This window comes from Chenopodium album, chromosome 7, assembly GCF_948465745.1.
Source record: "Chenopodium album chromosome 7, dcCheAlbu1.1, whole genome shotgun sequence".
NCBI classification, from domain to species: domain Eukaryota; kingdom Viridiplantae; phylum Streptophyta; class Magnoliopsida; order Caryophyllales; family Amaranthaceae; genus Chenopodium; species Chenopodium album.
The window spans coordinates 8,602,064-8,661,106 of record NC_137840.1 but is presented as its reverse complement, the minus strand read 5'-3'; the positions used below and the strand labels follow the sequence as shown (position 1 = coordinate 8,661,106).

The 59,043-nt window shown below is 34.4% G+C and overlaps 7 protein-coding genes across 15 annotated transcripts; all 7 read left to right on the top strand.

The window, feature by feature from the left end:
* Positions 1-11,024: 11,024 nt before the first annotated feature.
* On the top strand, positions 11,025-20,152 carry LOC145638888 (uncharacterized). Its single transcript, XM_081689943.1, has 5 exons — positions 11,025-11,354; positions 11,431-11,542; positions 12,177-12,250; positions 12,351-13,412; positions 19,730-20,152. The coding sequence occupies exons 1-5, from the start codon at positions 11,031-11,033 to the stop codon at positions 19,844-19,846; spliced, it is 1,689 nt and encodes a 562-aa protein (XP_081546069.1). The 5' UTR covers positions 11,025-11,030; the 3' UTR covers positions 19,847-20,152.
* A 2,109-nt stretch (positions 20,153-22,261) lies between these two features.
* On the top strand, positions 22,262-31,445 carry LOC145640881 (naringenin,2-oxoglutarate 3-dioxygenase-like). The gene is made up of 3 exons (XM_081692112.1): positions 22,262-22,678; positions 26,106-26,534; positions 30,922-31,445. Exons 1-3 carry the CDS (start codon positions 22,310-22,312, stop codon positions 31,240-31,242), a joined length of 1,119 nt encoding a protein of 372 aa, XP_081548238.1. The 5' UTR covers positions 22,262-22,309; the 3' UTR covers positions 31,243-31,445.
* Positions 31,446-34,465: 3,020 nt separating this feature from the next.
* Positions 34,466-36,482, top strand: LOC145640880 (naringenin,2-oxoglutarate 3-dioxygenase-like). Its single transcript, XM_081692111.1, has 3 exons — positions 34,466-34,913; positions 35,224-35,652; positions 35,895-36,482. Exons 1-3 carry the CDS (start codon positions 34,533-34,535, stop codon positions 36,180-36,182), a joined length of 1,098 nt encoding a protein of 365 aa, XP_081548237.1. The 5' UTR covers positions 34,466-34,532; the 3' UTR covers positions 36,183-36,482.
* Positions 36,483-39,135: 2,653 nt separating this feature from the next.
* On the top strand, positions 39,136-39,993 carry LOC145639967 (uncharacterized). Its single transcript, XM_081691282.1, has 2 exons — positions 39,136-39,286; positions 39,404-39,993. The coding sequence occupies exons 1-2, from the start codon at positions 39,136-39,138 to the stop codon at positions 39,991-39,993; spliced, it is 741 nt and encodes a 246-aa protein (XP_081547408.1).
* Positions 39,994-40,665: 672 nt separating this feature from the next.
* LOC145639965 (uncharacterized) lies at positions 40,666-42,627 on the top strand. The gene is made up of 2 exons (XM_081691281.1): positions 40,666-41,652; positions 41,731-42,627. The coding sequence occupies exons 1-2, from the start codon at positions 40,666-40,668 to the stop codon at positions 42,625-42,627; spliced, it is 1,884 nt and encodes a 627-aa protein (XP_081547407.1).
* A 2,147-nt stretch (positions 42,628-44,774) lies between these two features.
* LOC145639964 (uncharacterized) lies at positions 44,775-45,314 on the top strand. Its single transcript, XM_081691280.1, has one exon. It carries the CDS (start codon positions 44,775-44,777, stop codon positions 45,312-45,314), a length of 540 nt encoding a protein of 179 aa, XP_081547406.1.
* A 4,309-nt stretch (positions 45,315-49,623) lies between these two features.
* LOC145638887 (protein MICRORCHIDIA 7-like) lies at positions 49,624-54,829 on the top strand. 9 transcript variants are annotated; one of them, XR_014114724.1, is made up of 9 exons: positions 49,624-49,771; positions 50,064-50,207; positions 51,297-51,381; positions 51,462-51,537; positions 51,690-51,795; positions 52,161-52,289; positions 54,257-54,338; positions 54,429-54,533; positions 54,615-54,829. XR_014114724.1 is itself a non-coding variant. In XM_081689942.1 (8 exons), exons 3-8 carry the CDS (start codon positions 51,323-51,325, stop codon positions 54,441-54,443), a joined length of 471 nt encoding a protein of 156 aa, XP_081546068.1. In that variant the 5' UTR covers positions 49,624-49,771; positions 50,064-50,207; positions 51,297-51,322; the 3' UTR covers positions 54,444-54,829. The 9 variants fall into 9 exon arrangements, 2 of the variants coding, with proteins under 2 accessions (XP_081546068.1, XP_081546067.1); XR_014114726.1 differs by having other exon boundaries at positions 51,690-51,818; positions 54,289-54,338; XR_014114727.1 differs by having other exon boundaries at positions 51,690-51,818.
* Positions 54,830-59,043: the final 4,214 nt, after the last annotated feature.

The window sequence follows — 59,043 nt, the reverse complement described above, 5'->3', positions numbered from 1 at the left end:
ATCTAACGGTTCAAAGGCATAATTCTGTCAAAAAGTAGTGTAACACAACTATAGATTAACCAAACCATGATCATCACAATCTATTTTAGTTATGATTACATATGTTTCACAATCTATTTTAGTTATGATTAACACACATAATTCAGTTATTATTACATATGTTTCACTATCTAATTTAGTTATGATTAACACAATATTCAGTTATGATTAACCATGATCATCTCACATAAACAACACTTAAATCAAACACAAATAACAACATTAAAAAGATTGATAAATAAGCATAAACCATTCCAATTCATCATTTATAAACATCCACCATCAAAAACCAGCATTGTTATTTGTTTACAAAACCAGACATAATTAAAATGAAACTAAACAATGTCATGCACTAGTAGAAAAAAAGCATTAGGCACCCCCCATATGGCACCGGTTCAGGCTAAACCGGTGGCCAAAACCGGTCTAGAAATGGGCGGGATTTTACCAAAAGAGAAAAGGCACCGGTTTGGCCTGAACCGGTGCCAAAAGTTAAAAAGGCACCGGTTTGAACCGGTGCCATTTGAACCCGTGCCAAATTCAAAAAAAAAAAAAACGCGGCTTTCCTTATTCTTCTTCCTCTCTTTCTCTTTCCTTCCCTTCATTCGTTCTATCCCTTCTTTCGTTCTCTTTCATTCGTTCTGAAGTGCCTTCGTTCCCCTTTTCCCTCCACCACAGCCGCCACCTTCACCGGCCACAGAGGTGTCGAAAACCACTGCCCCTCTATGTCATTCCTCCTCTGCCCTTCTGTTTTCCCTTTCTTTCTCTTTGCTGCTTGTTCCACCACCGCGTACCGCCCATTGCTGCTTAGCTTGTTCCAACACCGCGCACCCATTGCTGCTTGTTCCACCACCGCGCACCGCCTCCACCACTCCACCGCAGCGCTGCCTCCACCATTGCGCACCACCGCTACTTCCTCCACTACTAGGGTCGTCCTCCTAGCTGCTGCCCTCCTTGTCTCCTTCCATTCAAGGTTTATTTTTAATTTTTTTTTACATTATTTTCTAATTATATAATTATATATATTAATTTGTTTTGCATTTTGAACCATTGTTAGTAAATTAAAATTTAGGTTTGAATATAATTTTTCTCAATTTTAGATTTGAATATAATTGTGAAATTGTGAAAATATTAGAGATTAGTAACCTTGTTAATCAATTAGTTGGATTTTATTATGTTTTAATGGTTAATTTAATGTGTTTTGGTGGATAATTTTGAAATAATTATAGAATATGTACTTAAATAGGTGAAATTTGGTATTTTACTTTTAATGGTTAATTTGAAGTTGTTTTGAAGGATTATTTTGAATAAGTTAGAGATTAGTTAACTTTGTTATTAAATTAGTTGAATTTTGGAATGTTTAAATGGTTAATATTAAGTTGTTTTGATGGGTATATTTAAATTAATTTGAGATTAGTAACCTTGCTTGTTACTAAAGTAGACGGATTTTGGAATGGGTGAATGGTTACTTTTAAGTTGTTTTGATGGGTAATTTTGAAAAAATTAGAGATTAGTAACATTGTTAGTTTAGCAATTGTTAGTTCAATGAATGATGTGTTTTAGCTTATAAATAAATTAGTGAATTGACATGTTATGAGAAAGAAATAGTACATACCTTATATTTAACGAGTTATATACACTTCTAGGTACTAAACTTTGCCAAATGTATCAATTAAGGTACTGAACTTTCATTTGTATCAAATAGAGTACTATAACCTCATATGTAGGTAAACTTTCAGTTTTTAACTTGTTTTAACCGGTTTATTCAATTTTTTTTTAGAAAAAAAAAATAAAAAATTCTATTGTCAGCAAAATACCTCGTTTAACGAAATCCCATCATTACCTTTGTTTTGCCAGAAAACATTTGCCATTACCATTCTCTTCTTCTTCCCACCCTCCATCCCAAGTTAAAAAAAATTGGATCTTTTTTAATTCCTCTTTCTTTTGGGTCAAAAAGAAATCAACCCTCTTTTGATATCTAACAAACACAATTCATCTTCTCTATACTCAGGTAATTACTAATTAATTTCTTCTTCTTTTTTTTCTGGGTATTTTTGAAGATGTCTACTTAATTTCTTATGCTTAATTTCATAAATTTGAGCTTCTCATTTTTCCAATTATTATTTATTTGATCTCAATTTGTGTTTCATGAATTTGTAGTAAGCGGTTTTAAACTTGAAGTGGTTACTGGTGGGGTTTCTGGGTAATGTTTGTTTTTTTTTTTTTTAATTTGAATTCTGATGTTTGAGCTGGAAATTTAAATTGTATATATGCTTATTACCCAGAAAGTTTGATTTGATTCAAAGCATCTTGAATTTAAAATAATTGGTGTGAGTTAATTGTGTGATTGGTGCTAAAAAGATGTAAACTTTACGGATTTGGGTGGTTTAATTTTTTGTATTAATTATGAAATTAAGATTGGTAGATCAAAGATGAGGGAAAGTTATTGGAACAGACCTTCAATGGTGGGTGAAGCATCTGATTTATTTATTTATTTTTTTTTTTATTTTTTTAAGTATAAACAGCTAGTTGCAACAAACATTTTTGGAATAAATTGAAAGTTCAGTACCTTCCATTAATTGTGTCAGAATTTTTATTTTTCCTTTTTTTTTGGGTTGTTAACCGGTTGTTGTAGGTGGGAAAGTTTAGTACTCTCCCTTGAGTACCTTGCCTGATACAAATGCAAGTTCAGTACCTTCCCTGGTACATTTGGCAAAGTTCAGTATCTAGAAGTGTATATAACTCTATATTTAACCTAATTTTTGTTTATTGTTTTTTTTAATAGATTTGTGAATTGAAGCACGAGTTTAATTAGCTTGAGGACTACATATTGAGCTCAAGTGGGTAGTTTCTATATTGGTATGACTTATAAACTTTACTTAGCTATATTTCTTTCTATTTATCCATTTAATAAAAGTTTATTCATGAAATTGCAACTTGTGTATTGTTTAATTGCAAATAAATACAACAATATATAGAATACTTGCATCATCATATGCCTAGATACCCGTTCAAGGCTTTCTCATTAGGAGAAAGTCTTGAATAGTTCCCGGTTGGGACTGTTCTTGAATGTGTACTCTCACTTAGGTGGTGAATGTATGTTTTCTTTTCGATTTTAAGGAATGACTACTCACTTGCCTATTTTCTTTTCGATTTTCGAAATGGCTACTCACTTGCCTATTTTCTTCATTTCTCAACTAATAAACTTATACATTCTCAAACCATATCATAATTACATATGTATAAGTGATTGTGAGTTGAAATTGCATAAAAGAAGCAAAGTTCTAAGTTTTTTGGCGCATTTCATCAAAATAAAGCCATTTTGAGCCGAAATGGCTACTCACTTGCCTATTTTCTTCATTTCTCAACTTATAAACTCCTTGCATCTCAAAAAAAACTCATAATGACATATTTATAAGTGTTTGTCATTTGTAATTACATAATAATCGCCAAGTTCTAAGATTTTGGGTCCAATTTATCAAAATAAAGCCATTTTGAGCCAAAATGGCTACTCACTTGCCTATTTTCTTCATTTCTCAACTAATAAACTTATACATTCTCAAAACATATCATAATTACATATGTTTAAGTGATTGTGAGTTGAAATTGCATAAAGGAAGCAAAGTTCTAAGTTTTTTTGCGCATTTCATCAAAATAAAGCCATTTTGAGCCGAAATGGCTACTCACTTGCCTATTTTCTTCATTTCTCAACTAATAAACTTATACATTCTCAAACCATATCATAATTACATATTTATTAGTGATTGTGTGTTGAAATTACATAAAAGAAGCAAAGTTCTAAAGTTTTTGGGCCCATTTCATCAAAATAAAGCCATTTTCTTCATTTCTCAACTTATAAACTTATTCTTTCTCAAACTATTTCATATTTCTCATGGAAGCAAAACTTCAAAGAGAAATAGGGTGGAGAAGCCTAAAAGAATTGATCAACCTAAGAAGAAGCGAAGTGAACAACGATCCAAGAGTGAACAAGCGTCGAAGTTGCACTCTTCGAAAGGTTCACCCATGCCACCTACTCCACTTGTTGAAGACATTGTTCTTCAATCGCTCTCTGCTGACATGACCTTTCTTCACAACCGTGCTTGTCATTTGGTCGATCCCATGGAAGTTGCACTTCCTAAGGCAATGTTCCTCTATGATGAGGATGCAGTTGCATGGATTAGCAAAGAAGATGTGAAGGAATTTCTACGTGGTGCAAAGCTTAACATTTCCCTCATTCAAACATTCATGAGGTACTTCAATGCCCACATAATATATACTTTTTTCAAGTTATTCAAATTGATGGTGATTATCCTACATCTGATTAATTATTCAATGTTCATGCACGCAGAGCACTACAGGAGCACTTAACTGACACTGATTCTCCTTGTAAAGTTGGGTGGTTATGCCCTGAGCAGTTATACACTACTAGAATCATAGGCAACCCTCATGATGTGTTGTACTATGTTGAACAGAGTATCAGGGAATCAGAGCGTGCGGGAGTCAAGTTCATATTCGCCCCATGTTATAGAGAGTAAGTCTAACCATGTCAAATTCAATCGATTTGGCCTCATTATACGTTGACTCCTAAATATTAATTTGCTTGTCTATTTTGAACTTATGTAGGGAGCATTGGAGCCTCATGGTGATTTGTAATTCCACTAACACAATTTATCACCTTGATTCAGCTCGATCATCGGAGAAGTGGCTCGTGAAGTCTATATTGCAAAAGTAAATATATATAGCAACCTAGTGATGATTATTGCTAATAATAACTAATTTAGTAATCATACGACTAATCAAATTTGAATGTACTTTTTTTTACTACAGTGTTATGAAGAAGCTACATTGTCGTGCTCCAAAGGGTCCAACATGGAAGTCACCGTTGGTAATTTACATGATATTGTGATTATCTTGAAAATCTATGTTAGTAAATATTTGCTCATTTCCTTTGCATGTTTCACTGATGTGATTTGTTTGTCATATGCTAGTGCGCACAACAAGAGAATGGACTTGATTGTGCTTTGTATGTGATGAGATTCATGCTTGACATTGTGACTCATTGTGCAGACACTCAACAGCTTGATAAGGTAAGTCCTAAAACTTATTGAAATGCTATATTGATGTGATTTCTAGCCTTAGACACCTAATATTACCCAACAATGGCATGTTATGAGAAACAAAAAGGTCATTTCATAAGAAAGGTAGAAAATGGGCTGAATAGAAGTCATATGGGCCATATTTGGGCCATTTTGTGTTAATATGCTCTTTTGATGTGATTTCTTTCCTTATACACCTATAACTAGATAATATTGACATGTTATGAGATAAATAAAGTTCATTTAATAATAAATGTAGGAAATGGGCAAAGTAAAGTCATATAGGCCATATTCGGGCCAATTTGAGTAAAAAGCGTCATAAACCTTAATAAAATGCTCTCCTATACAATTTTAGGGCTTACACACATACAACTACCCAACATTGACATGTTATGAGAAAGAAATAGTTCATTTGATAAGTAATGTAGGAAATGGGCTACATAGAAGTCATATAGGCCCATTTGGGTCATGTTGAGTAAAATGCGTTGTTAAACTTATTGAAATGCTATATTGATGTGATTTCTAGCCTTAGACACCTAATATTAACCAACAATGACATGTTATGAGAAACAAAAAGGCCATTTCACAAGAAAGGTAGAAAATGGGCTGAATAGAAGTCATATGGGCCATATTAGGGCCATTTTGTGTTAATATGCTCTTTTGATGTGATTTCTTTCCTAATACACCTATAACTAGATAATATTGACATGTTATGAGATAAATAAAGTTCATTTAATAATAAATGTAGGAAATGGGCAAAGTAAAGTCATATAGGCCATATTCAGGCCAATTTGAGTAAAAAGCGTCATAAACCTTAATAAAATGCTCTCCTATACAATTTTAGGGCTTACACACATACAATTACCCAACATTGACATGTTATGAGAAAGAAATAGTTCATTTGATAAGTAATGAAGGAAATGGGCTACATAGAAGTCGTATAGGTAATATTTGATAAAATACATATTGTTTTGCCTAATTAATTAATTTTAACATAATGTTTTTGTATTTCAAGTTTTGCAAGGTCCAAAAGGATGGTCCGTTGACAATCAAGGAGCTTAATGAAGTTCGTGACATGTTGGCGTCTTTTATCACCTTCAACATGTAAATGGCATTGTAATTGTAAATTATTTATGTTAACTTTTGAACTATATAACTTATTATTCATTATATATTTACTTACTATTATTTGTATATGTAAGAAACTTTTTTTTTTGTATTGCGTTTGGGAATATTTATATCTATATATATAATTGAATTCTTGTTTTTAATATTATTTTTGTATCTTATTTGAATAATTAATAATATTATTATTATTAGTTATTATAATAATAATATTATTAATTATTATATTTAATATAATTGCTGGAATTACAGGTTATTATTATTGCGGGAAACATGTTTTTTTTTTTTGAATATTTTTGCACGAAAATTGGAAAAAAAAATACAAAAAAAAAAAATTTGGTGAATAGGCACCGGTTAGGCACCAACCGGTGCCTAAAATAGCTACCACAAAAAAAAAATGGCGGGAGAGCAGTTAAAGGCACCGGTTAACCGGTGCCTAATTGGGTATATGGCACCGGTTAACCGGTGCCTATTTGACCCTATGGCACCGGTTTTGAACCGGTGCTAAAAATGGGTTTTTGGCACCCCCCACATAGGCAGCGGTTCAAACCGGTGCCTTAGACCGGGTTTGAACCGCTGCCAAAGCCCTTTTTTCACCTAGTGATGGTAGTGACAAAATCACAAAAGGCCCTACATTTTGTCACTCCAAAAGACTACCTTCCCATGACATTGAACAAGCAATTAAAAACACCATAATTAGCTTAACTAAGCAGCATTATGACTATACATCTTGATAGGCGTGTTGCGTACCTAACAAAAATAAACCTAACTATACCACTACTATGTAGACAGGCAAGCAAGGGTCGGATCTCAAGAGACTATGGTTCAACTAATTAAATCGACTCAAGCAATTACTAAGCAAGTAACCAATTCAAATAAGTAAGAATCAATATCTAAAGAACTAATTAAAATGACTAAACTAAACAATATGACAAATCAATGCTAAAAACATCCAAGATTAAGCATCCCCACGAATACAATTAATGCAGTAGTCGTTCTACCCCTAACACATAATTCAATTGATTAAAGAGGAAAAGTAATCCCTGAATAGTACCAATGGTCTCTCCTGAGTTATCAATGGCTTCTCTAATCACAATCAAGCATACTTCCGTGGAATCATGTAAATTAAAGACCTTAAGCACATTACTCTAACTTCCTAATCATCCATTCAACTACTCCCGTGATGAACTTCAAACCCTTAATTGATTTATTCAAATCCGTTAAAACCCAACTCCCGTTGCGATTAAAACAATGGATTAATAACAACACCAATTATCCCTAATCTAGTATTGGCATGAGCACAATCAATTAAGCATATCAATTGCAATTATCATTAGAGAATTTAAAGAATTAAATCATGCATCAATCATATTCGGGTTCCGCTAGATCTTGGAATAAGGAAACTACTCACTCATATTAATAAAAACAATAACAAGAATAAAAGAAAACATAATTAATAATAAAAAGAAATTAAAAAGAATAAGAAAATACCAAATCTTGAATTATGAGAGATAAATGAAGAAACTTGAGTGCATAATCTTGAATTACAATGAAAATAAAGTCTAGAGAGAAAACTAGGGTTCTAAGATGATAGATAATGAAATTATAATGCTAAAGAGTATCTATAAGAAGGCTAAAAGATAAGATAGGCTAAAAGATAAGATAGAATAAGGAAAGAAATCGGATTAAAATCGACTAAATTCGTCCAGGCTTGGGCATGTCACACAGGACATATGCCCATAGATTCAATTTTTCTTCATTCTCCAGCGAGACATGGGCATGTTAAATTCTGACATGGGCGTGTTTTGCTGGGCCAACTTCACTCGGCGAGGCATGGGCATGTCACGCATTCAACACGGCCATGCTTCCCTTAGCACGTAGCTGCAAGCTCAAAACACTTGACTCGACATGGGCGTGCCTTAAATGAACATGGGCGTGCCTCATATGAAACTTCAACTTCCAACTTTCTGCCTTCTCAAAACACACTGACATGCCCATGTCTCTGAGTGACATGGGCGTGTCTGGATGGAAATTACCCTTAAGTGAATTCAACTTCAAACTTTGGCTTTCTAGGTGAATTGCAAGCTATGATTACGATCCGCAACTCCGTAAAACTTCCAAAAATCTTCGTTAAATCCTGAAATACATCAAAAACAACGAATCTACCCATAAAGCATCGTATGATCACAACTAAACTAAATCAAGCCAAAATAAGCTATGAACAACTAATATAGACTCGAAAACTACCTAAATAGACTCTAAAAACATGTATTATTATACACGACTTATCACATCCATTCCTAATCAGCTGCTCTAAAAAGAGACCCCCCCTTCCTACCCTACCCATATCCTAGGTCCGCTAATCCTCCTTGAACAGCAGAGGGAATCCATCGAAGTACACCGTCATGTCTTTGGTCATCCAGACATGGAAGTCCTTTCCCCCATTGAAGACGATGTCCTTCAGAATCCACTCCGCCACTTCAGCATGCGGGCCATAGAAAGGGAGACGGAGAGCCAAGTGATGGAGGCGCCACCAAATTCTCCACTTCTTGCACACCAGCTGGACGTTGACTTCGTTCTCCCAGTTAACTCTGCTAAAGATATGGGTTACGAGGAGGTCCTGTTGGCTGAAGATAGGGTGAGCGTGCCCAAGAGCGTCCATACCTAAGGCCACATCAAGGTACATATCAGTTTCTAGCTAGTTCAAGTGTTAACCCCTGTTTTACCCACACACCCATTACATCAAAACCCTAACCTAAATTGCTGATTCTCAACCCAGTATAAAAATTTATATGATCAACTATGTTTTTCATGGTCTTTACACATTAACAACACAAAATCATGAACAAATTTGAGAAAAAAAAACTCATAATTCAAATTTTTATGCACAACAAAATACCAAAACAGAGAAATAAATAACTATCACGATCAGAATTTAACACAAAACAACAAAGAAAAGGAATATACCTTCTTCTGAGTAAAGCTTGGCGTACTTGCAGGAGTTACACTCTGAATCACCAAGCCACATTAATGAACACACACGAATGAATATTACTCTCTGTTTAGGGTTTTTCTGAAAGAAGATGAAAATGATCTTTCTAGCTTCTTTTAGATTCTTTATATAGGAAAAAAATGAGTGGTGGAAAGGCATTTGCCTTTTGAGTTCGCGTGCCAAACGAAGCTAATGATGGCTTTTTGTTTTCCCGAGGAGTTTTGCTGACATATATTTTTTTTAAAACACTTAATTTCGAAGTAACCTGGAGCAATAGGTTGAAACCGAAAAAGTAACCTGCACTGATAGTCATAGTACTCTAACTAATACATTTGTAAGTTCAGTACCTTAAGTGATACAAATTGCAAAGTTTAGTACCTTGTAGTGTATCTAACTCGAACTTGATCTTTAATAAATTTTGCCTAACCTTTATTTTAAAAAAAAATACAGTAATAATAATAATAATAAAAAAAAAAGGAGTTAAGTATAAAACTGGGTACTATCTTTTTGCATTTTTCACCTTTTGGGTACTCTATGTTTTTTTTTCACCTTTTAGGTACTCAAGTTAAGAAACTGGTGACTTAACCCAACATAAACCCACCGGAAAAGAACACAGTACCTTAGCTAATTAAATGCAAAAAAAACTCAATCCCTTCATTGAATTATTCATATATGACAATTATGAGGGGACTAAGTTTTTTTTTTGCATTAAAACCTTTATAATATTGTTTTCATATAATAAAATTATTTCTCTTATGTTTAAAGATCAAAATTCATACAAATTAACATGGATAATCGCACACACACCAAATAACGGGTGGTTCAATTGGTATAAAACATTGCTTAGAAACAGTAACTCCATGTCTCTTGTAACACTCATCTTTACAAGGAGCATCAAATAGTTTATCATGATCGCAAACAGGTGTAATTCATGGGAAATATTCCACACATTCTTTTCCTTCCACCATCATGTTCATGCTTGCTTTCTCTATACAAAATAATAATTTAATTAGTTTAAATTAAGTATCAATCAACGTTATTAAAGTCGGAATTCTATTTTTAATCGAAAGGGGCTTTCAAAATCGAAAGCTAACATGCATAATCAAGACATCATAGTCAAATATGATTGAATGTGTTTGTATAAAACTTAATACGGGTAATGTTTCAAAAAAAAAAAAAATATATAGTTGCTATATACTAGTATTATTTACTAAATAAGTTAGTAAACTTATAATGTTTTTGTCTATTAAAAAAAAAAACTTATAATGTTTTCGTTATTTAAGAAAAGTATGTACAACCGGGAAATATCGTAATTCGAATCATAAGGTCATATATGAATAATTAAATCATACTCCGTAAGATTCAAAGATTTGAATTGTGATTTCAATAATACATTAATGCAAAATAATATAGAAAAAACTCATTATGAGGGGACTCAGTTTCTTTGTTTCCCATGGCCTTTTTTAAGTGGGTCCCACGTGTTAACCAAGGTACTCAGTTTTTAACTCACCTTTGGTTAACTTTTGGCTGGAAAATGCCTTTGAGTACCTAAAAGGTGAAAAAAAAAACATAGAGTACCCAAAAGGTGAAAAATCTAAAAACATAGTATCTACTTCTATACGACTATATTTAACTTAAAAAAAAAAAAAAAGGTTCCTTTTCAAACAAAAAAAAAAAAAAGTTCGTACAGCAATAGAGTATACGCAAGTTAGCCCTATAAATAGCAATCTAACCGTTGGATATTCACATCACTTCAAAATTCTGTAAATCCGCCTTTTTTTATGTTTCCTTTCATCTTCCTCTCTCTTTCTCTTCCTTTCTGGGTTTCTTTGTTCATCTTCAAATTCTCTCTCTTAAAAATTAATCCTAAAGTATCACTAGTACTAATTATGGTTTCAACAAGAAATCAGAAGAAGCAATCTCAACCTTCTTCAGATCACCAAAAATGGGAAATTATCTTCAATGCCCTTCAACAAATGCTTCGAAAACAATCTTCCCAAATCGATGTTCTCCTCGAACAACGCCAAAGTCTACAAGAGCGCATTCAACTTCAGTATCAGCGTTGGAATTCTGATGTTCGCTTCTTAGAAGATATTATTGCTCAGGTTTCTTTCACCCTTCAATTTCCCCCAATTTTGGTAATTAGGGTTTTTGAATTCATTAACTTTTGTGATTTTGCAGAAGGAGAGACAATTGTCGTTGTCTGAATCTGAGAAAAGGCTTGAAATCTCTAAGGCCGATTTTCTGCTGGCTTCTAAGAAAAGGGAAGCATTGGTTAATAATCGTAAATTAGGTATCTTTCTTTTCGATAATTCTCGCTAGGGTTTTTATTTACTCCGTATTTATTTATTTATTTTTGTAAAAAATGTTAACGGTATGATTGTTAGTTGTTACGGTATAATTTATATTTGTCATAGGGTATGATTTTCCCTTCATCTTACTTTTTAAAGAATTTGGAATTCAGAAATTGTGGAATTTTATTCTGGAATTTCAATTTCTTTGTTGGGGTTATTTTAATGTTTGGAAGCAGTCAAATTCCATCTCTGCAATAATGCAATTTGTAATACTTAATTTCTATTTATTTATTTATTTTTTATAAAAATGTTTAGAGGTTAAAAAAAAAAAATAATAAGCGTTGGGAAACACTCACTTTATATATTTAAATGAGAATTTTTACTTAATTTTGTTCCCTCGAATCCTGTACTCATCATTTGTTGAGCTACGTCATTGTAATTGAATGATTGTCCATCCTTATATATAGTTCTATGTCTATGTTGCTTCAAAGTAGTCAAATTTGATCGAATCATTTGCAAATGAAATTCAATTCATAATTTTTTTTTTTATGACTTGCATCTTCTTTTTTCACATTGTACTGGAAAATATGAAGTATTGTTTGTTGTTTAATGTTTAATGTTGATATAATGCAGAAAATGCCCGGAGTGAGTTGGATGATTTTAAAGCCTGGTTTGACATCTTGTCTCATAAATGCCCTGATAAAGAGGTAAGTTATATTGCAATCTGCTATCTGTGAATCTGTGATTGCTGCTGGTAAATTGACTGATATCACCTTGTATCTAACAATACCTTATCTTGCCTTGTAGGATATCACTCCCGATAGAATCTATGAGAGTCTGAAAACAAATGGTGGTGGACAATCTGGACATATCAGCTCTAATGGGGCATCAAAGCATCAATCTAAGCTTGAAAAGGAAGTGGCGACTCTAAAACAAGAATATGAGAAGCTTTCTGTGAAACACATGTCTGAAACATCTGCCCTCAAGGATGAAAACAAATTTGTTTGGAATCAATACAAGACGATGGAGGGTAAATACTCTGATCAACTGAAGACTAAGAATGATGAAGTTGCTCAAGCAAATGAGAAGATCACAAACCTCCTCAATAATATGGAACAACTGCAGTCGGCAAATGTAGAGAAGGATGAGACTGTTGCAACTCTAAGGGCCAAGGTCACTAAGTTAGAGGCTGAAGTGAACAAAAAAGATGGAGATATTTCCAGACTCTCAAAAGAATTAGAGTTGTCAACATCTAAAAACACTGATGGTGTACCTTTGCTAAATAAGTGCTCTACTGAGTTTTCATCTTCTGGATTGAAAGTTAGAAGAAGCAGCAGACAAAAAGAGATTGCTGATCTAAACGAAGAAGCTACTGCTGTTCAGCTACGGGCTACCATTTCAAGTTTGAGAGCCAAACTTATTGAGTTGGAAGCAGGGGGAAACCCAAAAAGTGAAGAAAATTTCAAACTGTCAAAGGAATCAAAGTTGCTAAGTTCGAAAACCCCTACTAAAATACCTGTGTTAAAACGCTGCATGAATGAACTATCCTCTTCCAGAGATAGGGGCAGGAAAGGTGGAACTGCTGCTGTGGAGGAAGAATCATCTTCTATGCAACTTGAAGCTACAATTGCAACACTAAAAGACAAAATCAGTGAGCTGGAGGCTGAGTCAAACCAAAAAAATGAAGAAATATCTGCACTATCTAAGGAATTAAAGTTAATGAAATCTAAAAGCGCTGCTGATACACCACCTGTTTTAAACCATAGTCGGCCATCATCTTCCAGGCTGAGAGGCAGAGCAAACAGCAAGAATTGTGAGAGTGCATCTTTGAAGGAACAAGCATCATCTTCACAGCTGGTCACCAAGCAAGTAAGTAGACCTAGACTGTCATTTATCCCCTCTGCCTCCCCTCCCCTCCAAAAATCTGTGCAAAAGTACTTTTCATCTTGCATAAGCTCATTAACTTTTCCATTTTACTTGCACATTTTTTTTTTACTTTGTGTTCAATCAGTTGTCTGTTGTTTGTGCTGTCTCACAAAATCTCATGAGTTTGTGCTTTTAATATTTAAACATTCCTTTGTAGCAATTGTTTAATAATTTGTGGGAAACGTCTCCTGTTTATGGCTTCTATCCTGAACGATTTTCGGACACCTACGATATTGTTTTTGGCTTGGAACAGTAGGTTAGATGGGAAATTTATTGTTGAAAATCAAAATACCTATCACGAATCTAGGTTAGACAGGAAGTTTATTGGTTATTTATTCTTCCAAAACTTGTTGGAGGGCCATACTTTGTTTATTCTGTTCTTCGTAGGTTCCAAGTAATGAACTAGGGGGTACTTGTTTTGTCATTACTCATTATGAAATTCACCATACCGACCATGAATCAACTCTGCACAGAGATAGGAACATATGTAAAAGGGACAGGAAACCAAAATTTCACAAATTTATGATGTGAGATCAATGATATGACAAGGAATGACAATAAAATTTAAATATATGAAAATTTCTGATAAAATATATGTAAGATTCACCTCCACAACATCAAAAGTGCTAACAAATTTACAAATGTGCAAAAATAAAGAAACAAGTAGTTAACTTTGCTTACCAAAAAAAAAAAATCAATTAGTTAATGAACTAGAAACAAATTAGTTGGATGTAGATAATAATTCAATTTACCAGATTGGTATAAAGAAGCTCTAACCACATTAATCTATCCGGGTGATTTGGGCATATATATTATGTCGAAATGGAGAAATTGTGAATTGATTACTTGATATAGTGATATCTATTTCGAATTTTTTTCTTTAGCTATACAATTATGTTTTCCATTTATCTTCAGATTTTATAAATAAGGAAAAAAAAAGGGGGTAGTGAAAATAAATAGCATTATAGGCTAGTAGCAATGCCATCGATTTAGGAAGGCTAAGAAGGAAGAAGCAACCATTACTAGCTAGTAGCAACTCCATTAATTTAGGAGGGCTAAGAAGGAAGAAGCAATAGTAATTCTAGCAATAAGTGGCTTGTTTAATTGCCTTGGCAGTGTTAATTTGTTTATGATGAAATTAGAGCATCGGAAGGAATAAAGGATAAAAGGAGAGAGAAATAGGTATTTTTCTTAATTAAGGGGATAGGTTAATTAACTAGGTGAAGGAGGAAAAAACAATGGTGATGCTAGAAATAACTTCCTTGCTTGTAGTGAAAATGAGATTTAGTTGTTTGAGGCTTTGATCTCACAAGGAAATTGAAGCATTGGCTTTTAAACGGTTAAAAGGAGAGAAAGAGAGAAAATGGTTTAGGTGAAAAAGGTGATGCTAGAAATAAGTGCCTTGCTTGTAGTGAAAATGAGATTTAGTTGTTTGAGGCTTTGTTCTCCCGAGTAAAAATGGTTGAAAGGAGTGAAAGAGAGAAAATGAGATCAATTAGGGAAAGGAAGAAGCAACAATGATACTAGTGATAAAGGCCCGGCTTGATTTCCTAAGCATCATTGATTTATGTAGTGAAAATGTGTTTTAGTTGTTTAAGAATTTGAGGGGAATTAGAGCATGAGCTAGTAGAACGATTAAGAGTGAGAGAGAAAATTAGACTTATGAGGAGGTAGCAATAGCGATACAGGCAACGAGTACCTTGATTTGTCTTTGGTGAAAATGAAGTTTAATTGGTTTAGGCTTTATAAGATCACAAGGGATTTAGAGAATATGGGTAGTAGAAAAGTAAAAAAGAAGAGAGAAACTGGAATGTGTCTAAATATAGGGGAAAAAAAGGGGATTGTTACTTTGTCTATGATGAAAATGTGTTCTAGTTGTTTGAGGCTCTAGGCTTTAGAGGGAATTAGAGAATTGGCTAGTAGAAAGGTAAAAAGAGGGGAAGGGAGCGTGAAAGGAAGTAGCAATAGCGATACTGGCAATCAGTACCTTGCTTGATTGTCTTGGCATTGTTGATATGTCTATGGGTGAAAATGAAGTTTTATTTGATTGAGGCTTTAAGCTCTCAAGGGATTGGAGAATTTGGGTGGTAGAAAAGTAAAAAAAAAAAGAGAGAAATTGGAATCTGTCTAAAGGGGAAAAAAGGGGAATACTATTAATAGCAATAATGGCCTTCTTGATTGCCTAGGCATTGTTACTTTGTCTAAAGTTTTAGGCTTTGAACTGTAAAGGAAATTAGAGAATTGGGTAGTATAACAGTGAAAAGGGGAAGGGAGTGTGATAGGAGTTTGGATCTGTCTTAAAATAGGAGAAATACGGAATTTTTAGTGATATTGTTCCCTGCTTGGTTGCCTTGTCGCTGTTGATTTGTCTATGGAAAAACTGAGTTATAGTTAATTGAGGCTTTGAGCTCACAAGGGACTTAGTGAATCAGGTAGTAGTAAAGTTAATAAGAGCAGAGAAATTGGGATGTGTTTGAATGTTAAACAAATTACAATTATCAGATTCATAGTAAGTAAAGAGACTAAATTACAATTATCAGATTCATAGTAAGTAAAGAGACTAAAGACGCGTGCCCAATTTAAATATACGCTCAAATAGCAATTTTTTTTTTTTTTTTTTCTTTTTTTCCCCCACACTTTAGTTGACTACAACAACACTGAATGATTAACGGTTGTCAACGCTCATCACAATCTTAAAACAGCTCACATGGCTTATTAATCAGAAGTTTTGTGTAGTGGTACAAAATGCACGTCCATAGGATGTCTTTAAACTTTCTAGCTGTCCTAAATTTTTGTATCCTGATCTCCCTCTAGTTCCTCATACCAACATATAAGTGGACTTTCAGGTATTTAAGGCATCTGTTGCCAAAAGGTTAAAACTGAAAATTAGAATTACTGAAGTTAAATTGTAATTTTAGGAATTATTTTTAGCCTTTGTTATCTTCAGGCTTATCAATGTTGTATAAGCCCAGATTGGTTTTTGTATGTATAGAACAAGAGAAAGTATCCACTATATATATATTCTGAATCCTGAAATGCTGCCCAAGAGTTGTATCTGTACTTTTATAGCCATGAATTACTCAAGTGGTATCGTAGAATTGAAAATTATTCTTGTCAGAGGGTAGTTCAAGGAGAATATTTAGCCTATAACCCCTTCTTTGTCTTGCTTTCTACTTACCATTTTCTGTTCCATTGGGCATCAAACTCATTAAAATATACGAAGTACTTGTATTTCATTGCTAGAAATGAACTGGTGTTGCCTAATTCACTATTTCTTCTGTTAACAATCTAGAATGTGCTAATAGGTACGTGCTACATGATACAGTGTATCTACTTACATCTCTGCACCCATTGCATGTATCAGAAGAGGTACATGCTACATGGTACAGTGTTACATTCTTGTACCCATTCCATGTATCGGAATGCAGGATTCAACCATCCTAGTCAGTCTGTAATTATGCTGCATCAAACCGGTGTACAAAGCCGGTTTTGAACCGGTGCCCATTTGCATTTTTCTACTAGTGTGCTGTCTTGTGGAATTTTGGCTGATACATTTTTCATAAAGTGTAATGGCTTTTCCATGCAGAAATTAATGTAGGTCTCATTTTTAATTTTGTAGTATTTTGTTAGTGGGCTGGACCACTGGAATTTAAATAGATGCAATTTAGGGTGACTAATTGCAAATTTGTAGACAACAATTGTGAACGACAACAATTGTGAACTAAAGCTCAATCTTTTTTAATCTGGGTTTTCCACATATTCCCTCCGTTTTCTTTTGAAGTACTCAATTACAGAAGACTCTTTTTGTAAGCAAAAGATGGATCAAGTAAAGAGGCTGAAAAGAAGTGTAACTATTGTATGATAAGGGGATAAGATGGTTAACTATATTGCAGAAGTAGGTACATCGTACATCAAATAAAAATATATTAAAATGGAACGTGGTACATCAATATAAAACAAAGGTAGTACTATACAAGAGCTTTTGGAATTTGGAGACATTCATGAACATCATTTAAGCTTTAACTATTCCCTTGGTATTTGAATACATCCGTTTAACCAGCTTTAATTATAGGAGGGTGATTTGAATGAAATAAAATGTTGTGAGATTTGTATGGGAATAAAAAATTATAAGAAAGAGAAACAATAGGTAAATACTAAATAGTATATTCAAAATTAAGGGATGTAAAAAAGGAGGGGGGTACAGAGATATTTGTAAAAGAAAAACAATTGTAGATTTACAAAAGAGGAAATGATGCACTTAAATAAATGGCCTATTACATGAATTGATGCACTTAAAAAGACGACCGATTGTTGGAAGTACACTTTTGGAGTATATCTTTGGCATTTGATTCATAACTATACGTAGCATATTTTTGAAAGAAGAATACTAAGTGCCATGGTTTAGCATTATTGCCTATGCCACTGAGTGGTTTAGGATTATTGCCTATGCTACAGAGTCAATCCTGGATCTGTAAGAAATTAGTCAGCCAAGGCCTATATGAGCATTGCATATATCTAACATGTTCAACATAGATTCTTGCAGTGAAGTCCAAACAAACTATGGTAAAGGGCACTTGAATTGGTATACACAGTTGACAGAGTTCAGAGAGAGGTGGCCAATCTTGGATGTTATACAGTTGGGCAGTGTCATCTAGGTTCTAGCATTTGTCATCTTACTGCAGTATGATCCCCCTTTGATTCCGAGCAATGTGTAGTATATCTGTGAAATCTTGTGGGTTAGGGTTCTATGTCAAATGAGGCCTTGATTGGATGCAACTTATTGTAAAACTTGATGGCATTAGCTTGGTTAAGTAGTTATTGGGGTCTGTTCTGAAATTTCAGATCATTTTTGTTATGTGCTTTGTGTGAAAGCCATTAGTGAAGCACATGAGCCCAAATTAGGAAATTACTTCACATAACGGGGACTGCAGCTGTCTTTATTCTGATAGAAAAACGTAGGTTTCCAGGAACTAGGTATTGTGACAATTTAAAAATCATCTGCATGAAGCCTGTTATACATCCATGAAATAAAAATAAAACCTAAGAAGATAGAATATGCCCATTAGCCCATCTATCAAATCTCACCATAAGACATGTCTCACTATGTTGATGCAAACCATAGTTCTACCACTGAAGTTTGAGTTTTACGTTGCTGTTTTGATATCTTATTGTTTTTTATATTGCTCCAGAATGGAAGACTTTCCGTAGTATCTGTATATGCAAAATATTTTTTAATTTATGTTGAATTAGTTTCAATATAATGCCTAGCAGTCTCGCATCCTAATAGGCTAATAGCTGTAGATGATTTTGATTGGATATGATTGGGGGGAAGGGAATGGGATAACTATTTTTCTTCCCTTTCTAATAATAAATCAATCCTTCAAATGCTAGAAAGATTTTACACTATGTATGTATGATTATAGTGAAGGAAAAGGGAGGAGAAGAGGGAGGGGTGAGGGGAGGGAGAGACTGACGTTTCATTTTCCTCCCAACTCTCTTTAACATTGGTTGGATTTGGTTTATTGAAATGTCTTATCAAAATAAGAGAAATTATTTCCTTCCCTTTTCCTCCAAAATTTCCTATCCAAACATAGTGTCAAAAAAAGATGCAAGCTCACTCTTTCCCTTAACTCCTGGTTTTTCCCTCCCAAACATACTGAAGTTCAAATATCATGATCTCAGTAAAGTTTGGGATCATCGGAGTCAGATATTCTAACTTAGTTTCACTTCAATGATCCTAGTAGGAATTTGGATTTAGGTGCTGGAGAAGTGGAGAGTTTGCTCATTATACGAAGAGTGTGATTCTGGATAATAGTGAATCATCAAATACAGATATATAAGAACTTTTTCTCTATATCTTGGACACTTGGTGAAAACTAAAACCATTTTGGTAAAATCAATTGTGGGTTTTCTATGGAATTATATCGTTTAGAGGGCAGTAGACCCGAGGGAGGTGGATAATGCTCATCCCTTACATGTATGTTTCCTTTTCCAGTATGTAGCAAGTAAACTAGTTTTGAATCAATTATGGTACTCTCTGAGGGGAGGATGAGCAGGAGGTTATACGTTCATGCCTTGCACTCATGTATGTTTTGGTTCTGCAGTTATAGCAGGCTGTCTGATGGTTCTCAATGGTAGTTATGTAGTATAGCTAAAAACAATTTTGTTTCCTGAACCAAACTAGTTTTGAAATTAAGTTCCATGATGTGTGCTCTCTCTATGCATAACCCTTTTATTTTTTATTTTTCCTCAATAACCAGAGTGGTTCACGGTCTAAGAGAAAGCGAGATATCATAAGTATTGAGGAAACACCAAAATTATTCACATCCCAGTTTAAGATCCCGAAATTGAGGAGCCAATCTCCTCGTGGAAGATGACATTCCTTGCTGCCTCATTTGCTTCTCCAGAAGGGAAAAATTGTACAGATTTCTATCAGGTTCATATTTTTGGTAGTGGATTAGCCGTAATTATGAGTTTTTTTCCACTACGAGTAATGTAATGTTTAACTTCCCATCTGCCCCAAGAAAAATATAGATTAGGGCTGTAGATTTGTACAGATCCCTTCTGATGTACCAATTTAGGCAACTAGAACAGCATATGTAAGCTGTAAGTTGATTCTTTTGTGTAGACAAGAATTACTCTGTAAATGCAATTATCATATTGAGGAATCAGGTTTTTTTTAACACTTGTGAATACATGGTGTACCGTTATTTTTCTTTCTTTTAACAGCCGGTTGGGTGGGCCAAAAAAAAAAAAAAAAAAAAAAAAAGGAAAAAAACTTTATAACATGGCGGGATGACTACCTGTGGCCTCTATGATGAACTTATATACTACCTCCGTTAGCTCTAACCACTTGAGCTATCATTCACTCTCTATATACTTCCTCCGTTTTTATTTTATTGCACCATTAGGATTTTTGCACTATTCACTTAATTTTCTTTGACCATCATTTGTGATTTATCCATTCGGAAAAATATAGTCATGTGAGATCTAGTTAGATTCGTCTCGAAATCTTCTTTTCAAATATCAATTTTTTATAATTTTTACAAAAGTATAATTGAAGATATTAATAGCTAAAAAAATGCATTGGCAAGCGTGAAATTCCTTATGGTGCAATAAAAAAAAAAAAAAAAAAAAAAAGGAGGAAGTAGTTGAGTTTGTGATACTTAATGCTTATTTTACACCTGTTGGTCGTTACTTTTGTTCTTTTTGGCCTTTTTGTTTTTATAATTGCATGATAAAAAATAATATTATACGCCAGTTTTTCTAGAATAATTGTATTACTTTGACTAGTCTACAATCTTTACATATCAATGTACATGTTTAACATCAACCACGAGACATTTTTTAGAAAAGTTATAAGATGTTGATATCAACAAAAATACAGAAGAACTTGTTGTATACGCCCGGACACCCATAAGTATTTTGTTTTTATTTTGATGAATGTTTTTTATTTCATCATCAAATAAAGAGCAAACACTAAAATTGGGTAGTTGAGTGTACGGTATACTCGGGTGTATATAACAAATTCTAAAAAGTAAAAATAGTAAAATACAATAACTAAACAAGAACCATATATTTGAAAAGGTTAAGCAGTTGACATTATGAAATATAAAGTAACTAAACAACATTTTACATAACAATTACATTACTATGTTTAGGATTTATCTAACATTATTTGGAAAAAGAAAACTCTTATCAATCAAATACTACCTCCGTTACATATTATTTGCAACGATTTGACATAAAGTAGAGAGGAAAAATGTCTAATCGTTGTAAATAATATGTAACGGAGGTAGTATATAAATTAGCGAACGGTGAACATTAAAGGCAAATTTTTAGATTTCATTCATCAATTTCAACTAATTTAAATAAAAGATTATCTTTTTTTTTTTTTTCTTACAATGGTAAGAAAAAAGTAAACATTAGGAAACCCTCCTCACGAGGGGAAAAAGATTATCTTTTTATTGGTTAGAATAGTTTTATTATAAAAGAATAGTTTAGGGCTTATTGTGTATGCTCATGGGCACATGTATAAAGAAAAACTTATATCGTATTACAATTTGAAATATGACATTCATTTCATACCCAAAAAAATAAATAAAACAGTACCTTGATGGGTAAGATTTTGAGGTCACAAGTTCAAGCTACCAACTACATTTACTTAGGAGTAGAAAGATTTCCTTATTCCCTCAAAAAAAAAAAAAAAAAAAGAAAGATTTCCTTATCTTCTTTCCCCCCTTTCTACTCTTAAGCGTTGACTTATGGAGATGAACTGATTTTACATATTAGAAGTTAATCACCATATTAAACAAAATTTGTTTATCAAGTATCAAAGAGCATAACAGTACATAGATCAACAAAAATCTCCGATCAAAATAACATTTTCATAATTATATAGAAAAATGTAGAGTTTGTATATGTTAAATAAAAAAAACGTTGATTAATGTACAATTTTGTTTTTAATAAAATAAAAATTGTTTACCAGGCGATAAACTTTTTATTTTGTACCCAAAACATTATGACAAGTCAACTGACAATTATGACAAGTTAACCGTCGAATTTGAAAAAATAAGGTCCGTCTAGAAGTATGGTGTAATTAGTCACTAGTAAGTCTTGGAATTAGTCAGCTTCTAAAAAGTAAAGTACGAAATATTTTCCACATAAATAATTAATACTCCGTAATACATCAAATTTTCAATCATCTTGGGCTAATAACAGGACTTCCTCATCTATTTAAGAGCTCAATTATATTGTTACTATTGTCCATACTCAATTACCTAAGTCACGTATCTTAGTGAAACTGTGAGAGTACGTAGTGTAAGATTGAGTGAGAGATCATGAGTTCAATTCCTACGCTAACATCACTAGTTAAGGATGGTAAATTTCAAAATGATTTCATCATGGATGAAGATGAACGTCCTAAGGTTGCATATAACCAATTTAGCAACATAATCCCGGTGATCTCTCTCGATGGAATCGAGGATGACACATCGGGAGGACAAAGGGAGGTTATACGCAACCAAATTGCTAAAGCTTGTGAGGAATGGGGGTTGTTTCAAGTGGTGAATCACGGTGTTGATCTTAAACTTGTGCATGATATGGCTAGCTTGTCTAGGGCATTCTTTACTTTGCCTGATGAAGAGAAACTTAGGTTTGATATGAGTGGAGGCAAAAAAGGTGGTTTTATTGTATCTAGTCATATACAGGTACCTCTTATCTTAAAAGAATGATATTTTTTTCTGTTAGGGATATTAAAATTTACTTGAACTTATTTGAACATAAGTTAGCTTTAAATTGAGCATGTTTTGATAAACATATTTGCACTTATTTCAAAAAAATATGTTTAGATCAGATAAGTTGAGAAAAAATAAGTTCTAATAAAAGTAGATAAGAGCCACTTAATTTCAATGTACAACTAAAACAAGTTTAATTTTTGTACGTTCATGTGAGTTAATTTAGTTAATTTAGATAAATTCAGATAAATTTATATTATATGAATAACTTTGTTAAGTTATATTAAAGTTCAAATAAGATTTTTTTGACACAAAGTCCAAATAAAGTAGGTTAGTCTCAGTGCGTTGACCCAAATATAAAGTTATTAAAAGATGTATTAAATACACAACTTAACACAATAATATTATTTTGGAGAAATTATAAGAAATAATCCTAATTTTGTTGTATTTTGTTTCAATAATATCAACTTTGGATTATTATGGAATAATCCAAACTTTAGGGGCTATTGATTTTCTTCAAATTAGTATATACATATTATAGATCAAAGTGTATATTCATTAAGTGATAGTACTAGTAATATTATTATTGTTGACTAAAATGTATTCCATTCATTGATTGAGATTTATTTTTATTGGATAGAATTTTTTATATTTTTATTTTTCTGAAGAAATTATTGGATAGAACTTATTTATATTAGTATGGAAATTTTAACGTAATAACATGGCTTTATAGGACTAAGAATATGACTAGATTAGAGTGGATGTTCTCAAGATAGTCACATTTAAAATGACTATGACTGCCAAAGGATGACTACACCTAGACCTGGCAATCCTGACCCCACCTGATTGACCCGACCCAAATGATCCGATCCGTAACCCGAAGGTTGATCCGAAATCATTGACCCGAAAATGACCCAAATCCGAACTAACCCGACCCCAAATAGAGTTGACCCGAACATGACCCGATGACCCGAAGTGACCTGACCCGAAACCCGAACTTGACCTGACCCGAAATGACAAGAAACCCGAAGTGACCCGACCCGATTTTAACCCAAATTAATTGACCCGAAGTGACCTGACCCGATTTTAACCCAAATTAATTGACCCGAATCAACCCGACCCGAATTGACCCGAATCCTAAGTGAATAGGGTGAAATAGTGAATTACTTAGTGTAGGGCTTCTTTATTTCCTACGTAATAGGTACTCATGATTATTTTTTTTTAACGATTTTACTTTATTTTTCCAACTATTTTTTTAAGTGAATTTATTTTGGTGACCCGACACAAACTTGACCCGAATAGACCCGACCCGAATTGACTCGATCTGAATTTGACCCGACCCGAAATTGACCCGAAAATTGATCTTAAAAATTGACCCAACCCGAACAGACTCGACCCGAATTGACATGACCCGTACTTAACCAAAAGTGCTGACCCGATTTTGACCCGAAACCCGAATCCACCCGACTCGACCCGAACCCGACCCTAACATATGTTGACCTGACCTGAATTGACCCGACCCGAACCCGACCTGAATGACCTGTTTGCCAGGTCTAACTACACCTAATTTCTATTTGCCGATTTGACTTATTTTTTTGTTCGTCAAACTTATTGAAAATGATCTTTTAAAAAATATTCATTATTTGGAAATCAGTTATGAAAATATAAAAATTTAATTTTCATTAAAAAAGAATAAGTTTGACCAAAAAAAAAAAAAAATCAAAATCAAAAATTGGTCAATGAAAATTAAGTATACAGGTAGTCATTTTAAATATGACTACTATAGTGTTCTCAAAAAAAAAAAAAAAAAAAATTGACTACTATAGAATTTTCAAGAGGGGTTAGATTATTTTGACTTATTTCACCCAGATATATAATAGTTTCTTATAAATGGGAGGTCAAGTATGTTACAAACAACACCCAAAATAAATATCATGCGATTTTCATGTTTGAATAAGTACTTTCAAGTTAGAGTGAGAAGATGGAGGGATGGTCTCTCCCCTCCAACACCCACATGTGATGGGATTCGATTTCTTACAGTCCCCCATTACTGTGATAGAGTTGGGAGTCCTCCTCGTAGTTTATCATTAACAAAAAGGTACTTTGACTAGAAAAATTACTTAATTCAAATACTCAAATATGAAGAAGGTTGTATATTATGCAGTATTTATTTTATATTTATCCCTACCTTTTATATAATATACGAAGTATGATATAACCTTCTAAATAATGTTTAGGCAGTTATATCCATTAAAATGTTTATATACTTATTTGCCCATATTAATGTTAATTGTCTTGTTTTTAAACTCTTATGAATAGCAGAATAGTGTATATACATTTATACCCCTATAAACATTTGTTTACATATTTATCATCATCAATGTTGTCAACACCTAAATTTGTGACATATGGTCAAATCGAAATATCTACTTGAACATAGCTAGTTATAGCGCGCATCACACGCTAAGGCGCCCCAGTAAAACTAAATGTACAAGGGAGTATTTCATTTGATAGTAATTGTTGTTATGTATTAATACATGACTTAGGCCCTGTTCTCTTCACCTTAAAAAAATAATATTAAGTAAAAATAATTTCAGTTCGGTAAAAATAAGTTCAGTTCAGTAAAATTCAGTTTTCTTAAAGAAGAATTATAATAGAAAATCAGTAAAAATAATTTCAGTTTAGTAAAAATAATTTAAGTTCAGTAAAAATAATTTCAGTTCAGTAAAAATAAGTTCAGTTCAGTAAAAATAATTTTAGTTCAGCAAAATTAAGGTATTTAATCTATCATGTATAGGAATTTTAATTTATCATTTTACCTGAAATGAACATATCACATGCAATCGTGCCCTTATTGCATTAATTACTTTAATATGTATGTATCATATTTTATATATTTTTTTAACAAATTTGTTTTCAATTAATCTATTTTAATAAATAATAACGAATAGTTCTTTTATTTGGATGTATAAAGTAATCTGTAAAATTTTAGCAAATATTATTGAAGATTTCGTAAATCTTATATAAAGAATATACTTCATACGACGCATTATATAGTATTTCGTATTTAATTACCTTTTTAAAATTAGCATATTACATACCCATTTCTTAAAATAAGTTTTAATAATGTCCATTAAATTCTAGTAATTACAGAAAAATAAAAATCAAGTTAATAAAATAAACCTTTGATGAATTTGAATATATATATATATATATATATATATATATATATATATATATATATATATATATATACTTGGTGTTTTACCTGCTTCACCCTTTAGACTAATTCTGATTTGGGGATTAGTTTTAGGTGGTTAAATTCAGTCCCCTTCTCAATTATTGTTGGGGGATCACTTTATTCAATATATTAACTTTTATGATTTTATACTTTTACTAGAATGAAATAGTAGCAAATTGGCGGGAAATGGTAGCTTTCGTTCCATACCCAATAAAAGAGAGGGACTACTCAAGGTGGCCCGATAAGCCCAAAGAATGGCGGGCCGTAACGGAACTCTATACAGAGAAGATGATGGGCCTTGCAATCCAACTTTTAGAGGTTTTGTCCGAGGCAATGGGTCTTGAAAGGCAGGCCATGACAAAGGCCTGTAAAGGGATGGCCCAGAGGATGGCAGTGAACTTCTACCCAAAATGCCCTGAGCCCAGTCTTGCAATTGGGCTTAAAAGACATACTGATCCAGGTACAATTACTTTGTTGCTGCAAGACCATGTTGGTGGGCTTCAAGCTACTAATGATGGTGGTCAGAATTGGATCACAGTCCAGCCCATTGAGGGTGCTTTTGTTGTCAACCTTGGTGACCATGCACATGTAAGTTTGATGATTCTTAAACTATTTTTGCTTAATCAAATGCAAATAAGGTGTGTTCTAAATATTTTAAATCTAAAGTCATCAATTAATCAATCAATACTAATACACACACCGGAAGTGACATGTGTCACATCTTGATGCTTTTTTTTTTTTCCATCCAAAACCCCACTTCCCTTTTTAACCATTTTTTCTATTTTATTATATTTTTATTTTTATTTTTATTTTTTTTTTGTTGTTGTAAATATTTGATACAATTATAATAATCATTCCAAATCTTTTATAATTGTATTATCTTTATGACGAAAATATTTAATTATCTTTATGTAGGGTAAAATATTGTGTAGTGTAGAACGGACTCATGTGAGTCCGGATATACAAACAAAAAAAAATTGTCAAAAATTAGATAATAATAGTCAAATATTAGATTATATATATAAGATATTAGGTTATAATAAGTGTCAGAAATTAGATAATAATGGTCAGATATTAGATTATTCTTATTAGGTACGGAGTATTAGATTATAATTATCATATATTAAGTCTTAGGGTCTGTTCATATTTACTGAATTGAACTGAATTGATTGAAGTTGAACTGAACTGAACTGATTAGAGCTGAATTGAACTGAATGAATATGAACTGAACTGAACCGAACAGAAATTAAGTAAATGTGAACAAGCTCTTAGTTATCAGAAATTAGATTATAATAGTCGGAGTAATAAATATCAGAAATTATATTAAATTTATCAGAAATTAGGTTATATATATTAGATAATAAACAATATTGAAAGAGTTGATATTGAGAATGACCAATCGCTGCCATTGTAAGTTGATTCGGACTATATCTTAAGAGCCTGAGAGCAGTGAATAACTCAGCTCGTCAGTTATGTTTCTTAGAATAGGTCATCACAGACCCTGCAAACATTGATCACAACTAGGTATACAGGCCGTCAAGGTTATGCACATGTAGGGAAGTAGTCGTCGCCGTCGCTTTCATATATTTTAGCTCCACCGGCCGGAGAAATATTGAGGTGGCGGTTTAGGGGGAAGAGGGAGGGTAGGTCGGAAATGGCGGCATCATCACCGGCATGGAGCCATGGAGGAGGGGGTGGCTGATTCTGGGTTGTGCGTGGCCGCAGGGGAACACGGTTTTTGATAAGGGAGGTGCGTTATAAATTGGACTCACGTGAAACAGACTCACACATAGGGGTGACAATTCGGGTCAACGGGTCGGGTTCGGGCCAGATTTTGGGTCGATTTTCAGGTTGTGCTTAGAAACTATAAAAAGTAGTTTAAAACATAAATTTATAACGATATATGAAATTTTGGTCAAATCTGGTCGAGTTCAGGTTGTTCGGGTTCGGGTCGTGTCGGGTTCGAGTTGGGTCGGGGATTTTCAGCCCTACTCACACAAAACCTTCTCATTACTCCCTCCATTTTTAAATACTTGCTCCACTTATTTTTTTTTTTTAATTTTTTTTTCGGCCGTTTTTAAATACTTGCTGCATTTCCTTATTTCGGCCGTTTTTAATTCATTTCTTTCACTTAGTGACCCAACATAAATCATATTTTATTAAATTCATATTCTCTCTCCTTCAATTCTCTCCACTACTTTTGTTTTTTACAATTTTTTTATTCTTCCATCTATCTCACTACCTCCACATTTTATTACTTTATCCAATTTTTCCTAAAACTCTGCGTATGGAAAAATGGAGCAAGTCTGTAGGTATTAGAATAATTTCAATGTATAGTTTTCAACTATCAAATTCTTATATATAATCTCTAATAAATAGATACATTATTTGTTAACTTTTAAGATAATATGAAAAGGGTCTAGACAACCCAAACATGAAGGAGGAGAGTTTTGGTCCACATATAATGTCAAAAGAGGTTCATGACTTCGTTCATACTAAAACTAATTGGTGATAGTAGGAGTAATTTCTTTACCTTATAAAGTCAAAAAATATTTCCTCTTTCTTCAATTTAGGACACACAAGTGGGGTGCAGAGACAGCCAGGAGGTTTGCCTAGAAGCAGCCACCCTTGAAAGAGTGCGTAATAGCTCACTGATCAAGCGTTTCAACATTATTAAGGTTAATTTTTAAATTACCACCCAAAAATGTAACCATTTTCGAATTAACCACCCGTTTAATTTTTTATTTTAAATTACCGCCCCTTAAATTAAAAAGATGCTCAGATTACCACCCATTTCAAAAATCCAGTGGATTTTCTGTCTGTAGGCCCCACCTAGCACTTCATTTGACCCTTTTGACTGATTTTCCCCCCGATTTTTCTCTTTAAAAACGCTCTCTAAACTTCAATGCACATTTCCTTCACCAAATTCTACCAAATTTCAAAGAGAAGAATGTTAATTGAAGTTAGGAGAGCTTTTTTGAGATTCATTGAGACTAGTAACAATTTCAAGATTCATTGAATAAATGAAATGAATACGCCATAATTGCACAATATCTTCACAAACTCCCTGTTAGTATTTCGTATTAGACAAAGCAAAAGAATTTAAAGTCAAAACACACACGCACGGAATAAACAATAAATTACTTGAAAGACGACCATTGGAAAAAAAAAAATAATAAAAAAAAAAAAAATACAGACTACAACTTTTTGTGACACAAAATACAAACTATAACTTTGATACATCCAAGTTTGAATTTTTTTTTTAGGCAAATAGAAGCAAGTTTTAATCAATTTCTTTCTTGAAATAATTTTCTATTCACTCTTTATAAATCACACAACATATTAGACTTACTTAGAGTTGTCAAAAGCTGACCCGACTCGAAATACCAACCCTAACCCGACCTATTAACCAAACCGTCTGAACCCGAAAAAAATGGTGATCCGAACCCGACCTGAAACCAACACTAGACCCGAGTTGACCCAAGTATTTGAGACCCGAACACGAACATTAACCGACCTAGAGACGACTCGACCCGAATGTAACACTAAATTATTGACCTGAATCGAACTCGACCTGAACCGAACTCGACCTGAACCGAAATTGACCAAAACCCGTTTTAACCCGTCAAAACCCGAATTCAAACCAACCTGTTCCTAACCTGACCCGAATTCAACCCAACCTGTTCCTAACCCGACCCGAATTTAACCCAACCTGTTCCTAACCCGACCCGAATTTAACTCGACCTGCTACAAATCCGACTCGAATTTCAACCCACCCTGTTACAAACCCGACCTGAATCAATCCGACTTGTTACTGACCTGACCCAAATTCAACCCGACTTGTTATTGAATCAATATGTATAGGTCGTTATCGGAATTGGAACGTAAATTGAATCCTAACTCTATTCCTTCAATATTTCACTTTAACTTTTAAGAGGTTAGTTTCACAACATGTTTTTAAGGACGAATTTCAGGGACGAAACATGTTTTCCACAAATTATTGACTTAAACTGAATCCGACACGAACACGAGAATGACCCGACTTGGAAATGACCCGACTTGATTATAACCCGCAAATTATTGACTTGAACTAAATCCGACTTGAACCCGAGAATGACCCGACCTGATTATAACCCGTAAATAATTGACTTGAACCGAACTTGACTCGAACCCGATAACGACCCTAACTCGTTTAAACCCGAATTTAAACCGACCTATTTTTCACCCGACCCGAATGTAACCCGACCTAAACCTGACCCAAACCCGATAAGATGTATGACCCGACGTGACTCGACTCAAGCATGACCCAATCCGAACCTGACCCGTATATGTTATGACATTAACCCGCATTGACCCGACCCGAGATGACCCGACTCACACTAACCCAACTCAAACCCGACCTGTTTACCCGAATTGACAGCTCTAGATATACTTTGTACATACTACCTCTTTTTTTGTTTATATGCAAAATTTGGCCTTAATAGCATGACTTTAAACAAGGTACAGTATATCGAGTATGAACTTTGATTAATACGTATAACAACACAAACTTATTTATTGAATGCGCAAAATATCATAAATAAAATCCAGCATCTAAAATTTTGCTAGATACAAAGAATTTTTAATACTTCGTATATATTTTCTTTTTGACAATTTTGACCACAAATTTATCGCGTAATTAAAAATATAATTTAGTCTTAAATTTGTCGTGACATCATCATAAAGTGGCTCCCATTTGTCTTAAGATAAGACTTCATAGGTTTTTGCCTTAATATCAACATAGAGATTGATGTTGGATTTTGTGTAGTAATGTTTTGAGAAGAATTAAATTTCATTGACTTTGATGAAATCTTAACAGATAAAAATTACTCGTATTAAATATTTAGTGAAAAGTCTTGAAATAAAACGGGGCCAATTGCTAGTACGATTTTACCGTTTAAATATTTTTTTTGGTGCTTCTTTTTTTGTTTTGAAGTATCTTAGCAACGGAAGATTCAAGAAGGCAGATCATCAAGCAGTTGTGAATTATGACCATAATCGATTGTCGATCGCGACATTCATCAATCCAGATCAAGAAGCAATTGTGTATCCTTTGAAGATCGAGGAAGGAGATGAACCAATTTTAGAAGAGGCCATTACATTTGCTGAGATGTACAAGAGACATTTTGTTAAACACCTCGAGCGAGGCAAGGCCAAGAAATTAGCTAAGGAAAAAATACTTCCGAAAGAGGAATTAGAGAAGATGCTTCAAAATCCAGGGAAAAATGTTAAATCCATGCAAGAGTTACTTGCATAGTTTCTTTCAAGAGAATTAAGTTACTTGCAAGAGTTACTTGCATGTATAGTTACGTAGTACAAAATACAAATTAATAAATTAAGTTTTGCTAAATTATAGTGAGTTTTTTCATACAATAAAGATGATGTTTTGTACTCCTACCTATTTGTAACATGATTACATGATATAGTATGATGTTATTTATAAAATAAGTTTCATTTCAAGTTTCAAATTTGTAATATCTTATAAAATAGAATATACTATAAATTAACAAATATAAATTATTCTCTTTGTTCTCAAATAGTTGACACGCTCCCTTGAATACGTATTTTAAATGTCACCAATTACACTCCGTACTTTATCAATTTTTGAACAAAATGCTCTCTCTAATACTTCGTATGACTTTTGAAATATAAGCTTGCTTTGTGTGCTCTGTACATTGTATGCATGGTAAATTGGTAATGTATATTCTTATCAAATTCTGTAAATGTGAGTTTAATTTATGTTTAATGTGAAACGGTAACTAATAATAATTTCGAAATTACGTGTTTTTATTTTATTTTATTTTATTTTATTTATTTTTATTTATTTTTTTTTTTGGTGGAGAAAATACAGGTTTGTAATTAATTATTCATATTCTCTTATGTTTTGTTTTGTGGTATTGGTAGTTGAAAGTCTATATTTGATGGTAGGGACTAGGGATGATACGGAAAGTACGTGGTTGTTAGAGAGGATTGTTGACTAAAAATAAAAAAACAAAAATGGCGCTTTTTTTTTTGGTGTTTAGAGAGCCACAAGGATGGGGTGAGAATTTCCCAGGATCTCCTGGAACCGAGAGAGAAACTTTAACATAGAACCATTACCATATATAGAAAAAGTTAAGGTGTAGCTAGAAAGATAACGATTAGTCTTGTCAAAAAAAAAAAAAAACGATTAGACCATTACAATTTTACAAATAATAGTTCCTATGTTTTTTTTGGACCGTTAATTATTCATATACAAATTTGATAGAATAGTAGAGACTGCAAAAGTCAAAGTGTTCCAATTATACTACTTTGAGTACCTTATGTCCTTTTAGACCATTTAATGGAAGAATGCCACTATTATTATTGTTACTTTGTATTATGTATGGGTGGTCAACGATATTGGTACGACAATAATACACCTCAAGATACTCATCCAACTGGGAGCAATCTCTAAACAATAAATTAATTGAAATGGATGGCGTTCAATTTTGAATGTTGATGACAGACCTTGAAACGTAAATGAAGAATAAATGATCAATACTCCCTTGTGAATTATTACTGCCTACAAATCCAGCCAGCATTATTTGACAAAAACTTATTATATTTGAGGAGAAGAATATGAATTTTTTTTATTTTTTATTTTTTTAGGCTCGTTTGTTTTGAAGAAAAACTTTTTTTTATGAAAATTTATTTTCAATGAAAAACAAATATGTGTACAATAATAAGAAATCTTATAGTAGAGGAAAAAATGGAAGTAATAGGGAGAGGAATGATAGTAGAGAGAAAATAGTACAATAAGTTAAAATTCATACCTTTTTTTTTGTTTTTTTTTTTTGAACGGGAAGAATAAATCATTAAATAATAGCCATACGACATCTACAATAATAAAAATATGCAAACCACATATTCAGAGAAAATATCATAACTTTTACAATCAAAATCATGACTAATTTGCATATTTGGCATAGCTCATACTCCACCGTTTCAAGCTTGACGCGAGCAATAATTTTCGATGTCTTTGCATCTTTTCAAGTTGAGACCTCCGCAATATGCGCTAATGTTTTGATCGACTGGTTGATGACAAATCCCAGACCCATAGGAATCCAAATCACCTTCCCAATTATTATAAGAACCCTAAAAATAAAATTTCCATCCATGGTTGAGAATAATAATCCCAAAAAATTGAAAAAAATCCAGAAAATTGGGACGGAGTCTCACAGATGGAGAGAACAAAACAAAACAAACAAACCAAAACAAAAAAATAAATTGAATTAAAAATATACTATTCTTTGTATTATATATTTTAAATCTTGACATTATTCACAATTTAAAGGACAAAATTATTTCTAATATATAATCAAGTACTCTAGTGAGATCTTATTTGGCTCAATGACTACTATATTATAAGAGTATAATTATTATTAAAAATATGAATGAATAATCTAATTTATAAGTTATTGACAAAAGAAAACAACTAATACATTTCTATTTTGTTTTAATTTTATTATATTACATACTACAAATAATATTTTGGAACTCAAATAATACAATATGACAAAACTCAATGTAAAAAATAAGTGCATCTCCCAAATCACACACTAGATAACTAATTAAAAGAGCACATTTATTTATTTATTTTTTTCTTTTTTTACACAAACTAGTGCGTCAGTCCGGATTGATCAAATGTTTCGTTAGTCCAACAGATTTTTGATACCTTTTTATTGGCTGGATGATATCCTCTATCGGCTATATGATATCATTTATAATTGTGTGTTGTGTCTATGATATCCTTTATTGGCAGGATGATATCGTCTATTAGCTATATGCCTATATGACATCATGACTAGATGATATTCTCTGTTGGGTATATGATAGCATTTATAATTGTGTCTATGATATTCTTAATTGGCTGGATGATATCCTCTATTGAATATATGCTATCATTTATAATTGTATCTCTTATTTCATCTATAGGCCGGACGATGTCCTCTATTAGATATGTGATGATATCCTCTAACAAATTGTAGTATCCTCTACCAAATATAAATTATACATATAATACTACGTATCCTATAACAAAACTGCACGTATTCTCTATTAAATAACACATATCCTCCAACAAGTTGTACATATCTTCTATTAAATAATACATATCCTTATCAAATATCGCTAATCATATATATACTCAATGCATGAATTGTTTGGTGCGGTACTTTTTTTTTAATGATATACATTTGTTGATTTGTGTTATTGTATTTCAATAAGTACGGCTTAAATAAACATAACTGATAATCGCTGACTTTGACTTAATTAATAACGTTCAATTACTTAAGAGTACTCCGTTACTCCGAATTATTTTAAGGGCTGAATCGCTGCCTTAAATTGACTGAATATTTTGGTGGTACATAAAATCAATACCATACCTTGTCATAGCCGTTACTCCGTACTATATATATAGCTGATCATCCAAAATTGGTAATCATCAATTCATCATTACTTATTAAAACAAAGAAAAAGAGAGTTATAAAATTTAATAAACAAGAAAAAGAGAGAAAATTAATAAAAATGGCCCCCACATCAGCATTTGTAACACCTTCAACATTAGCCAAAGAAACCACATTAAAAGATGGTTACATTATAGATGAGAGGGATAAGGCTAAGGTTGCTCATAATGAGTTTAGTGATGACATTCCGGTGATCTCGCTAGCCGGAATCGACGAGGTGCATCCCGGAGGTAGAAGAGAGGCAATCCTGAAGAAAGTAGTCGAGGCGTGCGAGGAATGGGGTATCTTTCAATTGGTGGATCATGGTGTTGATGTTGAGCTCATCAATGAAATGACAAAGTATACTAAGGAGTTTTTTGCTCTTCCTGATGAAGAGAAGCTCAAGTATGAGATGTCTCCTGGAAAGCATAAGGGTGGTTTCCTTATCTCTAGTCATCTCAAGGTAAATTTACTTGTATTTTCATGCACATAATATATAGCCATTGTCAAAGTTACACTACATAATTAACCATGTACAATATACACTGTTAGACTTGACATATATAATAATTCGTATTATTATATTCAAGTCTACTTATTCAAGTGGCCTAGAAAACTGTAAATAATACTTGTATATGATGGTTAGTTATTGTCAAGGTAAGTATTAACATATTTATTCAATGACACGTTTTGAAATTAACTGAGTAAAAATGTCTCATGAAATATCTTATAACTCGGTAAATTAAAATGTCTAGTGAAACGTGTTGTAACAGGGGGAGGCAGTGGCAAATTGGCGTGAGCTAGTGCTCTTCTTCACATATCCGGTAGAAGGGCGAGACTATTCAAGATGGCCTAGCAAACCTGAGCAATGGAAGGCCATGGTTGAAGCCTACGGCGAAAATATGATGAACTTGTCCTGCAAGATGTTCGAGCTTTTGTCCGAAGGTTTGGGGTTAGAAAAGGATGCCTATGCAAAGTCAATGGGTGGTATTAGCCAGCATTTGGTGGTTAACCATTACCCTAAGTGCCCACAACCCGAGCTAGCTGTCGGTCTTAAGCGACACACCGATCCAAGCTCCATTACCTTGCTCCTCCAAGACCATGTTGGTGGGTTACAAGCTACAAAGGATGGTGGCAAAACTTGGGTCACCGTTCGACCTATCAAAAATGCTTTGGTCCTTAACCTTGGTGATCATGCCTATGTAAGTCAAATCTCTAACATTTACTTTTTGAGACGATTAAATTTTGATTTAGTACAGTATAGTACATGGCAAGGACATGCCAGTATATAGCATTGACAATTATAACCGTTACTAAAATGACGTAAAAGACAACGCTACCCTCTAAATTGACAATTTTTATAAGATTAACATGTATTAAATCTTTGTTTTGTTAAGAATACTAGCATATTTTATTAATGCTTAGAACATAATGTTATGAGCAGTTCATGAGCAATGGAAGATTCAAGAGTGCCGATCATCAAGCAATCGTGAACTCGGACGAGACACGAACATCGATAGCAGTATTCATGAATCCAGCACAAGATGCAAAGGTTTATCCGCTCAACGTAAAAGAGGGAGAGAAGGCAGTGTTGGAAGAGCCTATCACGTATGCTGAGATGAATAACAGGCACAAGAATAGGTATCTCGAAATCGTGCGACTAAAGAAATTGGCTAAGGAAGAAAATTGGTCACAAGAAGAGCTTGATCTCAAGCTTAGCCAGCTTAATTGAATCGATTTAGCCAGCATCAATACATTATTGTGCAACGTGAATAATTGTGACAATATGTCCAAGAAATTGACAATTATTAAGGGAAATTACCACCAAGTTTGAAAATAAAATAAAATTGGAGATCCATGTTCTTCTTTTTTTTTTTTTTTTTTTTTTTTTTTAAAAAAAAAAAAACATTGAATCATTTAATATTTCTTATAAAAAGTGCATATTGTTGTAATTTTTATAAATATGAGATATTGATTATATTTTGTGTAATGTGGTAGTACTTGTATCTTTGTTCATGCACTCTTGAACTTATCACACCTTAAGTATATATGGTCCACTCATTATTCATGGTTACAAATTATATTGGCATTCTATTGTACTTAAAACATTCATCCAATCGCCAATTACCTTATTAATTTTCAATAATAATCCTTTTATATACACGGGAGTACGGTCTTCAATGTTGTTCTTATTCCTATTCTTATCTTATTTTTCGCAAAAAAAAGGTATGTTGTACTGTAAAACTATTTACTCCATACCATAATGATCGAAGAATTTTGATCTATTCACGTCACCTACAAACTATTCCGTATTTATGACTAGCTTAAAGTCCAAATTGCTGGCTCGGATTACCTCAAACTCATTTGATTTGTGCTGTATGGTTGTCTCAAATTTTTGTTTATTCATTGACATTCAGTTAGTCAATAAATAAACAAAATACAAAACAGTACTCCGATTATACTACTCTGTACGTAGTCAATGAATTTGATTTGGTCGATAATTAATGGTAATTGTTGCAAATCAAATAAACGTAGAAAACCAAATTTGATTTTGTTTATACTATGTAGTCAATGAATTTGATTTGGTCAATAATTGTTTATATTATGTAGAATTGTTTATAATATATACAAGATAATTGACCTGATTTTTGCTAAATAATTTCTGCAAAATCAAATCCACATACAAAAAAGATTTTAGTCAGATTCCAATTGGGTTGGAAAGTAGACTTCAAGAACTTTCTAACGACATATTATTAGTCTTATTTCGATTTCTGCATCAAAAGTTATGATAAAAACAGAAACCGCATAAATTGCTGTCTGTTGGGCCCGTATTATCACACGACCCATTACATCTAGGGCATCAACCCAAGGACAATAAGTCAGCAAGAATATGCAAAACGGCTTGATTGGAATAAACAAGGAAAGCAGCATCATATATATCAATCAAGAAGATACTTGCCAAAGATACACTTACAGAACAGGGAAGAAGATAAATCAAGAAGATCTTTCCCATTTCAAATATATTCTGAAGATATTTGTAAACCCTAGAGATCCCTAGGTATAAATAAGCATAATTAGACATTTTTAGCATGAAGGTACACACGCATACACTTAAATATAATCAAATTATTCTACTTTTATCTACGGAGCTGCATCCCTACTGAAGAAGGAGGCTTGTCCTTACTCAGTATTGTGTCTCTGAACTCACCTTCTTTATATCATTGAATATTTATTGCTTACTTGTTGCTTATTTATGCTTTATTAATCGTTCTTAGTTAATTTATATGCTTTTGGTAGTATGATTGTTATTACCCCTCAAACTTAGCAGATTCTCGTATGTCCTTATTGAGATTTGCCTAAACAATTTGGCGCCCACCGTGGGGCTGATAATCAATTAACCTACCAATTCGCCAAAAACCAAGACAAACACCATGACTGGGCAACCAGTACCTTTTACCATTGCCGAAATTAATGAAGGAATGAACGCATTCCGCCAAACTTTAGACCAGCAGAAAAGCCAGATTGAAACACTGTTGGCCCAAAAGGTTCAAACCGAAGCCAAACTCACCAGTCTCACCAAACAAAATGAAGCCCTCCGTAGCCAAATACAATCAGTTGCTTCTAAAACCGTTAACACCAGAAAGAACACTGAAAGTATAGCCATGAAGCTTGATATGTCAGGAACTTTTCACACCCCTAACGGGGAAAAAGGATCTAACAACAGGGATGATACCCTGGATCTAGACTCTTTGGATGCAGGAACCCCCAAGAAGGACAGTCAGGAAAGAGTCGAAGAGGGAAAAGTAGAAAAGATAGTCAAAGAATACCTCAAGACAATCGAGGCCAAAATAGCCAAAATCCCTAGAATGCCGAAACCCATGGAAGAGGAGGCAGCAGATGGCTATATAGAATCCCCATTCTTAGAAGAGATCGCCATGGTAGAAGTCCCAAAGAGGTTCAGCACGCCCAATATGACCATGTACGATGGAACAACAGACCCCGATGAGCACGTATCCCTTTACAAACAGAAGATGATGACAAGCTCAATCCCTAGAGACATCAGAGAGGCTATCATGTACAAAGGCTTTGGAGCCACATTTTCAGGTCCAGCTCTAACCTGGTTCATTAATTTAGATAATGGGACTATTCGATCTTTTGCAAGAATGGTGAACCTATTCAAGGTCCAATTTGCCAGTAGCAGGAAAATCGAAAAACAATCTTCAGATCTGTACCGCGTTGTGCAGAGACATGGTGAATCCTTGAGAGATTATCTTAACAGGTTCAACAGGGAGAAGATTGGAATACATAAGTGTGATGCTCCCACAACAATCGAAGCGTTCAGAAGAGGATTGCTAGACCATAGTGAGCTCTACAAGGAATTGACTAAATATCCCTGTACAACCTTTGAAGATGTGCAAGCCAAAGCTATGGCTCAAGTCAGATTTGAGGAAGATGCATATGCAAGAAAGACTCCCGATCCAGATCGCCAGTCAAGAAGGAACAACAATTTTCCCAGAAGGGACCATCGATTCAAGCCGTATTAGCGTTCTCGCTTTGACGAGGGAACAGTCAATGCTGTCGAAGAAGAATTTTCTGACTGGAGGGAGGATCCTGAACTCCCACCTAAGTTACATGAGTATTGCTTTAACGTTAACCCTGCAGGAGTAATTAGGACCCTAAATAAGATGGGGGATACTGTGCAGTGGCCTAGGAAGAGTGACAGGCCTGGAGAGAAGAAAGATCCATCCAGATGGTGTGATTTCCATTCAGATATCGGTCACACTACTGATGAATGTGTCGCGCTCAGAAAGGAAGTCGCATACTTGCTGAAGAAAGGCTACCTCAAAGAGCTCCTGTCAAATAGATCTAAAGCTTCAGGGAAGGAGAGAGAGTCTAAGCAAGGAGGTCCTCCTCCTCCGCCTCCAATTGTCAAAACCATCTGTTTCATATCAGGAGGGTCAGAAGTATGCGGTTTAACATATTCAGCAGCAAAGCGACATGCAAAGGAAAGTAACAAGGATCAACCAGACAAGAGGGAGAAATCCAAGATAGACATCCCCATCATGTTTGAAGAAAGCGATACAATAGAAGGCCATCATGACGGTCTAGTGATTTCACTCCCAGTGGGAAACTGCATGATCAAACGAATCCTAGTTGACAATGGAAGCTCTGCAAATATCATCATGCTCGACACCCTGAAACACATGAACATAGATGAGAAGAACATCGTCAACAAGTCAACAATGTTTGTGGGATTCAGTGGGGAAACCAAAAAGACAAGTGGAGAGATTACATTGGCAACATACGCAAAAGGGATCAACCTACAGGACAAGTTCCTAGTGATTGATACTCCGTCTTCGTACAATATGATTTTAGGCAGACCTTGGATACATGAGATGAAAGCCATCCCTTCTACGTACCATCAAGTCATTAAGTTCCCTACTAGGTGGGGTATTCAAGAAATCAGAGGAGATCCTAGGGAAGCTAAAGAGTGTTACAAGATAGCACTGAAAGCAACGTCTGCAGAAAAGAGTTCAGCATAGCAATCAGATGGGTCAGCTGGGCCAAGAAAAGTTGAGCATAGCAGAAGAACAAGAAGCTACAGAAGTCCAGTTGAACCCCATCCAGATCAAAAAGTCAGAATAGGATCAGAGTTGAAGGCAGAACTCAGACAACAAGTTTACGACTTTCTAGACGAAGAGAAAGATGTATTCGCTTGGACCCATGAAGACATGAAAGGCATCTCTCCAGACGTAATTACTCACAAGTTGAACGTGGATCCAATGCATACACCAGTAAAACAGAAGAGAAGGAAATTTGCGCTATAAAGGAACAAGATCATTAATGAGGAAATCCAGAACCTATTGAAGACTGGAAAAATCAGAGAGGTGAAGTACCCAGAAGGGCTTGCTAATGTAGTAGTAGTCAGAACGAAGAACGGGAAATGGCGCATCTGTATAGACTTCACAGATATCAACAAGGCGTGCCCAAAAGATCCGTTCCCTTTACCTCATATTGATGCCATGGTAGACGCCACAACAGGGCACAAGCTGCTATCCTTCATGGACGCCTACAATGGTTACAACCAGATCCTCATGCACAGGGACGACCAGGAGAAAACCGCTTTCATTACCAGTCAAGGAATATACTGCTATAAGGTAATGCCTTTTGGATTGAAGAACGCAGGAGCAACATACCAGAGGTTGGTGAACAAGATGTTTGAAGAACAGATTGGCAACACAATGGAAGTCTACATAGATGACATGGTAGTCAAGTCCAAAAAGGCAGAAGATCACGTCAAAGACCTTAGAGAAGCATTTGCCATCTTAAAGCAGTACGGCATGAAGTTAAACCCCACAAAATGCACATTTGGAGTACAGTCAGGAAAGTTCCTAGGATACATGGTCACACAAAGAGGAATAGAAGCCAGCCCAGACCAAGTCAAAGCCATCCTAGACCTAGAGCGACCAAAATCCAAGAAGGATGTACAAAGCTTAACAGGGAAAATTGCAGCATTGAACTGGTTCATCTTAAAATCTTTAGACAAGAACAGAGCCTTTTACGAAGTAATGAAGAAGAATAAGGAATTCAAGTGGGAACAAGAGCACGACGAAGCATTCCAGAAGCTGAAAGAATATTTAGCCAACCCGTTGATTCTCTCCAAACCCAAAGAAGGGGAGCCACTCCAGTTGTACCTCGCAGTGTCCGAAGGGACAGTCAGCGCAGTTCTCACAAGAGAGGAGGACAAAGAGCAATTCCCAATCTACTACGTAAGCAAAACCCTACTCAGTGCAGAAACGAGGTACGCATCATTAGAAAAAATCATTTTAGCCGTATTCACTGCTTTAGTAAAGCTACACCCATACTTTGAAATCCACTCCATACGAGTACGTACCAACTATCCCATCAGAGCTATCATGAGAAAGCCAGAGATGTCAGGAAGGATGGAGAAATGGGCCTTACACTTGAGTAGATACGATATACAGTACGAACCCAGGACGGCAGTCAAATCACAAGCCTTGGAAGACTTCGTAGCAGACTTCAGCCCTACCCTTGAAGAAGAAGCACAGAAGGAAGTACTGGCTCTACAGGAACCAAAAGCTACACAGAAATGGATACTCCATACAGATGGCGCAGAAAACATACGTGGAGTAGGCTTGGGAGTAGTACTGACATCACCCCAAGGAGACAAGATAGCACAGGCAATAAGGTGCAACTTCAAGGCTACCAATAATGAAGCTGAATATGAAGCACTAATCACAGGATTAACCGTTGCAAAGGACATGAAGATACAACATCTAGAGGTAATTTCCGACTCCTTACTCATGGTAAACCAAATCAACGGAGAATATGCAGCAAAGGACGCCAGAATGATAGCCTACCTGGAAGTCACAAAGAAGCTCATTAAAAAGTTCAAGGAATTCAAAATAGAACAAGTACCCAGAAACTTGAACACTGAAGCAGACGCCCTGGCAAACTTGGGATCAAACATCAACCCAGAGGAATTTGGAACTATCCCTCTAGTGCACGTACTCTCTCCAGCCATAGAGAAAGAATCAACAATGGGTGTCTACGAAGTTCAAACAAACCTTACAGAAGAAGAAGACAACAGCTGGACAACACCATTGAAAGAATACCTCTTGGGCAAGACAAAACCAACAAGGAAGGTAGCAGCTCAAGCGTTTGCTCAGAAAGCCTCCAAGGACTGTCTGATCAGCAATATACTCTTCAAGAAATCTGCAGCAGGACCTTTCTTACGATGCCTGGAAGAAAAAGATGCTCAACAAGTCTTACAATCCTTACACAGCGGAGAATGTGGAAATCATTCCGGAGGAAGGAACCTAGCCAACAGAGCACTCAGAATGGGATACTACTGGCCCAACATGAGAAAGGATGCAGCAGAGTTCGCCAAGAAATGCCTAGCATGCCAAAAGCACGCACCTTTGACACACAGGCCATCAGAAGAACTACATCCAACATTGACACCTTGGCCATTCATGAAGTGGGGAATGGATATAGTAAAGCTACCTCCATCATCAGGACAGAGAGTATACTTCTTTGCAATGACAGACTACTTTTCAAAATGGATCGAAGCAGAAGCATACAAGGAAATCAAGGATAAGCACGTCATCTCGTTTATAAAAAGAAACATTCTAAGTAGATTCGGGGTACTATAGGGAATAATTTCAAGCCTTTAAAATCCCACTAGCTTGAACCCCACTGTGATCATACACTAAAGTACGGTGGCGTCCAAAAGGGAAGAAGATAGAGCAAAAGAGTCACCAACAAGTTTTTTAAGGAACTTGTAAACCATTCACGAGGTGAAGGTTACACCCCTTAACGATCCAAGAGATCGTCAACTCCATAAGGTCATGAACCAAATAAGGGTCCGGGGATGATGGTACAAATCCAACCTAAAAGAGATTGAACCTGCCCTAATAATAGGCCTCTACTTTATTCTGCTCGTATTCATGTGCGCTTTCTGACTAACATACAATCAATAGGATTAACCCTAAACCTGTTTATCTATGTTGGTTGAATATAATGCACAAATAAACTATTATTGGCGATCACTTGAATTTATAATCATATTAAACCTAAACAAGATTATTAATTATCTTATTAAGCGTGATTACAAGTACAAATTCCCTTTAAGCATGCATAAAAGGCGTGATCAAGCAATAAATATAAATAATCAAGCAACATAATCAATAATAATCACGATAATAATCATCATAGATAAAATCAAAACAATAATAATCATAAATAAAATAATCATTATCAAAATAATAATAAATTATAACAATTATAATCATAATCATGTTCATGTTAATATTAAAGCATAATAAAAATTGCAAGATCCTAGGCATGATACTAACAAGATTAATAACAAACCCTAGCATGTCACTAAACGATAAAAATCAAATCTTTAACCCTAACATGATACTAACATGAATAAACATTAGGAAGAAAATAGGAAGCATCATAACAATCATATTTAATATTAAAAATACCCTAGACATGATACTAGGAATATCATAATAACAATCTAAACATGATATCTACATCATAATATCAATTAAAACCATTAAAAGTACTTACTTTTGATGCCTCGTACCTCTTTCTAATAACAAAATACACACGTTAGTAACTTCAAGGAAAATAATAATCAAACAATTAAATTAAATAATTGAAAGAGAGATTTGGGACCAAACCCTCAGAAATTAAAACCTTTCACGTCTAGGGCGAAGGCAACTTCGAATATGGCTAGGTGTTTCTAGATCTCGTGAATGCGGAATTTTGTATGAAAAAGCAAGAAAGAATTGAATGCTAAAGAATACTTGAGAATGAGAGAATTGGTGAATTGGTAGATGTAGATGATGAATGAAAACGGAGTTTTTAATACGATATTTATAGAGAAAATCAGCCAAAAAAGATAATTTAACAAAACAGAGTCTGATGATCGCAAAACAAGATTAGCGCCAACCCTGGCTAGCTGGCGCCAGGCACCAGTGGCTAGCGCCAGGCGCCAATGGCTAGCGCCTGGCGCCAAGCCTGGTTCCAGGCGCCAAGGCCTGGGGTTGGACGCCAAACTGGATTTCAACGCGTTTTCGAAAATCTGATAAATTTCCCGTACTGGAAGATAAAATAATATAATTCCTTCGAAAATGCTATTTGATCTTGATTAAAACTCTGAAAAGTCAACAAAGTCAACTTATCAATGCTAATTGAATTAGGAATGAAAAGAACCTTATAGAAGATTCTAGAAGACCAAAACCATTCCTAATTGCGTTAGGAATGATAAATCATATTAGGCCCTCCCCTAGATCATTGGGCCGTACATAAAGCTCAAACCGGGCCCAGTTTAGTAAATTGGCCATAACTTCCTCAATATTCATCGGAATTGGGCTTATAATATATCGTTGGAAAGGTCTTTGCAAGCCCCATCCAACTACACCACTATTGGACCCATATCATGGACCAACCAAACTGGATTGGCTGTTTTCTTAAAATAAAGTTTTCCAAAATAGGGAGAAGAGAAAAGAAATAAAACTTTCCGCAACACTAGACCTTTCCACACTTTCGTTTCATTCGATTATGATTCGACGTGAAAGGTACTCATCACTGGGTTTGGTTTTGGGGAGACACAAATGGGTGTCTACAGGTACCAGCAGAGATCATTACAGACAATGGATCCCAGTTCATCAGCAATAAGACCACCAAGTTCTGTAAGGAATGGAACATCTCCCTCATCACATCTACACCTAGGTACCCACAAGAAAATGGACAGGCAGAATCAAGCAACAAAGTCCTTATAAGCAACATGAAGAAAAGGCTAGAAGGAGCCAAAGGGAAATGGGCAGACGAACTACCCAACATACTGTGGGCAGATAGAACAACTCCAAAAGGCGCTACAGGCCACACTCCATTCTCGTTGGTGTACGGATGTGAAGCAGTGATCCCAACAGAGGTAGAAGTCCCCACAGCAAGGTATGGGTTAATGACAGAAGAAAGGAATCAAGCAGAATTAATTCACAACCTAGACACAGTGGAAGAACTTAGAGAAGATGCACAAATGAGGATGGCAGCATACCAGCAAGAAGTAGCAAGGTCTTTTAATAAGAACGTCAGAACAAAAGTCTTCAAACTAGGAGATTGGGTTCTCAGAAAGGTATACGAAAACACCAGGGAAGTAAACGCAGGGAAGCTAGCACCCAACTGGGAAGGACCTTACGAGATCATTAAGGTGCGTGGTAGGCAATGGAGCCTACAGACTCAGAAATGCAGAAGGAAAAGAGGTACAACGAAGCTGGAACGCAGCACACTTAAAGCTATATCATTTATGAGGATCGAAGGTACATAGTTATCATTTCAATTTTATCTCCTTTCACAAAAAAAAAAGGAGAAAAAACAGAAAAGCACAAAAAGCTCCAACAGCCAAAATCAGCACGAAAGGTACTCCTCTTTACTCACACTTTGTCAATTCAATTTATGATCATTACGAGTACTGACTTTGGCATCGGAGGGCCGTTGGGGAAACCCACGACCACCCCTCACCTTATTTTGTTTTGCGAGGAACAATACCTACACTGCTAGGCAAGAGCACAACAGACCATCACAGAGCAAAGTTTAATCATCCCTGCAAGAAACAAACCAACTATCCTCGCAGAGCAAGCAAACACATGTAAGCAACACTACATTCATATTACAACTGTAATACAACTGTAATACAACTGCAATACGACTGCAATACGATCATAAGACAACAATGATACAATAAGAAACATAAATACAGATCAACATAGCAAAAAAGGCAGAATTACTTAGTTGCAAAAGCAGAAAAATAGACAAATTATCCAGCTACAAAAGTGTAGCACAAAAACAAGATAAAAATTATCCAACTGCACCAAGGCAGTAAAAACAAACATCTTTCAAAGTTAACAAATTTTTAAAGGTGACACAGCACCATTGAAGCTAATTCTCATCCATGTTGTCAGCAGGGACCACTTCCTCAGCAACAGGCTTCATACTCTCTGGGACATCCCTGACTTCGGTGTTGTGAGGAGAATTCACTTCCTCATCAGCATAGCTCAGCAACAATGTGCCAGGAGCAGTAGTCCCTGCAGGAAATGCAACCTCAAAAGCAGCCTTGTCAGCATCATAATCCCAGGCCTCATGTTTTCCTTGCTGAAATTCCTCCATCATTTCAAGACGAGCTTTCCCAAAGTAATACGCTGCAGCATCAACAGCCTCGTTCCCAACCTCCTTCAAGGTCCTCTTCAGCCCATCACGTTCAGCAATGCATTCCCTGTGCCTAGCAGGTTCAGCCTTCAGAGCCTCAGTAGCAGCCTTGTACTTATCAGAAAGAGCATCACACTCCTTCTTCATAGCCTCATACACTCGAGTAAACTCAGACACTTTGCCCAGTATGCCCAAGCAAGACTGCAGGCTCTGCAGAACACGGAATCAAGTAAGGAATGCGCAAATCCGGTTTCAACCATGTTTATTAAATTTCTGTTTTTTTTTCGGAGTATACCATACCTGGAAAGACTGCACAGCAGCCTCTTGAGAAAGGTCAGCGAAAGTCTGCGAGGATTGACGATCCTTGAAGGACGGAAACAGTAAGGTATCCACATGCGGAGCCAAGGAATCAAAAGAGAAATCAGCAGCATCAACATCAATAGGTACCCCCAGCTTCCTCTTAAGGCCAGTACGAGGTGGAGGCGGAGGAGCACCGCTCTTTGGAGCCACCGTGTTGAGAGGAACAACCTCAGTAGTTTGAGGAGAAGAGCGATGCTTAAGGTGGCCCAGAAGGGAGGATGAGCTAAGAAGGTCATGAGACCTTAGTGACCTCGAAGTATCTGCAAGGAACATGTCAGAATTCAAAAGGGAATATAACAACGAGCATGACAAACGCATACAACAAGGAACACGACAAACATACTCAGCAAAATACATAACCACCTCAGAAAGGATAAACAAATTAAGAGCTAAGTAAATCTTTAACAAAAGCAAAACAAATTTACAACAGGACACATCCACAGGGAACAACACAACAAAAATCACAAACACATTAGAAAAAAAGAAGAACATACCTTGAGACATAGTTGGGGCAACTTTCTGCTTAGAATCAGAATCGTCCAAAGACTTGATCTGGACAACCGCCTCTGATTGCGTCAACTTGATGAAAGATCTCTCGTCTACACTCAACTCGTACAACTTGTCTATCAGGGACGAAGACTGAGAACGCTGCTTCAATTTACTCACTGCAACCATCAAGCAAATAAGCCCAAATCAACAAAGAAGGAGAGCAAAACACAAGAAAATGAGAAAACAAAATACCTTCAGCCTCAACAGTGTCAATAAAAAAGTCACAATCACCACCCAACGAGTCAATCCTCACAAAGAAGAACTTGTGATACCACTTTTTGTCAAAAGCCTTCTCCAAATCAGTCACCAAAGGACCAACACCATCCTTCAAACGAAGACCAACCCGACCCTTACCACTGGTCCTAATAGTATAAGGATAACACAAATCCCTCACAACAAGTTCTAAACCCAATTTCGCACTCAGCAAATCCAAAATTCTCAAAACCCTCCAAGTTTGGGGCAATAACTGACAAGGTGAAACCCTAACCCTAGAGAGAAACTGACGAACAAGAGGAGAAAAAGGGAAGACATGCCCAATTACAAAGGGATACTCAAAGAAACACACCCAACCAGGAGAAGTCCAGTCAGCCCTCTCCCTAGAAGATGGAATTTTCACCACAACCCCATCAGGAAATCGCGCAACAGCAGCGATGCTCTGAACTTCTTCTTTCGTTATGGTGGAAGGATAAACATCCTTAGCAGGGAATACATTATGCGCCACCAAAGACGGCTTTTTTACACCCTTATCCACCCCAGCAAACACCACTTTTACATGACCACTCATCGCAAAACAAAAGGAAAAAACAACGAAGAAAAGAAACAGAGGAAACAGAGAAGAAAGAGAAAATACCTGGTGAAAACCGAAATTGGGGCAAAGCAATGAAGTGATTAGACAAGAGCCTACACACTCAATAAATACCAAAAAAAGAAATAAACCGCCACGAACGGTTATCGAGGAAGTTGCCTTAAAACTGCCATCACGTTTCCTATTTTGCCAACCGTTGAAATAATTTCTGAAAAATTCAAAATCCTTCCAACGACTTTTTAAGTAATTTTCACTTCCAAATACTTAAAAATAAAAATTAGGGGCAATTGTTGGGCCCGTATTATCACACGACCCATTACATCTAGGGCATCAACCCAAGGACAATAAGTCAGCAAGAATATGCAAAACGACTTGATTGGAATAAACAAGGAAAGCAGCATCATATATATCAATCAAGAAGATACTTGCCAAAGATACACCTACAGAACAGGGAAGAAGATAAATCAAGAAGATCTTTCCCATTTCAAATATATTCTGAAGATATTTGTAAACCCTAGAGATCCCTAGGTATAAATAAGCATAATTAGACATTTTTAGCATGAAGGTACACACGCATACACTTAAATATAATCAAATTATTCTACTTTTATCTACGGAGCTGCATCCCTACTGAAGAAGGAGGCTTGTCCTTACTCAGTATTGTGTCTCTGAACTCACCTTCTTTATATCATTGAATATTTATTGCTTACTTGTTGCTTATTTATTGCTTTATTAATCGTTCTTAGTTAATTTATATGCTTTTGGTAGTATGATTGTTATTACCCCTCAAACCTAGCAGATTCTCGTATGTCCTTATTGAGATTTTCCTAAACACTGTCCATCAAAAGAGTTTTATTCCAATTCGAATTCGGATTCTTTTCAATACCTTCGACCCTCTTTTTTCCTTATAAATAGAGGTCATATAACCCCTTTTCAGTCATCAACAAGCTTGGTCATCAATAATTACCAACAATATAATCATCAACAATCATCTATTCTATTCTCTCTTTCTAAAAGCTAGAAGCTTATTTTTTCTCTCTCTTTCTAAGCATTGCCTTTTCGGAATACAATATTCCTTCATCACAAAACTTAAACACACCTAGCAAAACTCGAAGTTGTCTTCGACCTCGACGTGAAAGGTTGATAATTTCTGAGGGTTTGGTCCCAAATCCATATTTCAATTATTTAAATTAATTATTTGATTTAATATTTTTATTGAAGTTACTAACTTGTGTATTGTTTTGATAGAAAGATATATTAGAAAACAAAGTAAGTAATTCAATTGCTCTATTTTCTTTAGAAAGCATGCTTACACTAGTAGAAAAAATGCTATTTGTAATGCCCTATTAGTAACTGACGTATGTTATGCTAGTTAGGAAAGCATCAATAGTAACCGACTAAGATAATGTCTGTTACAAATTTCTTGACATTAGTAACCGGCGTAGTAAATGTCAGTTACTAATATGTGGTTTATTAATGTTTGAAGTTTTCTTAGTAACTGACTAAATAAATTCCAGTTACAAATATTAAGTCAAAGAAACTTTGACTAAAAAGTTTGTAACTAGCTTATAAACGCCAGTTACATATATTAGGCTAAAGAAACATTGACCAAAGCCTTAGTAACTAGCTTACAAGCGCTAGTTACAAATAAGCCATTAAGTTTGTAACTAAATTACAAATGTCAGCTACAAATATTAAGTTACTAGAAACAATTTATTTAATTTTTTTTAAAGAATCAAGCCTTAAAACTTCTCAAGGGTACGGTGTTGCTCATTTCTTGTACCTCGATTTGATTATTTTTAATCAGCATCTTCGTCGGTTGTTGTTGCATCTTTTGATAACCAGCTTCTTCCAGTCGCAACCAGGTAGTTTTCTTCTTTTTTCTCTTTAGTATATAGAGTTTTAAACTTCTTGATTAATTTGATTGTTTTTTTTTTGAGCACTGATTAATTTGATTGTTAAAATAATAAAGTTTAATTTTTCTAGGGGTTTTCCCACTTTAAAAAAAACACTTAAGAGTTCAATTTCACATTGTTGTTAGCATAGTCAATTTACGGTTCTATATTAATGGATTATTCAACTATTGTTTGAAATTGGTACTTTCTTACCCTTTTTTCCCTTTTTTCTTTATAATTACCTTTGGGTTTCTGATTTTAGGAAGTATGCCTAGAAAATGACGTCGTCATTGGTGGTGAGAGCGAGAGAGAAGATAGAGAATTTGACCAAGGAAAAGACAAGTTACTGTAATAGAGAAGATGAAGTTGCGTCCTTGTTGATATTCTTGGAAAACCTATGATTCAGGTAATTTTTCTTGGTTTTAATTTGCCCCAATTTTGAATTAATTTTGGTTTTTTATTGATAATTAGATTTGGGTTGTGATTTTTGTTCATGATACTTCTGTGTTTAGTTGTGTATTTTGATTATTGTTTGATAATCCTGTTGTTTTAGGATGATAGAAATTGAAAAGCCTTAGGATTTTTGTTGAACCTTTATTTAATGATGTCGTAACTATCAAGTTGACTGCCTTTTCAATTTAATGGGATGTGGTTAACTGGTTATAGCATAATCTTGTTATTTAGTTGCCAATTGCCGAATCCTCTCTATAATTATCAAAATTATATTTTGTTTTCTCCTCTACAATGCTGAGGTATTGTAATATTTATGGAGTTATTAGGTTTTGTTGTAGTGACAGTACAACAATTTTTAGGTATTGAGTTTGATTTTGGTTTCAATTATACTTCTTGTTGTCGTTGTTATGTTGTCAAGAGGTTCATGCTCGCGATTGTAGAATGAGTATTAGTGAGGGTGAGGTGAATATGAGTTGTTGTAGCTTCTTTGTGGACCTTTTTTTAGAATCTTAAACATCCTTATATTACCTTGCATTTGTGGCAAAAGTATTTTATTTAAGTAACTGTTAGGTGAAGAATCGAAGCTTGTGTATTGGCAGTGTACTCATGTCATTATGTAGGTTGATAAGTGATTATGAATCAATAAATAATGACTCTTTTTATATACTTATATTCATGTAAATTTATACCCTTTAGATTATCCCTAGATATAAGGGCATTGTTAATGAATTTATAATTGAGAATTTGATTAAAAATTCATTAGAATGTATGTAATAATATTGAACAGTTGTATGTGATGTGATACTTTGGAAAAGAATTTTCCAGTTTCCATTTTAACAAAATTTTGTGGAATGTATCCCTATAAAATGAGGCAATGCATGTCTCTTGGGTATTCAGCAAAAAGAAAGCTTGCAAACATTATTAGGCAATGTGAGTGATTCCGTTCTGGCAGGTAAAATAAGTATTGGAGTAAAGCTTACTTCTTAGAATGTCATATTTATTGCAACATTGTTGCTAACTTCCTGATCTTGTTTTTACACAGACGGAAATTGATTTAAGACTAGTACCATGAGGCTAGGGGCAGATGTTATCGTCTTTTCAATATGTCAAGGGAAGGACGGCACATGGTTAGTTGTTTTTCTTAGCTTCTCGGTCTCGTAGCCAGACACACATTATATATCATCTGATTTAATTTGATATTCTGCAGTCCTACAAGAAGTGTAGGGATGTTGTCATACACATTTTTTACTAATACTGGGAAGGAGGATATCGCTGTTTCTATGGTAAGATCAATGATCTTTTAAACGAGTATTAGTATTATTCTTCGAATATTAGTACAAAGTGACAAAATGATCAATGATGATTTACTAAACACTTCAACTGTTGGTCAATTGGTGATCATTTTTAATTTGTTTCGATGTTTCTGTTAAACAAGATTGACTATGAGAAGAAAGAGGAAGTTTGGACAAAGATTGTACGCAATTCTCTTGAAGATTGGCATGTAAATTTAGAGGCTATTGTCCAGTGGTCTCCATTCTCCAGTGAGCAAGACCTCCTTCAACAAGTAACCTCTGCTAGTACATCTCTTATTTGCATGTGTTCAAGTTTGACATTCATGTAACGTGTAGAATGTCCTCTTCTTGATTAATTAATTTTATGTTTGGTTTTTCATTTCCTTTTGATGTAGCTCTGAATTTTATTCATACAAATATGCTTTTTGAGTCTGAAATTTTTGCTTTATATGTAGTTCAATTCCATAGGTTATCAAGGTACCAGAATTATAATTTACAATCTCTGGGAGGATGATGGAGGATAGTTGGAGCTGGATTATAGTACCGATCCTCATGTATTATCAAACTGATTTTATAGGCCTAAGATAGTTTTTTATTATTTTTTTTATGAACAGGATATCCAAATTCGAGGAGTCAACAGAGACGAGAAGAGGTGGCTAGAAATTATCCCAATTCTAAGCATTTCTCAACCTTCCCCATCTTCCTCAACCAATCCAACGGAGTTAAGTCCTCATTTGTTAGAGGTAAACCTTCATTTGATTGAGATTGAACTCTTAATTATTATCACATGAGATGAATGCATAATTGATTATCAGAACTGAATTCAAAGCCAAATTTCAGAACTGAATACAGAATTGATAATCACAACTAAATTCAAATCCGAATTTCAAAACTGAATTCAGAACTGAAAATCAGAAATGAATTCAGAGCTGACTTTTAGAACTGAATTCACAGCTGAAAATCAGACCTGAATTCAGAGCTGAAAATCAGACCTGAATTCAAAACTGAAAATCAGAATTGAATTCAGAACTGAAAATATACCTGAATTCAGAGCTGAAAATCAAACCTGAATTCAGAACTGAAAATCAGACCTGAATTCAGAACTGAAAATCTGAACGAAATTAAGAACTGAAAATCAGAACAGAATTCAAAGCTGACTTTCAAAACTTAAAATCAGAACTGAATTCAGAACTGAGTTAGGATAGATAGTTTGTTAAGAGTTGTTTAGTCTTCTTAATTTTAGGTTTGTGGAGTTGGTTGGTATTGTTTGTAGAATTTGCTGTTGGAGTGGTATTCTTTTTCTTACTATTTGATGTTTTTATTGAAGATAAAAGTTAGTATTGACCTTTTGTTGTTCATTCAATGGATTGTATCTAAGCTTCTTAATTTTGTATCTAATCATTCTCATTCATATCTGTGAGAATTTAACTTGACATGTGAAAATGATTTATGATTTCACTCATTCTCAAAGTACATTATATTGCCATTTAAGTCATCTTAGTGACCTCCTGTGTGCACTTGATGATCTTAGATGAGATGGCACAGGTTTTAGCGCATCTGTGTGATTGATATATTTTGGAGATAGGTTTACATGTTGACCAGATAGCTGTCCTGGGCCTCATTGTACAATATACAGTAGATGAGTAATTTTGAAGGTTGTTATATCATGCTTATGTCTTGTTATGATGCCAGCATTAGGCAAATTTCTGTCAATTGCAGAAAACTCTGAGCTTACTTGTTTCATTATTGTCTCCAAATCCTTATCACTATATATGTCAACTAATATAACCTAGTTATATGCTGTGAATCCATTTGAGCTACATGAAGTTTCCCATGAATGCTGAATTTCTGTCAATTATTTTACCATGCATACTGTCTTAGTTTATCTTTGAAACTTTGATATAGCTGTCTTTCTGGGCTAATTGAGATGAGCATCGAGTATCATTGATAAAGTTTCCATATTTTGGATTTCAGAACATTTGAAATTAATAATAATAAGAAAAAGTAGAGAGCTTAAATTAATCTCATAAAGAAGTAAAGTATTTTCTAGTTAAGTCCATTTTGGTAGGTGGGAGTTGAAATTAATAATAATAATAATAATAAAAATTAAAAGCTGCATTAAACTCTAATAATTGTTAGATAAAAGAAAGCTGTAGCTAGCGGCATATCTTTGTATTCACATACCAACATATAAACACATGGGTTTTGCTTTTATATAGGGGAAAATATATGGATTGATGAGGTTGTATTGAGTTAGTTAAGGATACAAATATGATTCTGTCAGCTATTTACCTCCCTTGGAGAATATACATAATGGATTTTAAATTGATTTTTTTTAATAGACAAATGGCCAGTTAAAGAAATAAATTAAGCCTAATAGGTTAAAGGAGACAAGAGCAGCGAAAATTGACATAAAATTTAACTCTATATATTTCCATGCAAATAGTTACAATGTAGGAACTATAATCAAATCAAGGCATAAAGCTTGGACCTAACTTGCCCATATTGAAACTCATATCGAAGCTACGTACGAGTCTTGTGTATTAGTTTGATTATGTTATTCAATCACTTCCGAACGCTCGAAACTCAGAGTTGTCCAAAATAATGAAAATGTTAGTACACAACATTCCTAGTATTACGTACTCATATGCATGTGATTAAAAGTTATTTTTCATTCGTTTAATGTGATGCTTATTATGATTTTTTTTAGACCTTACAATGTATATAAGTCACATCTTAAAGGAAATGCTTTCAAAACAAGTAAGCCACAATCGCTACACATAAGAATGGAGGTAAGCGTATAATTTTTGCTTTTTGGTTCTATTAGTAATGAAAGTATTATTTAATATATTAAATAATTGTACTATGTTCATTTGAATTAGTGTGCTCAACAATAATGTGGTGGTACCGATTGTGCTTATTATGTGATGCGATATATGTATGAGATGGTATCTTTCCATAGCGATTGCAAGGGTAATTTGAAAGAGGTTAGTGATGAGATATATTACGAGTTTTGGTTGATGTTTTATTTTTATAAAGTATAATATATATACACGTATTTTTTTCAGGAGTATTTGGCAAGACTTGCAGCCTACAACGATGTAGAATTGGATGAGAATCAAGAACAATGGGCTAAGTTTTTTAGGCTTAATTTTTTGTTGAAATTACACTAGTTATCTTATTAATCGATGTTATGATTTATCGCATTTAGCTTAATAAATGATATAACACATTTTTATATATCTACTTTAATTTTATTTAGCCTATTAGTTATTGTTATTACATTTCTAAATTATAAATCAATGCTTTTTAAATTCAAGTTTTAATTGTTTTTTGGAAATTAAAGTATAATTAATTTTTTTGTATTGTATGGTTGTGGATGAATAATTCGAGTTGTGTGTAACTATTTAGAGTGTTTGTATTGTATGTTGTAGGTGAATTTAAGTTATATTGGAGTATTCGTAGTACGTGTTTTGTTGGTTGAATTGTAACATGTTATAACCCATTTGACGATGGGTCGTTTGGTAGGATATACTACCATTTTTGTAGGATATACTAGATTACGCTTTCCAATTGGCTATATTACGCCAATTGGATATACTAGATTACCCCAATTGGATATACTAGATATACTACCATTTTTGTAGGATATACTAGATTACGCTTTCCAATTCTCAAAGTAGTATTTCCAATTGGCGTAATCTAGTAGTGCTAGTTAATAATAGTATTTTTTTTTTAAAAAAAATAAAAAATATATTCGTAACCGGCGTTATAATTTGACAGTTACTAATAATACCCTTAGTGTAACCGACGTAACTTAATGCCAGTTACAAATAGTGTGATTTCTTACTTGGAAAATAGACTTTTTGTAATTGGCGTTGGGTTATGCTAGTTACGAATAATACCTTTATTGTAACCGACGTAACTTAATGCCAGTTACAAATAGTGTGATTTCTTACTTGGAAAATAGACTTTTTGTAACTGGCGTTGGGTTATGCCAGTTACGAATAATACGTTATTTGTAACTAACATTAGCCGGTTACGAATAATTTTCACTAGTTGTAACAGTGGCATTCGCAACAAACAATGCCAGTTACAAAAAGTCAATTTTGCCAGTTACAAATAGCACTTTTTCTACTAGTGTTAGATTATTTTAATTCCTAGTATCATGTTATGATTTTATTTATTATTTTCTAGTATCATGATTAGGTTACTTCCTATTTCTTCTATCATTCTAGGGCTAAAGCTTTTATCTTTATTGTTTAGTCACATGCTATGAGTTATTATATTATTAATCTTTTTAGTATCATCCCTAGGATCTTGCTAACATTTTACATTTTTATGATATTGAGATTGATATTATGATGATTTGTTGTATAAATATTATTATGTTGCTTGATATTGTTATTGCTTGATCATGCCCTCTCTTGCAGGTTTAAAGGGAATTTGTACTTGAAATCACGATTAATATGATAATTAATAATTTTATTTAGGCTAATATGATTTCAATTCAAGTGATCGCCAATAATAGATTTATTTGTGCATTAATAGTCAACCAACATAGATCAAACATGTTTAGGATTAATATATTGATTGTATGTTAATTGGAAAGCGCACATAAATATGAGATAAACAATGTATGTAGAGGCCTATTTCGGGTAGGTTCAGTATCTTTTAAGTTGGATTTGTACCTTCATCCCCGAACATCCAACCATGGTTCCAGACCACTATGGAGTTAGAAATTTCTTGGATTGTGAAGGGGTGTAACCTTCACACGGTTTTCAAGTTCCTTAAACTTGTTGTCGACAGTTTTAAAGACAAAGGTAGTGGAGTCACTACAGGTTTGAACACTGTAATTCCACTTTATTCAAGAAACTCCTTGGTAAACTTTACCTGAGACATAGTCCTACCATTGATGTCAGAACCTATCTCCATACCTAGAAAATAACCCAGAACACCCAAATCCTTGATGCTGAAAGTGGTGTGCAGATGTGACTTTACATAACTAATCCCTTGCAAATCATCACCGGTGATGATTATGTCATCAACATAGACTGCTAGAAGTGTAACTGTAGACATAGTCTTCTTGATGAATTATGATTAATAATCTTTGGACTGTTTATAACCAAAAAATAGCAACTCAGCCACCAACTTCATTCTCAAACCACTATTTGTTGGCCTGCTTTAAACTATATAAGGACTTCCTTAACCTACAGACTTTATTATTAGGATTAGGAACTCCTTCTGGCATTCTCATGTATACTTCTTCATGGAGATCCCCATGAAGAAAAGCATTATTCACATCCAATGAAAGTTTTCCAATTGTGATGAACAACTAAAGCATGCACGTGTACCTCACATTAGCCATTTTGACCACTAGAGAAAATGTCTCTTCATAGTCAACACTAGGGGTGAGAAACCGGGTACCCGATCAAAATTTTAGGATCTGGACCCGGAATTGGTTAGGACCGAGTCCTAAAATTTGGAACCGGTACATTCGGGTCCTAAATTTTAGGAATTGGAATTGGTTCCACCGGGTACCGGTCCTGGTTCTAGGTACCCACTTACATACATAAGTGTTATATATAATAAAAATCATAATATTTTTTTGGTTTATTTTTCACTTTTAGAGTTTAATACTTATAGTTTTATATGCATTAAGCTATTTTATTTATGTTAAATATTATTATATTTTTATTATTTTACTAGTTAGCTACATTCAACATATTTTTGTTTTTTAAAAATATATTTAGTTGCATATATGTTGGGTAATAATCGGGTACCCAATCGGTCCCGGTTCCAAAAAATTGAAACTTGGAATTGAACCGGTTGCAACCGGGTCCTTAAATTATAACCTAGAATTGGAACCACCGGGTCCAATTCCAGTTTCGGATCCGCCAGTTCCGGTTCCAATTCCGGGTACCCGAAATTTTTGCTCACCTTGATTGAACCCTTTTGCTACCAATCTTGCCTTGAACCTCTCAACGGTGCCATCGTTCTTGAGTTTTATTTTGAAAACCCATTTGCTGCCTATTGGTTTCTTCTCAGGTGGAAGATCAACCAGAATCCATGTATTATTCTTCTTAAGAGCTTCAACCCTTTTGACATATCCAATTCCCAATTCTGATCTCCTATAGCTTCCTTGTAAGATGAAGGCTCTTTCAAAGATCCAACTTCAGTAATGAAGGCTTGATAAGATGAAGAATAGGAAGTGAAAGACGCTAGATTACACCAGTGTCATGCTCCAAGTATAGCATTCCCATAGATGTACTTGCCTAAGTAACTTGGAGGCTTTCTTTGCCTCGTAGATTTCCTGATAGTGTAGACACCCATTTGTGTCTCCCCAAAACCAAACCCGGTGATGAGTACCTTTCACGTCGAATCATATTCGAATGAAACGAAAGTGTGGAAAGGTCTAGTGTAGCGGAAAGTTTTATTTCTTTTCTTTTCTCCCTGTTTTGGAAAACTTTATTTTAAGAAAACAGCCAATCTATTTTGGTTGGTCCATGATATGGGTCCAATAGTGGTGTAGTTGGATGGGGCTTGCAAAGACCTTTCCAACGATATATTATAAGCCCAATTCCGATGAATATTGAGGAAATTATGGCCAATTTACTAAACTGGACCCGGTTTAAGCTTTATGTACGGCCCAATGATCTAGGGGAGGGCCTAATATGATTTATCATTCCTAATGCAATTAGGAATGGTTTTAGTCTTCTAGAATCTTCTAGAAGGTTCTTTTCATTCCTAATTCAATTAGCATTGATAAGTTGACTTTGTTGACTTTTTAGAGTTTTAATCTAGATCAAATAGCATTTTCGAAGAAATTATATTATTTTATCCTCCAGTACGGTAAACTTATCAGAGTTTCGAAAACGCGTTGAAATCCAATTTAGCGTCCAACCCCAGGCCTTGGCGCCTGGAACCAGGCTTGGCGCCAGGCGCTAGCCATTGGCGCCTGGCGCTAGCCATTGGCGCCTGGCGCTAGCTAGCCAGGGTTGGCGCCAATCCTGTTTTGCGATCGTCAGACTCTGTTTTGTTAAATTATCTTTTTTGGCTGATTTTCTCTATAAATATCGTATCAAAAACTCCGTTTTCATTCATCTACAATTCATTCATCCTCTACATCTTTCAGTCATCAATTCTCAACAAACATTAATTCTTTAGCGTTCAATTCTTTCTTGCTTTTTCATACAAAATTCCGCATTCACAAGATCTAGAAACACCTAGCCATATTCGAAGTTGCCTTCGCCCTAGACGTGAAAGGTTTTAATTTCTGAGGGTTTGGTCCCAAATCTCTATTTCAATTATTTAATTTAATTGTTTTGATTATTATTTTCCTTGAAATTACTAACGCGTGTATTTTGTTATTAGAAAGAGGTACGAGGCATCAAAGTAAGTATTTTAATTGATTAATTGATTTTATGATGTAGATATCATGTTTATATTGTTGTTATGTTCCTAGTATCATGTCTAGGTTATTTTTAATATTAAATA

What these genes read in the sequence shown, in the direction of transcription:
- LOC145638888 (XM_081689943.1), top strand. Translation starts at nt 11,031, where the DNA reads ATGTTTCCTTTCATCTTCCTCTCTCTTTCTCTTCCTTTCTGGGTTTCT. An exon ending in TAGAAGATATTATTGCTCAG is followed by an intron (nt 11,355 to 11,430) that starts GTTTCTTTCACC and finishes GTGATTTTGCAG; the next exon opens with AAGGAGAGACAATTGTCGTT. An exon ending in CACAGCTGGTCACCAAGCAA is followed by an intron (nt 13,413 to 19,729) that starts GTAAGTAGACCT and finishes CTCAATAACCAG; the next exon opens with AGTGGTTCACGGTCTAAGAG.
- LOC145640881 (XM_081692112.1), top strand. Translation starts at nt 22,310, where the DNA reads ATGAGTTCAATTCCTACGCTAACATCACTAGTTAAGGATGGTAAATTT. An exon ending in TTGTATCTAGTCATATACAG is followed by an intron (nt 22,679 to 26,105) that starts GTACCTCTTATC and finishes TACTTTTACTAG; the next exon opens with AATGAAATAGTAGCAAATTG. An exon ending in ACCTTGGTGACCATGCACAT is followed by an intron (nt 26,535 to 30,921) that starts GTAAGTTTGATG and finishes TTTGTTTTGAAG; the next exon opens with TATCTTAGCAACGGAAGATT.
- LOC145640880 (XM_081692111.1), top strand. Translation starts at nt 34,533, where the DNA reads ATGGCCCCCACATCAGCATTTGTAACACCTTCAACATTAGCCAAAGAA. An exon ending in TTATCTCTAGTCATCTCAAG is followed by an intron (nt 34,914 to 35,223) that starts GTAAATTTACTT and finishes GTGTTGTAACAG; the next exon opens with GGGGAGGCAGTGGCAAATTG. An exon ending in ACCTTGGTGATCATGCCTAT is followed by an intron (nt 35,653 to 35,894) that starts GTAAGTCAAATC and finishes TGTTATGAGCAG; the next exon opens with TTCATGAGCAATGGAAGATT.
- LOC145639967 (XM_081691282.1), top strand. Translation starts at nt 39,136, where the DNA reads ATGGGGGATACTGTGCAGTGGCCTAGGAAGAGTGACAGGCCTGGAGAG. An exon ending in CGCATACTTGCTGAAGAAAG is followed by an intron (nt 39,287 to 39,403) that starts GCTACCTCAAAG and finishes GTTTCATATCAG; the next exon opens with GAGGGTCAGAAGTATGCGGT.
- LOC145639965 (XM_081691281.1), top strand. Translation starts at nt 40,666, where the DNA reads ATGTTTGAAGAACAGATTGGCAACACAATGGAAGTCTACATAGATGAC. An exon ending in AAGGAGACAAGATAGCACAG is followed by an intron (nt 41,653 to 41,730) that starts GCAATAAGGTGC and finishes ACCGTTGCAAAG; the next exon opens with GACATGAAGATACAACATCT.
- LOC145639964 (XM_081691280.1), top strand. Translation starts at nt 44,775, where the DNA reads ATGAAGAAAAGGCTAGAAGGAGCCAAAGGGAAATGGGCAGACGAACTA.
- LOC145638887 (XM_081689941.1), top strand. Translation starts at nt 51,323, where the DNA reads ATGAGGCTAGGGGCAGATGTTATCGTCTTTTCAATATGTCAAGGGAAG. An exon ending in AGGATATCGCTGTTTCTATG is followed by an intron (nt 51,538 to 51,689) that starts GTAAGATCAATG and finishes CTGTTAAACAAG; the next exon opens with ATTGACTATGAGAAGAAAGA. An exon ending in TCAACAAGTAACCTCTGCTA is followed by an intron (nt 51,832 to 52,160) that starts GTACATCTCTTA and finishes TTTTATGAACAG; the next exon opens with GATATCCAAATTCGAGGAGT.